Source organism: Ziziphus jujuba, chromosome 5 (genome assembly GCF_031755915.1).
Source record: "Ziziphus jujuba cultivar Dongzao chromosome 5, ASM3175591v1".
Classification (NCBI taxonomy): Eukaryota; Viridiplantae; Streptophyta; class Magnoliopsida; order Rosales; family Rhamnaceae; genus Ziziphus; species Ziziphus jujuba.
The window spans coordinates 5,681,069-5,753,157 of NC_083383.1; the positions used below are offsets into that span (position 1 = coordinate 5,681,069).

At 33.1% G+C, this 72,089-nt stretch overlaps 1 protein-coding gene and 7 pseudogenes across 1 annotated transcript; 3 read left to right on the forward strand and 5 right to left on the reverse strand.

Annotated features, from left to right (window-relative positions):
* The first annotated feature begins 7,258 nt into the window (after nt 1-7,258).
* LOC125420140 (photosystem II D2 protein-like) lies at nt 7,259-8,197 on the forward strand (annotated as a pseudogene).
* LOC125420139 (photosystem II CP43 reaction center protein-like) lies at nt 8,175-9,793 on the forward strand (annotated as a pseudogene).
* Nucleotides 9,794-15,638: 5,845 nt separating this feature from the next.
* LOC125420132 (small ribosomal subunit protein uS4c-like) lies at nt 15,639-16,212 on the reverse strand (annotated as a pseudogene).
* A 3,499-nt stretch (nt 16,213-19,711) lies between these two features.
* On the reverse strand, nt 19,712-21,454 carry LOC112492000 (photosystem I P700 chlorophyll a apoprotein A2-like; annotated as a pseudogene).
* A 25-nt stretch (nt 21,455-21,479) lies between these two features.
* Nucleotides 21,480-23,667, reverse strand: LOC125418182 (photosystem I P700 chlorophyll a apoprotein A1-like; annotated as a pseudogene).
* Nucleotides 23,668-27,487: 3,820 nt separating this feature from the next.
* Nucleotides 27,488-49,048, reverse strand: LOC125420133 (small ribosomal subunit protein uS4c-like; annotated as a pseudogene).
* Nucleotides 49,049-49,924: 876 nt separating this feature from the next.
* Nucleotides 49,925-50,443, reverse strand: LOC125420134 (ATP synthase subunit beta, chloroplastic-like). Its single transcript, XM_048466653.1, has 2 exons — nt 50,413-50,443; nt 49,925-50,253 (listed from the first exon to the last, which is right to left on the reverse strand). Exons 1-2 carry the CDS (start codon nt 50,441-50,443, stop codon nt 49,925-49,927), a joined length of 360 nt encoding a protein of 119 aa, XP_048322610.1.
* Nucleotides 50,444-51,534: 1,091 nt separating this feature from the next.
* LOC125420084 (ribulose bisphosphate carboxylase large chain-like) lies at nt 51,535-53,864 on the forward strand (annotated as a pseudogene).
* Nucleotides 53,865-72,089: the final 18,225 nt, after the last annotated feature.

Genomic DNA, 72,089 nt, shown 5'->3' on the forward strand with positions numbered 1-72,089 from the left:
GTTCTTGCATATCCCTACTAGTTTTCCAAATTAATCCCGCGGATACATATAATTCAGAAGAATAGGTGAGCGATTCATATACAGCATCTCTTTCTTTTATCAACGTTTCTACCAATTGATATGTTTCCAAAAATAATTGAAATTCAATTTCTTGATCTGTATCTTCAATTTTTGGAAATTATAAAATTCTTCTGTTAAGCCCCGACCAATGAATCTACAAAACCCTTCAAATTGTATCTGATTAAATCCAGGTACTGTAGGCATTTCCTCAAATCTTATGGATCAATATAGCAATGATGGAATTGATATTTTGTTTACTGAATCACGTAAAATTTGACCTAACTCCATAAAATATATGGAATATATGAAATACATATGAATGAGGGATAATGAGAATTTTATACTACGTATGAATGAGGGATAACGGAATTTTATACTTAAATTGTAATTTGCAACAGATACAAATGAAAGTGATAAATTCTAATTTTTCTTATGCAGTTTTGTCTAGAATATCCAAACAATTTGTATAAAATACCAAACCAAAAAGTGATTCAATTTTTACCATTATTATGATATTCCGTATTCCAATCTGATTGGATACCATAAATGTATTTAGGATTTTCTTTTTTCTAACACTTAACTTTTTCGTTGATTTAATTGTTCAAAAAAGAATACGCAGAGAAGAAAGAGATTTTTACCAATTTTTTTTAAGTCAAATTCGTACAATAGGATTGAAATGTGTAAAAAGGTTGATATTTATTAAACATGCACAGATATAAATAGAACTATCTATTTGCGCTCTCCTTTTTTTTATTATATTGTTTTGTTGGGGACAAAAAGTACCTATCATGCTTTATCAAAATTTTGACTTTCAGTATTCAATCTATTCACTGATAAATTGTAAAAATTGAATCGAAGCATGATAATTTCCTTAAAATTTCCTAAAATTACCTATAGGCATCATATACAATAAGGTACTTGATTTATTTGTTTAAAAAATTTATGTTATGGCATTTACATATAACCCCTAATTGTTGTTACAATTGAAACTGTGAAGCCTTCTTTTTTTTCTTATTGAAAAAAAAAAAAGATTAGTTATGTATCAGTTTGGATTTTCTTAGATAATTAGGGAAATAAAAGTTTCGATTCAAATTCAAGAACTGTTCATGAATTCACAGTCAATAGTTAACGGTTCAAATTTGTTTTGAATTTTTGCTCTTGTGACTGAAAATCCACATCCACATTTGGTTTTTCACTTAAAAAGGGAACGGAATTTTTTCATATATTCTGTATCACTTTGGCAGCATGTCCAAGTGGTAAGGTGGGGGACTGCAAATCCTTTTTCCCCAGTTCAAATCTGAGTGTCACTTGATTAACAAAAGAATCGAAATACCTTATTTTGGTTTGCTGATAAAAGTTACCCTTTTTTTTTCCAACAGAAGCAAGCGAAGGAAAAGGACTCTTGATACTTACTTGATTCTAAGCATCTAGAGGTTTTTTTGTTCTTTTAAATGCTGTAAATACTTGCGTCTAGGGTTTAAGGGAAGATTAAAGTATTGAAAAGGAACTAGTAAATCTTGATATGATAGCCTTTCCACTACTAATGCAGTGTCTACTGACTGGGTCTTGAATTAGATTGGATAGCCAGAAGGGGAATCTAATGAAATTATAAGTTGTGGAAAGGGCAGAAGATACTTTGTATACATATTCATGAAAGTCTTTGAGTAGTCCAGGATTCATTCAATATTAATTAGATAGAATGGATAATTGGCTTTGACTTATTTATATATGTATTTATTATATATATTTATTTGAATATATTATGTATTTTTTATGTATTTATTTGATTATATAAAAATATATAAATAGTTTTCCATATTTTACTTATATTGAACTTTTAATTTCTATTTGTAAATAGAAATCATAAATAATAGAAATTATAAATAAAATACAAAAAGAAATTCTTACTTTAATCTCTAATCAAGAACATGTGAAATGACATCTTCGATTGTTTCATAGAGCCAATCGGAGACGTAGATCAAATGGGAAAGGTGGGAAAGAAAGAAATAAGGGTATGCGATAGATAGTGATCTATCTTGATTCTATATTTTTATACTTTTTATTTAATAAAAAATAAAATGAAGGGCACTAAAAGAAAGAATAGGTTTTATTATTACTACATGTTAGTAACAGCCTTTTGCTACTTCAATCAAAAGGCTGTCCCGCATATTTTGCTGGTGCTTAGTATTTTCAGATTATACCAGAAATCTTATAATTATAAAAACGTGTTATAATTGGATTTATTGGATTGTTTATCAATAATGTTGGGTTAGAACCCCCCGTTGACTCTGCGTCAGTGATTTTTTTATTATTAGTGAACAATAATTGTATAATTCCTTCATATTCATAGAGATAGAGGACATAATTCACATGGATATAGTAAGTCTCGCTTGGGCTGGTGTAATGGTAGTCTTTACATTTTTTCTTTCACTTGCAGTATGAGGCAGAAATGGACTCTAGAAGTACTGCTAATTGAATTTAGGAACCAAACTGTATCAATTTTTTTTATTGATCTTCCTGCAAAGCCTTTGTTTATTATTTTAATTTCACTATTTAAATTAAAATTCCATTTTGAAATGGAAATAAAAAACATCTTCATTTCAAAATGGTATTTGATTCTAGTGGAGTAATGGATTCTATGAATAATATATGAACTCTTTCAATCAAACAAATATTGTAATTATTCCCATGTTTGTATTTCGAAAGGGATATAAAAGGTGGGAAATTGATTCCAACCGTATTCTTCATAACTTTTCTATTTCGATGACCCGACCGTTACCAAAGTTATATATGGGCAATGGGAAAGAACCGAACATTTTTTTATTTCATTTTATTTTTTTTTACTGTTCAAAGAGAAAAGAAATCTGTTATTACATGGATACACATTTTTTATGGGAAACAACATCGTGGTTGTCCAACGAGATACTACAACTCCACATTATAAAATATTATCTTGGGCGAGTCACATATTGCGCACTTGCCGCTTGTTTTATTATGTGGTTTATTATTTTATAAATTTTATTTATGCTGTGCTTGCTTTATTGAACTCATTTCATAACATGGTTCAAAAGTTAAAAATTGGTGAGGTTTACTAATCCTTTTTGAAATTTGAAGAAGTTCCCACGGAACCCCTGAACCTCTGTCAACTGCTCAATCAATTACTTTTTTGTCAGAATGCTAACAAATAGATTACTTGCTTTTTTCCTTCATTGGTATTTTCTCTTTCTTTCAATGGATATCGGGATTCATATTAAAAGTAATCCGAAATACAGGAATTAGAATCATATGAATAAGAGTTGTCTTTCAATTACTTTCGATTATTAATTGGAATCAACACAAATTAAATAGAACTAGATGAAGAAATAGAATTGGGACACGACACTATGTAATTTATATATGGAATTTATATCTATATATATGAAGATAATAATATAGATTGATATATATTAAATTAACCTCTATCTTCAGACAGTAAACTTTATATAGTACAATGATAATATTAGATAGTATGGTAGAAAGAAAAATATGAATCTTTCTTTCTACCATACTATCATCTCTCGTAGAATACTGCTGATTCTATTTTGTTCATTTCATTCATTTAATAGCGAAATTGGAATCTTTATTGTTTTATTTCTTTTCTTCAATCATTGATAAGAACTAAAAAGTCAATTTTAATTCAAATTAATCGCTCTGACTTACTGTTTTCTGTATATTATAAGTAAAAAAGTAGTAGGAACTAGATTGAACAGGGCCGTAGCAATAAAAGCAAGAATATTGACTTCCATAATTTTATCATTTCATTTTTCTTTAATGGGCAATAACTTAGGATTTAATCCCATAGAGATGATAAATCTTTCATCTGTAAATTCAATGGGATGAACTACATCTTGATGTAATTGAATCGGATCAATATCATGAATAACAATATTTGGGCTATCAAATTGATTCATCGTCAAGAATTGAATAGTATAACATAGGAAGATCTTTTATCCATACCAAGTTCAAAGGTTGATTCCTAATCCAATCAAAAATTCCTTTAATTAATTTAAATTTTGATTTATCATTCTTTTCTATTAATTTTTTTTTTTTATAACTTACCATCTTCCTTGTACAATCACCTGATCCTTGTACAATCATCTGGTGAAGTATCATCTAACCACCTTTACGCTGACCTTACCATTGATTTTAACCAAACCCAAGCAAACAATCGAAATGAAAAAAAAGAGGGATCCGGTTGGGAATGAAATTCGGCTATTCATACTCCCTTTCATAGAAAAATGGTGAGACAAATTGATGTATTTTTGTTATTTTATTGGATTTGGATTCGTCAGGACTGACGGGGCTCGAACCCACAGCTTCCACCTCGATAGGGCGGTGCTCTGACCAATTGAACTACAATCTTAGGTAAATAACATAATAAAATAGAAAGTGTACAGTATACTTATTCTTATTGATTTCATTCAAACCCTTTTGATTTAGATTTTTAATTAGAATTGTCATGTTGGAACGGAGAAGCGAGTGATACATTTCTATCCATATGGATATGTGCTTTAACGAAAGCGGTGTGGATTACTAATAATCTTTTCATTATTGCCAAATCAATTGGATAATCAATCTTTCAATGAAAAAGTTCATTTTTCTTTATTTTACTCTTGTCCTTAGCCTTTAGACTTTCCGATCTTGATATGAATCTAGATCATTAGAAAAATCAGAATTTGTAGGGAAAAAAAATTAAACAGAGTAAGTAAATAGAGGTAGAGATATATAAAAAAATTGTACTTTTTTCCTATTGGGATCTAGCATTTCGGGAAAACAACAAATGGGCTATATCATGGCAGATCGGTGAATTATTGGGTTGAGCTAAATTTGAACCAGCGTAGACATATTGCCAACGAATTTACAGTCCAACCCCATTAACCGCTTAGGCATTGACCCAAGATAGGAAGAAGCAATTTCATGCTTAGTGATAATCCATGATCAACTTCCTTTCATAGTACCCTACCCTTAGGGGAAGTCAAATTCCCGCTGCCTCCTTGAAAGAGAGATGTCCTGAACCACTAGACAATGGGGGCATACTTGCTCGACCGCCATCATATTATGCTCATAGTATGAATAGTTTTCTGAAATTGTCAATATACAATATAATAAAATGGGAATGGTATGACTCAATACAAAGGATAGCACTTTTGGATTGGTCTACCAAAAAGGGAATTAAACCCCATTCTTACGCTTTCATTCATTGATTCACTCATTGTTAAAATTAGGTGGGCATATTTCTACCTAACACTAAGATAGGAAATTCAAATAAAAAAATGATAAGTTACTGAATTTTTTTCTCTAAATTTTTTTTGGTTCAAAGGACAGGCCGAATCTCTTTATCAATGATTGCTTCGATGAAATATTTAGGGCCTATGTTGAATTGGTAGGTACATGTATCAATAGGTACATGCATCAATCAAATGAATTTCATTATAATGGAAAGAATTTAGGGTCGGCCGGTCTAAAAACAATTCTTTGCATTGATATTTATCAAATCCAATATCAATAAACCTTTTTTTACCTACACTTACTAGTATATTCTATACTCATTAGGTAAATCAAATTGAGCATTCCTGAATGACCCACTATGCATCTAAGATATATCTATTACATAGATTATAACGTATAAAGGTATAAGATATGTCTATAGACGTATAACATATAATAAGTATATACACTAAACTCATAGTAACTAGCGGCTTATTCAAGATTTGAAGTAAACGGGCCTTTTTAACTCAATGGTATAGTAACGCCATGGTAAGGCGTAAGTCATCGGCTCAAATTCGATAAAGGGCTTTGGTTTTTTCATAAAACTCCAATGGCAGTATTCATATTTATAGAGATATTGTTGCCATTTGTAATAAAAAAAGTAACAAGTCATAAAATGTAATTGTAATATATTTAATTTTTATATTGAAATTCTATTAAATACTAATGAAGTGTAGTAATTTCAAGTAATTATAGTTATAAAGTTGAACATTTATGATTATGTTTATTATATTGTTATAAATATTATAATGATAAGTTTATAATGAATAATGCTAAGTTGTCTACTTGAATCTCCAAATATTCCTATTACTTTATTCTATTATTCCAATTAAATCAATTAGAAATCAACAAAAGAAAAAGTAAGTGTACAAAACCCATTGAATCATAACTATATCCACTACTTTGATATTAAAATTCGATTAGAGATAAAATTGGAACAGTGGATCTTTTTTTTTTTTTTTTCTTTTTCATATTTCTTTGGACTATGCGGGAATCTGTCGATATTTCCGATTAAATCTTCTTGTTTTTAGATGTTATATAGGAATGCCATTCCATTCCCTTACTTTGCAATGAAAGATTTATTCCAAGCACAACATACAAAAAAGGCGTTTAAAATACCTTTCTTTGATTCCAGCACACAAGACAAGATCACTTTCTATTCTATTATATATATTTCATAATTTATAAGTATCTATTTTAGATACTTAGATAGATATCTATCATATTGTAGTTTCATGTAACAAATATTTCCATCCATATGGATACATACAATATTTTTGTTCTGATAATCAGATGGAAAATGGATGTAAGAAAGAGACTTTTATTTATGGTCTCCTATTATTAAATTCAATACCCTATTAATTTAATTAAACATAGATAATAGAATAAAATAAATAGAATAGGAAGTTTATTGAAAGAAAATGAAAGAGTAAAATAGAAAGTAATAAAATATATGATACTGTAGTAGTTTAAGACACATACAAATTCTTATTTTTTTTAATTTTCCCAACGGGATTCAAGAATAAGATTAGTTGATGGAATAGGAGGAATATATCTGGGGATCTATTGATAGTGAGAAAAGCAATCGCTTGTTTCTTGAACAGTTCTTTTAAAATCAAATAAAAAATGCTTCTATCTAATTGATGAGTCATCAGAAATTCATGGTTTAGGTGGTTATTAAGAATAGGAAAGGATAACCGAATTGAGTTCAGGGATTTTACTTTACTAGGTCGAATTAGAGACCAATAAATTTTTTTATATTTGAAACCTATTCAAAAGAAAGGGCAATGGACAAGAAATCAAATAATCCATAAATGATAGAAGCCCTAACATTCTGAAAATGCTACGAGGTGCTCGAAAATGGTTGAAGTAGTTGAATCGGAGGATCACTATGACTACAGCCCTTAGTAAATTTACCAAAGACAAAAATGATTTATTTGATATTATGGATAATTGGTTACAGAGGGACTATTTCATTTTTGTAGGTTGGTCCAGTCTATTGTTCTTTCCTTGTGCCTATTTCGCCTTAGGGGGTTGGTTTACAGGTACAACCTTTGTAACTTCATGGTATACCCATGGATTAACAAGTTCCTATTTGGAAGGGTGTAACTTCTTAACCGTCGCAGTTTCTACTCCTGTTAATAGTTTAGCACACTCTTTGTTGTTACTATGGAGCCCTGAAGCACAAGGAGATTTTACTCATTGGTGTCAATTAGGTGATATGTGGACTTTTGTTGCTCTTCGCGGTGCTTTCGGACTAATACATTTCATGTTGCGTCAATTTGAACTTACTCGATCTGTTCAATTACGACCTTATAATGCAATCGCATTCTCTAGTCTAGTTGGTTCTTTAGGCCAAGTTTTGGTGTAGCGGCTATATTTTGATTCATCTTCTTTTTCCAAGGGTTTCATAATTGGACATTGAACCCATTTCATATGATGGGAGTTACTGGGGTGTTGGATGCTGCTCTGCTATGTGCTATTCATGGTGCTATCTTAGAAAATACTTTATTTGAAGATGATGATGGTGCGGCTTTTAAACCAACTCAAGTTGAAGAAACTTATTCAATGGTCACCGGCTAACTGCTTTTGGTCCCAAATATTTAGGGTTGCTTTCTCCAATAAACGTTGGTTACATTTCTTTATGTTATTTGTACCAGTAACCGATTTATGGATGAGTGCTCTTAGAGTAGTCGTTCTAGCCTTGAATCTATGTGACTATGACTTTATTTCTCAGGAAATCCGTATATCGGAAGATTTGAAAGTTGAGACTTTCTACACGAAAAATATTCTCTTAAACGAAGATATTCGTGCTTGGATGGTGGCTTAAGATTAGCCGCATGAAAATCTTATATTCCCTGAGGAGGTTCTACCCTGTGGAAAGGCTCTTTAATGGAACTTTAGCTTTAGCTGGTCATGACCAAAAAACCACCAGTTTTGCTTGGTGGGCCGAAAATGCCCTACTTATCAACTTATTTGGTAAACTACTAAGGGCTCATGTAGCTCATACTGGATTAATCGTCTCCTGGATTGGAGCAATGAAACTATTTCAAATGGCTCATTTCATACCAGAGAAGCCAATGTATGAACAAGGATTAATTTTACTTCCCCACCTAGCTACTCTAGGTTGGGGGGTAGGTCTCGGGAAGGGGGGGAAGTTCTAGACACCTTTCCATACTTTGTGTTTGGAGTAATTCACTTAATTTCCTTTGCAGTATTGGGCTTTGGTGGTATTTATCATGCACTTCTAAGACCTGAAACTCTTGAAGAATCTTTTCCACTGTTCGATTACGTATGAAAAGATAGAAATAAAATGACTACAATTTTGGGATTCACTTAATCTTGTTAGGTATAGGTGGTTTTCTTCTAATGTTCAAAGCTCTTCATTTTGGGGATCTATATGATACCTGGGCTCCCCACCGGGGGGGGGGGAGGGGGGGATTTAAAAAAAATTACCAACTTGACCCTTAGCCCAAGTATTGTATTTGGTTATTTACTAAAATCCCCTTTTGGGGGAGAGGGATGGATTGTTGGTGTGGACGATTTGGAAGATATAATTGGAGGGCATGTATGGTTAGGTTCCATTTGTATACTTGGTGGAATATGGCATATCTTAACCAAACCCTTAACATGGGCTCACCATGCACTTTTGTGGTCTGGAGAGGCTTACTTGTCTTATAGTTTAGGTGCTTTATCTATTTTTGGTTTTATTGCTTGTTGCTTTGTCTAGTTCAACAATACTACTTATCCTAGTGAGTTTTAAGGGCCTACTGGACCGGAAGCCTCTCAAGATCAAGCATTTACTTTTCTAGTTAGAGACCAACGTCTTGGGGCTAACGTGGGATCCGCTCAAGGACCTACCAGTCTAGGTAAATATCTAATGCGCTCCCCGACTAGGAAAATTATTTTTGGAGGAGAACTATGCGTTTCTAGGATCTACATGCTCCCTCGTTAGAACCTCTTAGGGGCCCCGATGGTTTGGACTTGAGTAGGATAAAAAAAAGACATCCAGCCCTGGCAAGAACGACATTCAACGAAATATATGACTCATGCTCCCTTGGGTTCTTTAAATTTCATGGAGAGCATAGCGACTGAGATCAATGCAGTCAATTATGTCTCTCCTAGAAGTTGGTTAGCTACCTCTCATTTTGTTCTAGGATTTGTCCTATTCGTAGGTCATTTATGGCATGCGGGAAGGGCTCGTGCAACTACTGCAGGATTTGAAAAAGGAATTGATCGTGATTTTGAACCTGTTCTTTCCATGACTCCTCTTAATTAAGACGGGAAGCCTGATGCTTGAAGTAGGAATCAATTTGATTCCACCATACATATTAGGCTAGGTGGATCAAGTCAGATTTAAAAAGTATTCCTTTTTCCCTTCTTTTCAACCCATTTATATCTAATCTTTTTTTTTTTTTTTCTGGCTCGGCTATCCCACTTAGGCAAGCCATTCCCCTTTATGATACTGAAAGGGCAAAACCAATAAAATAAAGAAAAGCAACAAATCTATTCACCAAACCAAGAAAGGAGAGAGAGGGATTTGAACCCTCGATAGTTCTTTGTTTCGAACTATACTGGTTTTCAAGACTGGAGCTATCAACCACTCGGCCATCTCTCCGAAAGCTAATTTCTGTTTTTTTTTTTTTCCACTGAATAGAACACGGACATATGAGTTGATAACATTACTATCTATAGAACGATATCGGGTATGAATCTATAGGCCTATCTGTCTGTATATATATAGATGCATGATCTAGCATGCCCTTTTGTAAAGTAAAAAAACCACCCTGAATTCTATGCCTTAATAAAAAAAAGGTGGCAAAAGTCGGTAATAAGTCATATAGAATCAATGGAGTCATGGTAAAATACTTCTATGATGTATCTTTTTTTTTTTTTAGAATTTTTTGGCTAATAAAGAGATCAAATGGTATAATTCTTTTGTTGGTAGATTGGAGGATTAGAAACATGACTATTGCTTTCCAATTGGCTGGTAACAAAACTGTTATATTTTCTGGTACATCATTATGGATTGGATTAGTCTTTCTGGTGGGTATCCTTAATTCTCTCATCTCTTGAACCTATTTGCTTTAGATCTACAACTTACCCCTCCCTAAATTCTTTCAGGTTGTGAGACACATTAAAATTCCATATAACCCCCAAAAATAAAATACAAATAAAGAAAAAAATTCTAAAAATTAGAGGGAGGGGTCAAACTTATTGTATTGGTGTATTTTTTTTTGTAAATTTTGTTTATATACATTTGATATAAATATGTATTATAAATTATATATAAACTCTATAAACAAATATTATATCAAAATAAAATATAATATATAAATATATAATAAAATATATAAATGAAAAAAAGGTTATTTTATTTTTTTATTCACAATATATCATAATATAATAAATTTTAAAATTATATAAAATTATATTATATATATAATTATATATACTATAAATAACATAAAATATAAAAATGAAAGAGAGTATTTGGCCCAGCTCTGCTCCAATATAATCTATACATTTTGTATCAGGAATGAAAAAAAAGATGTGGATATAGTCGAATGGTAAAATTTCTCTTTGCCAAGGAGAAGATCCAGGTTCGATTGCCGCTATCCGCCCGAAATAATAACTTAATATAATTAAGTTAATAGAATCAAGGATTAATTAAAGTTGATCACAATAGTATATTGGTTCTATCCCCCTTTCTTTTTCTCCCACTCCCAAAGAAAAACGGTAATTAATTACTAGTTAACAAATTAACAAAACCAAACCTAAAATTTTTTGTCAAAAAAATGTTGCGGAGATGGGATTTGAACCCATGACCTCAAGGTTATGAGCCTTGTGAGAGATCTCCTCCAAATCATTGGTATGGCTATCGAAATCGTGAGCACCAGTGTGTAGGTTCCAGATCCAAGTGGTAGTATCCGGCCCTTTAGCTATTGTTCTTGAGAAATGACTTGGTGTGGCCCATTCCTCGAAAGAAGTTTTTATGGGATCCCTATCTACCAAAATTTTAACTTCTGGTTCCGGCGAACGAATAATCATTGAGTCCTCCTCTTTCTAGACAACACATACAAAGAGACTCGCCAATAGTTAAGTAATTAGTGAACCTATGAGAGATGTTCAGACTTAGTTTTTTATCTTCTATCTCTCACTAGAGCAATTATGATCTGGAAGTCGATCCGGGGCAAGTGTTCAGATCTATTATGACATAGCCAGGGGGGGGGGGCTTAACAAACCTTTTTAATCGTATAAATTTTTTTTGTGGGGCTTTGAATTGATGCAATTCTTTTTTGTGCAACCTAATGTTTTCATATCTCAATTAGAAGTTCCTAAATGAAGACACTTTATGCCTTACATAGAATATATTACTATTACTCTATTCCAAACCATGTGAATAGTCATTAGTCATTACTAAGTGACATACCAATATTTCTATTTAGTCATTTGAGGGTCTCTTTTACTTTTATTAGTAATTATTATTAACAGCAGAAAAGAAATATATTTTCTAATTTATTTGTATATTGTTTATCCCTATGAAATAACAGACGAAATAGAACGATCTTAGAAGAAGGGATATAATGAAATTTTTTGATTGGTTCTTCCCAAAGAAATGATCCATTTTATTTGACTGATAGAGACAACAAACAATTCATAAACAATTCATTATAACAAATAAAAAAAATAGTTAGAATAAAATAGTGTTCTTATTTAAAACACCTTGTGATCTTCAACCAATTTTATGCTTCAATATAATTCCAAGGAGTAACCGCTATAGCCTGTTTTCAACACTCGGCAGCTTGGTCGAACCAAGCCTCTGTAATTTCAGAATCTCCTTGTGAATGGCCTATTCTCCCCGGTCGGAATAGATGGGTAAATTCCTTCACTTAGAACCGTACTTGAGAGTTTCCGCCCTCATACGGCTCAGCAGTCAAATTCTTTTAGTATCTCATTTTTTTAATCTACCATATATAATTGAATAAGATTTCTTATGGATCTATCCCATTTTTTTCTCTCAAGTTAACCAAAAGAGGTTATGAGTTTCAAACTTTAATTTTCCTTAATGATTTAATCAATTTTATCTTTTCTCCCACCTTCATAAAGTATAGGTATTTCCGCATCATTAGAATTTCTGAAAGCTAACTATCTTGGTTTCATATATAAATTTATCTAGAAGCTTCGAAAAAGAGTTTCTTCATAACAAGGAAAAGACTTACTATCATTGGGATCTGATGCTACACTGTTGCTCAATACCTTAAGGGATCAACTCTATTACGTAAGTGGATTCCTAACTGTTATCTCATATCATGACATAAATAAGTAGTTGTTATTGTATCGGCCCAAAATCTCACGAATTGATCTTTACAGCATTTCCTTTTCAGGTAGACCCTTTATCCACAGAATAAAATCTCTAGGCATACCAATTTAGTCATATTTCCACTTCTATGAAGTGCATTTATTTACTACAGCTGATAAAAATCATTGTTTTGGATGATACATATGTAGAAAGCCTATTTTTTTAGTATTTATTAACGGATTTGTCTTTCTTTCCCTTTCTATAGTGGAGATAGTCACACGTAATGACAGATCACGGCCATATTATTAAAAGCTTGTGGTAAGAATGGGTTCCGCTCTAGTGCCCAAAAATAATATTCCAAAGCTTTCCTATGTTCTCTGTTCCTTATGTGGATAAGGCCTATGTTATAGAGTATATAACTTCGATCATAGGGATCGACTTCTAATTGCATAGCTTTATAATGATTCTATAAAGCTTCCACATAATTTCCTTCGGATTGAGCTGACATCTGTTACGGTAGTCGTTTGATTCAAAGAATCTCTGTTTTAGAACTGTACATGAGATTTTCATCTCATACGACTCCTCCTTTATGTGCATAATGAGAATAATACATGGAATCCACAAAGATTGAAATGAAATAGTCTCATTATAAACTGAGTAGGGCTAGTGTTTTTACGAGAAATCTCTAGCCAGCCTTCTTGTAAAAAACCTTTCCTTAACATCAAGCATATTGGTACTAGAAAAAATAAAAAAGGGTGACTCCAACAATTTCGTTGTCTTCAACACCTCTTAATTTCCAGAAATTAGTCACTTCAACAGTCTTCGATGGTTATATGGGTATCCAAAATAGGAACAAGATGGATGTTTGTTGTCCCAACGATTCTTGTTAGTCCCGATCTTGATAAAGAAAAGGTATAATTTATACCAAAGTTTTCATGTTGTCGATTACTAGGAGTAGTGCCTCTTCCCCTATGCCCTTATTGGTATTAGTGGAGTAGGATTGACCTATCCCTTATTGGTATTAGTGGAGTAGGATTGACCTAACCCATAGGGTAACCTTTCGCTCAATACTCTAAAATTGACAATTGAAGCATCTGAGGCTGCATTAATCGGGGATACATGACAAAGGGCTAGTTTTATTTAGAAACTTCACATTCAACAAGCGTAGATTTATTTCAATAATTTTTTTTTCTTTCTATTCTGAGTGTCTTTCTCCTAAGATTGAGAGCGGTAAAATAAAAAAGTATGACTATAAAAAATAAAAGATTAGAAAATATATTAAAAATATAAAATTGATTTATAACTTTATCTTCGATAATTGTAATTTATTATAATTGTATAATTATTTATAGTTATAATAAATATATTATATATTAATTATAATTTATCATAATGTAATTAATTTATTTATAATATAATTCATTTATTATATATTTTTATAATTTATTATAACATAATATTTTGAAATATAATAACTAATATAATAACTAAATAAGAAAGAAAATAATAATAAATAAACAAAAGAATCAAATCGCACCATCTCGGTAATAGGTGAATGCCTCTTTCTCTCCCGAAGTTGTCGGAATTATTCACAATACGATATTGGCTACAATTGAAAAGGTCTTATTAATAAAATTTCCATTTATTCCAGATCTAGACATAGGCAGAAATCCATTCTATAATTTCTTTGAATTACCCTTCGTGTTGTGAGAAATAATCCCCAAAAAAAGGGAATTGGACAGTACGAAATATCATAAAAACAGACTCATTAAAAAAGAAGACCTTCTACTCAAATTCTTTCTTTTTTTTTTTCGACATGAATCAATAAAAACTCATAAATATTTGCATCCGATTGTATTTCATTCAAATGTAAATATAGTAAAATATAATAATAAAAATATAGTAGCAATATAATAGTAGTAGTAAAAGAATGAAATGAACTATTCCTATTTCATCGAAAATGAAGAATCAAAGAAATTTTCCTTCAGATTAGGATAATTAGAGAAGTTTTGATCGAATTATGATCTAAAGAGAGAATAAAAAGGAGCGAATAATCATTTTATGATGGATGAAAATAGACTAACCATCCATTTTGTGTTGTGTGTATTGTGTGTATAACAAGTATATGGTACACAATCAAATATAAAAAACCCCAGGACGTTTCCTAAATTTGGAATAAATCTATGGGTTTGAAGTTAGGATAAGGGGTTGAAAGATCTAAAACTGGAAAGTCATTTTGGAATTTTTATGAAAATGGATGAATAATATAAACTAAACATAATAATGATCTAAAAGTATCCATTAAACATGGTCGTAAAAACTAGATTGCTCAGTGTATTCATTCCAATTCAGTGATTTAATCCAGTATAAGTATTAGAAAAGGCCAGGAGTGCCGTCTTCGCAAACATAAATCTTTATCTATTGTTTTTCACAAACAAAATTCTTTTTCCCTAGCGTCGAAGAAAGGGTTTATCTTTAATTTAATAAAAGTCTTTCTATTAAAAAAAAAAATAGAGTGTACATACCTATCCAAAAATCGAATATGAATAACTCACTATTCACTTGGTTTCTGAACCATGATCGTTATGTATGAGAGATGGCCGAGTGGTTGAAGGCGTAGCATTGGAACTGCTATGTAGGCTTTTGTTTATCGAGGGTTCGACTCCCTCTCTTTCCTACCCTTTACCTAATTCACCAATGTTACTGATCGCAATATAGCAAATAAAAATGGATACCATTATTCCAACAGTTAGCCCTCTCTTTGATATAGATTCTCTATTACTAATACTAATTTCTACGGTATGAAAAATACTGTAATGTAAAGAAGGGACAAGGAATGAAAATCGCCCTACTAATCTATGATACATGAATGGGAGAAAAATCCACAGATCACAATCCCTTACCTTGGGTCTTTTTACGTAGTAAGGGGTTCTGAACCCTTGTTCTTGTTATTTTAGTTCGGTTTAATCTAATGAGAATAATATTCTACAACTAGCAATTCATTTATTTTCAAATCGACCCATTTATTATTTATTATTTGATTGATTAATATTTTATATTAAAATGGGTGAAGCATTAAATGTTTTGGCAATTCCTCAAGGAGGCTAAATCAAGATAATTTTGAACCAGAGCCCTAGATTTTTGTTCATTCCTTACTGTAATAATATCTTGGGGTTTGCAGCGATAACTTAGTATATATACTATATGACCATGAACTAAAATGTCTATGGTTAACAAATTGGCGGTCTTGGTGAATAGTCGAAGCCATAACCAATCAAAAAAAGTATGTTATCCAAATGCATTTCAAGTAAATGTAGTAAAACTTGACCCGTTGACCCTTTGGCTTTTCTGGTGATACGAATGTATTTAAGTAATTGTTGTTGAGTAAAACCATAATGAAAGTGCAATTTTTCGTTTTTCTTCTCAACGAATACGATATTGGGATTTTTTTGCTGGGGCACGATTGGTTTCTAAGATCACTTCCGGCTCAAGGTTTTTGACTAGTTAGTCCTGGTAAAGCCCCCAGACAACGTACGCGACATAAAGACTCCTTATATTTTATTGAAATTTTATAAAACCTAAATCAAATTGAAACTAAACTAAATGATAAATGAAGTGAAATTTACTGAAGTCTTGGACTACAAAGAATAATTAGATGAATTGCATCAATATCCAGACCGTATTGTATTGTATATATAAATATTGTTTATTATTGTGTATAATTTTTATACAATACAACAAAAAATTTTATAAAATATTTTATAAAAAAATATAAATAAATAATATAATAAATAAGCAATATATAAATAAATAATAAAGGTTCTTTTCTTGACTGATTTGTTTTAGAGAGATCGAACTTCTATTTATTTTTAATTTTTTTTTTTATAATTGGGAGTTTCTATGAGATAATAGATCAGTGACCCTTGGTAAGGTAAAAGAGTAAGAAGCCTTTTGAATATTCATATTATCTCAATATTCTTATTATCGATTTTGTAAAAAAAAAAAAAAAATCAAACAAATGGAGAAAAGCCAGCTATCGGAATCGAACCGATGACCATCGCATTACAAATGATATGCTCTAACCTCTGAGCTAACCGGGCTTGCATAACATAAATTGTACATGCATAGGAAGTAAACTACTAGGATCTTAGCTATTAACTGTTCATAATTCATATGACTGGAGAGAAGAATCTAGAATAGAAGTTCAAAGAAATATTGGATATTTGAATATTATAAAACATAGCAATTAACATAACATTAATATAGCGCTATAAAATTTTGGTTTTTTTATCAACTATACGTTTATCAATAATCAATATCTAGATTAGATAGTAAGATTTTTTTTTTGTTAATAAAATGACTTTGTAATTATTTTTGCATATTATAATATTAATGTTTATAATATAAAAAAGTTTTAAAATATTATAATTATTGCAATAAAGAACTAATATTATAAAAATATTATAATAAAAATTTTCCTTTTTAGTTTTTTTTAATTTATGTTATTTATGTTATTGTTATAGAAGGTCTGCCCTGAGAAAAGGGGAAAAGGAAGAAAAAAAAGAAAAAGAAAAGTGCAATCCAATCTATATAAGCGCAATCTAGATCATAATGAAACATTCTGGTGTTTTCATTCTTAAAGGTGAAAGATAAAACGAAAAAAAAGAATCGATCGTTCAAGTATTAAAAATTACACGCTAAAAATGATAGAAATAGGGACATAGCAAGTTAGCTTATACATCTACCACATATATATTTATGTATAATATTATTATGTATAATAAATATACATAACAAATATGTGGTATATATCCATATATATTGTATATTGAATTTAATTTTGTATTGAATTTAATTACAAATATAGAACTGATAGAATGTTTTCTGATTGGACCAAATATGAGTATCCGATAGAAATGAAAGAAGATAGACAATAAATCCAAATTAGGAGAAAACGCCTTTCAATATGGAACTGCTATCTAATGAATTCAATAGTTCTGGCCTAATATAAATAAATGAATAAAGAAGAGTGGCAAATAAAAAAAGGGGGGGGATATGGCGAAATTGGTAGACGTTATAGACTTAATTGGATTGAGCCTTGGTATGGAAACCTACCAAGTGATAACTTTCAAATTCAGAGAAACCTTGGAATTATAAATGGGCAATCCTGAGCCAAATCCTGTTTTCTGAAAACAAACAAGGATTCAGAAAGTGATAATAAAAAAGGATACATGCAGAGACTCAATGGAAGTTGTTCTAACAAATGGAGTTGGCTGCGATTCATTAGTAAAGGAATCCTTCTATCAAAACTCCAGAAAGGATGAAGAATAAACCTATATACACGTATACGTACTTAAATACTATTATATACATATACGTACTGAAATACTATCTCCTAGCCAAATGATTAATGATGACCCGAATCTTTTTATTTTATTTTATTTATATGTTTATATGAAAAATGAAAGAATTGCTGTGAATCAATTCCAAGTAAAAAAAAAAAATTGGAATATTCATTGATCAAATCATTTACTTCATCGTAATCTGATAGATCTTTTGAAATTTGTTTAATCAGACGAGAATAAAGATAAAGTCTCATTCTACATGTCAACATCGACAACAATGAAATTTATAGTAAGAGGAAAATCAGTTCAAGTCCCTCTATTCCTAAAAAGGCCCATTTGATTCCCTAATTTTTATCCTATACCCTCATTTCGTTAGCGGTTCAAAATTTGTTATGTTTCTCATTCATTAATTTTTTTCTTTTCGCAAGCCTTGTGATATATATTATACACGTACAACAACATCATTGAGCAAGTAACCCCGATTGCAAATTGGAATGATCATATTATCACTCATACTGTACTGAAACTTACAAAGTCTTTTTTTTTTTTTTTTTGAAGATATAAGAAATTCCACAAGGCCTAGATAAGACTTTGTACTCCCCTTTTCATCTTTTTAATTGACATAGACCCAAGTAATCTATTAAAATGAGGATGATGCGTCGTGAATGGTCGGGATAGCTCAGCTGGTATAGCAGTGTACTGAAAATCCTCCTATCACCAATTTAAATTTGGTTCCTGGCACGTTAATTACTAGTTAACAAATTAACAAAACCAAACCGAAAATTTTTTGTCAAAAAAATGTTGTGGAGACGAGATTTGAACCCGTGACCTCAAGGTTATGAGCCTTGCAAGCTACCAAGCTACTTTACCCTGCGACAAAATGATGAGTGGGAAACTAATGAGCAAACAAGAATTGAACGCGCCCCTCAACAATATCTGCACTATTACGGGGTGTGGATTGTAATTTTCCATGAATTTCCCATTTTTCATTCAACGACTGAACTTTGCTTATTTCTTTTTTTGAGGATTGATAAATCAAATGATATTTTTGTTCCAATATTTGCCTCTTCTTCTCCCTCTAAATCAAATTTTTTCTTGCCATAATGGTTCAATTCGTATTAGTTTAGTCTCAATGATACAAGTTGGATCCTAGACGTAGAAATATGAGAAGGCAGTCCCCCTTCTCCACCGAAAGAAATGATATTATTGAGGATAATACAACACATAAAAAAAAAGAATTAACCAAATTTGCTTGATATAGAGGCAATCAAGAAAGCCACATAAGTGAATATATAACCTATAGAAAAGTGGGCTAACCCGACCATTCTTGCTTGCACAATGGAAAGAGCCATTGGTTTATTTCTCCATCGAATCAAATTAACCAAAGGTGTTAGTTCATGAGCCCATGCTAAAGTTTCAATCAATTCCTCCAAATATCCATGCCAGGAAATTAAGAACATAAACTCAGCAACCCAAACAAGATGTCCAAATAAAACATCCAAGCCTAGACCGATAAACTATTCATTCCAAAAGGATTATATACATTGATAAGTTGTGAAGAGTTTAACCATAAGTAATCTCTTAACCATCCCATCAAATAGGTGGAAGACTCATTAAATTGTGAAACATTACCCTGCCATAATGTGATGTGCTTCCAATGCCAATAAAAAGTCACCCATCCAATGGTATTTAATGTTCAGAAAGCCACCAAATAAAATGCGTCCCAAGCCCAAATATCACAAGTACCACCTTATCTCGAATAGTCGGAAGGAAAACTGTAACCAAAATCCTTTTTATCTGGCATTGATTTGGAACCACGTGCATCTGAAGCCCTTTTTACTAAGATCATTGTAGTTGTATGTAAACCTAAAGCAATAGCATGATGAACCAAGAAGTCTTTGGGTCCTATTGTTAAGAATAGTGAATAACTATTCTCATTAACAACATTTAACCAACCAGACAACCATATGCTTTGACCTGCATTGAACGTGGGACCATTCGTTGAAGATAAAAATACATCAAACCCATATGAGGTTTTACCATGAGCCGATTGTATCCATTGAGTAAATATAGGTTTGATCAAGATTTGTTTCTCCAGAGTACTAAAAGCAACCATGACACCATTATGAACATAAAGTCCTAAAGTATGGAACCTTAAAAAGAGGTTGGCCCAACTTAAATGGGATATAATGGCTTCTTTATGGTCTAACATTATTGCCAATACATTATCCTCATTATGTTTCGGATTGTAATCTCTAATAAAAAATATAGCTCCATGAGTAAAAGCCCTTGTCATGATGAATCTTGCGATGTATAGGTGATTAGTATATAAAGCAGCTTGAGTAGTAAAGTCTTTTGCTATGAACGCATAAGCGGCTAAAGAGTACATGTGTTGAGCGACCAAGGAAGTAATAATCCCTAAAGAGGATAGAGCAAGGCCTAATTGAAAATGAATCAAATTATTTATTGTGTCATAGAGACCCTTATGTCCATGCCCCAATTGGGCCCCCAGAGGAATATATGCTTCTAAAAGATTTTTTATACTATGCCCAATCCTAAAATTAGTTCTATCCATATGACCAACAATAAGAAAAGTAAATGCAATAGCTAAATGATGATGAGCAATATCAGTTAGCCATAAACTTTGTGTTTCTGGATGGAATCCTTCGAGAAGGGTTAGAATGGCAGTTCCGACCCCTTGGGAGGTACAAAATAAATGACTACTTGAATCAGAGTTTTGAGTATAAAGATTCCACTGACCTATAAAAAGTGGACCTAATCCTTTGGGGTGTGGCAATACATCTAAGAAATTATTCCAACGAACATATTCCCCTTTGGCTCCCGAAATAATGACATGAACTAAATGTCCTGTCCAAGCCAAGGAACTTACTCCTGATAGTCTTGAAAAATGATGATTGAGGATAAATTCGGCATTTTTAAACCACAAAATCCTCAGTTTCCATTTCAGTTGTAGGTGCAACCAACAGGCTATTAAAGATATGGTAGAAAGAAATAATAGAAAAAGAGCTCCACTATAAAGAACTCCATTGGTACGTAAACCGATTGTATACCACCACTGATAAACACCAGAATAAGTGATATTCACTGGGCCAAAAGTTCCCCCCCGAGTAAAAGCTTCCACAGCCGGTTGACCAAAATGAGGATCCTAAATTGCATGAGCAATAGGTTTTACCCGTAAAGGGTTCTATACCCATGCCTCAAAGTTTCCTTGCCAAGCTACATCAAACGGATTTCCCAAAGTCCACAGAAAAATTAATGCAAATTCCCAAAATGGGAAGCAAAAATATTCTGATAAAGATGCTCCTCAGTAATATCATCATGACTTTCGAAGTCATGTGCGATAGCAATACCAAACCAAATGATGAGTAGTGGGGTCCTGAGATAAGCCTTGGCTAAACCTTGGAGATCTTAATGCCATAATGCCTTTCAAATCCTCCTAGCCATTATCCTACTGCAATAATTCCACCCAAAAGGTAATGGGTTACTCCTACGGCACGTCCTTGGACAATGCTCAAGGCTCTAGGCTGAGTAGCAGAAGCAACTTTTAATTTATTATGAGCCCAAATGATGGATTCAATAAGTTCTTGCCAATAACTATGCCCACTGAATAGAAACATTAGATTAAAAGGCCATACAAAATGAGCACCTAGGAAAAATAGCTATATGCAGATAATGAAAAACCATAGGACCGAATTACTTGGGATGCCTGTGCCCATAAGAAATCGCGGAGCCACCCATTAATTGTAATGGAACTTTGCGCAAAGTTGCCTCACGTGATATGAGTTACTACTCCTTGATCACTTACACTACCCCAAACATCTGACTGCATTTTCCAACTGAAATGGAATATTACTAGCGAAAATAAATTATACATCAAGAATGGCCCTAAGAACACATGATCTCAAGCAGATACTTGGCATGTCCCCCCCCCCCCCCCCCCCCCCCCCCCCGCTTCCAGGCCCATCACAAGGGAAACAAAAACCAAGATTTACTTATCTGGTATCAAACGTGAACTACGAGCAAATATAACACCTTTCAAAAGTATCAATATTATCACATGAATGTAATGTACCAAAAAAATTGGCCATTCCTAATGGAATAGGTAACAAAGCAACCTTGCCGCCCACGGCCACTAAATCACCACCCCCCATAGTTAAACCGATACTTGCTGTTGAACCAGGGGCCGTTACGCTAGGTGCTAAAGCATGGGTGTTTTGTATCCATTGAGCAAAGACAGGTTTTAATTGTATAGCAGTATCTAAAAACATATCTTGGTGATGCCCTAAAGCACTCATAGTATCATTATGAATATACAAACCAAAACTATGAAAGCCTAAAAATATACATACCCAGTTGAGATGTGATATGATCGCATCGTGATGTCTAAGGACATGATCTAATAGATTATTGGATCGAGTAGTTGGATCATAGTCTCTTACCATAAAAATGGCTGCATGCGCGAACTATGAGAAATCCACCAATCCACATGTGATGTGTGAACAATGAAAGTTGTGTACCATAGTCAGTAGTTAGATATGGATAAGGGGGCATCAAATACATATGGTGAGCTACAACAATGGTTAAAGAGCCTAACATAGCTAGGTTAATAGATAATTGAGCGTGCCATGATGTTGTTGGGATCTCATATAGACCTTTATGACCCTGGCTGATAAATGGCCCTTTCTGAGCCTCTAAAATATCTTTTATGCCATGACCAATGCCCCAGCTGGTCCTATACATGTGACCTGCTATTAGGAAAAGAGTTGCAATAGCTAAATGATGGTGTGCTATATCGGTCATCCATAGAACCCCGGATACTGGATCTAATCTTCCACAAAATGTGAGAAATTCCGCATATTTTGACCAATTCAAGGTGAAAAAAGGGGTTGCTCCCTCATTAAAATTGGGATAAAGTTGAGCCAAAAGATCTTGATTCAAGATAAATTCATGAGGAAGTGGAATCTCTTTAGGATCTACTTCAGCATTTAAAAATTGATTAATTGGTAAAGAAACATGTACTTGATGCCTTGCCCAAGAAACAGACCCAAGTCCTAGTAGCCCTGCTAAATGATGATTCAACGTAGATTCTACATCTTGGAACCAAGCCAATTTTGGGGTAGCTTTGTGATAATGGAACTAACCAGCAAAAAGCATTAAGCCTGCAAAAACCAATGCACCAATTGCAGTACAATAGAGCTGTAATTCACTAGTTATTCTACATGCTTGCCAAAGCTGAAAAAAATTGGAGGTTATTTGTATTCCTCGGAAACCACCGCCTACATCACCATTCAATATTTCTTGACCCATTATTGGCCAAAACACCTTGGCACTGGGCCCAATGTGAGTAGGATCACTTAGCCATGCTTCATAATTGGAAAAATGAACACTGTAGAAATACATAACACTCAGCCAAAGAAAAATGATGGAGAGTTATCCGAAATGGGCACTAAATACTTTTTGAGAGATCTCCTCCAAATCATTGGTATGGCTATCGAAATCATGAGCATTAGTGTGTAGGTTCTAGATCCAAGTGGTAGTATCCGGTCCTTTAGCCATTGTTATTGAGAAATTTTCACTTCTGGTTCTTGCAAACGAATAATCATTGAGTCCTCCTCCTTCCAGACAACACATACAAAGAGACCCGCCAATAGTTAAGTAATTAGGGAACCTATGAGAGATGTTTTGACTTAGTTTGTTATCCTCTATCTTCCATCTATTTATTTTTTTAGTTATTCACTAGAGCAATTATGATTTAGAAGTCGATCCGGGGCAAGTGTTCAGATCTATTATGACATAGCTGGGGGCGCTTAATGGACCTTTTTAATCTTATAAATTTTTTTTTGTGGGGCTTTGAATTGATACAATTCTTTTTTGTGCAACCTAATGTATTCATATCTTAATTAGAAGTTCCCAAATGAAGACACTTTATGTCTTACATAGACTATTCTATTCCAACCCGTGTGAACAGCAATTAGTCATTGCTAAGAGACATACTAGTATTTCTATTTAATCATTTCTCTTTTACTTTTATTAGTTATTATTATTAAGAGCAGCAAAGAAATATATTTTCTAACTTATCTGTATATCATTTATCCCTACGAAATAACAGACAAAATAGAACGATCTTAGAAGGAGAAGGGATATAATGAAATTTTTTGATTGGTTCTTCCGAGAGAAATGATCCATTTTATTTAACTGATAGAGACAACAAACAATTCATTATAACAAATAAAAAAAATAGTTAGAATAAAATAGTGTTCTTATTTGAAACGCCTTGTGATCTTCAAACAGTTTTGCGCTTCAATATAAGTCCTAGGAGTAAGCACTATAGCCTGTTTCTAATACTCGGTAGCTTGGTCTAACCAAGCCTCCACAATTTCAGAATCTCCTTACCAAATGGCTTGTTCTCCTCGATCGAAATAGGGGGTAAATTCCTTCCTTTAGAACCGTCTTGAGAGTTTCCGACCTCATACAGCTCAGCAGTCAAATTCTTTTAGTATCTCATTTTCTTAATCTACCATATATAATTGAATAAGATTTCTTATGGATCTATCCCATTTTTTTCCTCTCAAGTTAACCAGAAGAGGTTATGAGTTTCATAATTTAATTTTGCTTAATGGTTTAATCAGTTTTATCTTTTCTCCCACCTTCATAAAGCATATGTATTTCTGCTATCATTAGAATTTTCTGAAAGCTAACTATCTCGGTTTCATATATAAATTTATATAGAATCTTTGAAAAATAATTTCTTCATGAGAAGGAAAAGACTTACTATCGTTGGGATCTAACGCTAAGCGTTGCTCAATACCTTAGGGGATCAACTCTATTACGTAAGTGGATTCCTAACTTTTATCTCATATCATGACATAAGTAAGCAATTGTTATCGTATCGGCCCAAAATCTTGCAAATTGATCTTTACAACGCTTCCTTTACAATTGGACCCTTTATCAATAGAATAAAGTATCTAAGCATACCAATTTAGTCATATTTCCACTTCTATGAAGTGCATTTCTTTACTACAGCTGAGAAAAATCATTGTTTTGGACGATACATATGTAGAAAGCCTATTTTTCTAGAATTTATTAACGTATTTGCTCTTTCTTTCCCTTTCTATAGTGGTGATAGTCGCACATAATGACAGATCACGCCATATTATTAAAATCTTGTGGTAAGAATGGGTTCCGCTCTAGTGCTCGAAAATAATATTCCAAAGCTTTCGTATGTTCTCCGTTCCTTGTGTGGATAAGGCCTATGTTATAGAGTATATAACTTCGATCATAGGGATCAATTTCTAATCGCATAGCTTCATAATAATTCTGTAAAGCTTCCATATAATTTCCTTTGATTGAGCCGACATCCGTTATGGCCATCGTTCGATTAAAAGAATCTCCGTTTCAGAATTGTACATGAGATTTTCATCTCATATGGCTCCTCTTTTATGTGCATAATGAGAATAATACATGGAATCTACAAAGATTGAAATGAAATAGTCTCATTATAAACTGAGTGGGGCTAGTGTTTTTGCAAGAAATCTCTAGCCAACCTTCTTGTAAAAAACCTTTCCTTAACATGAAGCATGTTGGTACTAGATAAAATAAAAAAGGGTGACTCCAACAATTTCTTTGTCTTCAACACCTCTTAATTTCCAGGAATTAGTCACTTCAATAGTCTTTGATGGTTATATGGTTATCCAAAATACGAACGAGATGGATGTTTGTTGTCCCAACCATTCTTGTTAGTCCTGATCCTAATAAAGAAAAGGTATAATTTATACCAAAGCTTTCATGTTGTTGAGTCCTGGGAGTAGTGCCTCTTCTCCTATGCCCCGTATTGGTACTAGTGCAGTAGGTTTAACCTAACCCATAGGGTAACCTTTCGCTCAATACTCTAAAACCGACAATTGAAGCATCTGAGGCTGCATTAATCGGGGATACACGACATAAGGGCTTATTTTATTTACAAACTTCACATTCAACAAGCATAAATTTATTTCAAGAATTGTTTTTCTTTCTATTATGACTGTCTTTCTCCTAAGATTGAGGGCGGTAAAACAAAAAAGTATAACTATAAAAAAGAAAAAATTAGAAAATATATAAAAAAAATAAAATTAATTTATAGCTTTATAATTGATGATTGTAATTTATTATAATTATTTATAATTATAATAAATATATTAAATATATATATAATAAATATATTATTTATTAATTATAATTTATTATAATGTAATTAATTAATTTATAATATAATTAATTTACTATAACATAATATTTTATAATATAATAACTAATTAAGAAAGAAAATAATAACAAATTAAAAAAAGAATCAAATTGCACCATCTCAGTAATAGATGAATGCCTCTTTCTTTCCCAAAGTTGTCGGAATTATTCGCAATAAGATATTGGCTACAATTGAAAAGGTTTTATCAATAAAATTTCCATTTATTCCAGATCTAGACATAAGTAGAAATCCATTCTATAATTTCTTTGAATTACCGTTCGTGTTGTGAGAAAATAATCCCCAAACAAAGGGAATTGGAAGTATGAAAAAACATAAAAACAGACTCATTAAAAAAGAAGACCTTCTACTCAAATTCTTTCTTTTTCTTTCTGATAGAAATCAATAAAAACTAAGAAATATTTGAATTCAATTATATTTCAATCAAATGTAAATATAGTAAAATATACTAATAAAAATATAGTAGTAATATAATAGTAGTAGTAAAAGAATGAAAGGAACTATTCCTATTTCATCGAAGTTGAAGCATCAAAGAATTTTTCCTTCATATTAGGATAATTAGAGAAGTTTTGATCGAATTATGATCCAAAGAGAGAAGAAAAAGAAGCGAATAATCATTCTATGATGGATGAAAATAGACTAACCATCCCTTTTGTATTGTGTGTATAACTGGTATATGCTATACAATCAAATATAAAAACCCCAGGACGTTTCCTAAATTTGGAATAAATCTATGGGTCCGAAGTTAGGATAAAGGGTTGAAAGATCTAAAAATGGAAAGTCATTTTAGAATTTTTATGAAAGTGGATGAATAATCTAAACTAAATATAATAATGATCTAAAAGTATCCATTAAACATACTCGTAAAAAATAGATTACTCAGTGTATTCATTCCAATTCAGTAATTTAATCAGGTATAAATATTAGAAAAGGCCAGGAGTGCCGTCTTCACAAACATAAATCCTTATCTATTATTTTTCACAAAAAAAAATCTTTTTCCCCAGCATCGAAGGAAGGGTTTATCTTTAATTTAACAAAAGTTTTTCTATTAAAAAACAAAAAGAGTGTAAAGAAGGGACAAGGAATTAAAATCACCTTACTAATCTATGATACATTAATATGAGAAAAATCCCCAAATCAAAACCCCTTACCTCGGGTCTTCCTACATAGTAGGGGATGTCCAAATGCCTGTTCTTTTCATTTTAGTTTGGTTTAAGTCTGACGAGAATAATATTCTACAACTACCAATTCATTTATTTTCAAACCGAACCATTTACTATCTATTATTTGATTGATTAATCCTTTATATTGAAATGGGTGAAGCATTAAATGTTTTTGCAATGCCTTAGGGGAGGCTGAATCAAGATAATTTTGAACCAGAGCCCTAGATTTTTGTTCATCCCTTACTGTAATATTATCTCGGGGTTTGCAGCGATAACTTGGTATATCTACTATACGACCATTAACTAAAATATGTCTATGGTTAACCAGTTGGCGGGCTTGGGGAACAGTCGAAGCCATACCCAATCGAAAAAGTATGTTACCCAAACGCATTTCAAGTAATTGTAGTAAAACCTGACCCGTTGACCCTTTGGCTTTTCTGACGATACGAATGTATTTAAGTAATTGTTGTTCTGTAAGACCATAATGAAAGCGCAATTTTTGTGTTTCTTCTAAATGAATACGATATTGGGATTTTTTACTGAGGCACGATTGGTTTCTAATGATACAAACCTAGGACGACCTGCTCCTAAACCCGTATTATATTAGCCCAGATCTCAATTAAGTTCAAATTCTAATGGAATGGACCTCAACCCCTAACCAACCTGTGGTTAGAAACCTTGGTATAATGTAGACGCCACAATAGGGGATGGAAAACCTATTGATAAGTCAAGCTAAAACAACCAATTCTCTAATGGTGTTTTAGGTGTTATCAAAGAACAAAGAGATAATTAATCTCACAAGTATTTTCTTAATCAAATCAAAGTTAATTCTTACCTTCCGAATAGTTGTGGCAGTAAAAAATCATCTCCATTTTTTCTTCCCACTCCCAATAAGCTTCGGGATCACTTTTACCCATAAAAGGTGGGATGTTAACCTTGATATTTCTCAAATCATCATTTGTATCTTCCCTCCTATATCTTCCATGGCCAGCTCTATCTTGGACAGCAAAAGTTTCATCCATACCTTCCTCAAAGTCTCCACCGAATGGCTCCTCATCAAATTCCTCTCTCGGTCTCTCACTTCCTCCTCGTCCTCGACCTCGTCCTCCATGGAATTCTTGCCTATTTCTTGTGTTCAGAATTCCTTGGGAAACTTCTAGCCTTCCCATCATTTGATTCGTATGCTCAACTTGAGCACTAACCCGCTGCATTGACTCCAAAACATCTCTCATGTCCACTTGGTCTCCACTCCTGGTAGCTCGAGCATCGTCATGGAATGCTACGGACTCTTCCTCATTGATCCTCAAGGGTAGATCTCCTCTTCTTATTCTAGAATCTGTCATGTTAGTAAAATACTGCAAACAATAAAATAAACCCTCACAATATTCACTCCCTCACGTGTTTCACTCAAACAAGGTCTCGACACTCGTGTTTGCACACTAGTTTCGGCTTTTATCCTCTTTTAAGCTCACACACTCTTGCCTTTTTCCACTCAATGAATTATCTCAAAGTTCTAATTAAAACACCCACAAAACAGCAATTAGATCACTAGTATGTTTTAATTAAACTTATCAACAAAACAGTAAGCAAAAATAAACAAATACCGAACGGAAGAAAAATACCTATTTTTGGTTTTTTCTAGACAAAATAAAGCAAATTAATGAGAAAATTTTGGAATTTTGAAGAACTGGACTAGATGGTAATAGATTATGAGTTCAAGAATAAAATTATAGAAAAAGAAATTCAAATATGAACAAGAAGCAAAGAGAACAAAAATATAGAAAACTTGTTGGTTGTTGTTCTTTGTAATTCAAGTTTTGTATCAATTCCTTTAACTAATTTTAATCCAAATAATTTAAGCACCCAAAATCCAAATATCCAGCAGCAAAAATAATTTCCCAGAAACTCAAATAAATAATAAAAAAAAACCCAGCAGTTCCAACAAATTTCCAGCAAACAAATCAAACTCCAACAAACCGAAATATATCTATATATATATATATTTTATATTCGGCTTTACCTCTTCTTCTTCTTTTTTTTTTTTTTTTCACTCACAGAACATAAACAACTTCAGTAGCAAGAAGCATTACCAAAATTGCAATTCCAACTCCAAAACAAACACCAAACACGTGACATCCAAATAAACACAAATGTGCAGTTTGTTTTTTTTTTTTTTAAATGTTGCCGCAAACTCTTTTTTTTTTCTTTTTTTTTATCTTTTTGAATATTTGAATGCAAATATATAAGACTAAAACAGCAAAGAAAAATCAACAAAAACCAAATTAACAAGAACAATGATAAAAGACAACCAACAAACTAGGAAACAAAAATACGATAAAACTAGGAATCCTAATTCAACTAGGAATGATTTTTTTTTCTTTTTTTCAGATGCAGAATGTGTATGATGATAGAAGCAACCTTAACCTAACGATAAAATTGCAGATTAACACAAAAATAAATGAAGCAAATAAAGATAGATCAAACCTGAACAAAATTTGGCTCTGATACCAAATGATACGAACCTAGGACGACCTGCTCCTAAACCCGTATTATATTAGCCCGGATCTCAATTAAGTTCAAGTTCTAGTGGAATGGACCTCAACCCCTAACCAACCTATCGTTAGAAACCTTGGTATAATGTAGATGCCACAATAGGGGATGGAAAACCTATTGATAAGTCAAGCTAAAACAACCAATTCTCTAATGGTGTTTTAGGTGTTATCAAAGAACAAAGAGATAATTAATCTCATAAGTATTTTCTTAATCAAATCAAAGTTAATTCTTATTGATAACTAAGCCTTTAAATAGGCTTTGAAAGAAATAAAATAAACCCTAAAAACCCTAGAAAAAATCGGCCACACACATAAAAATACCTAGTTGGCCGAAACTATACTTCCTTTCCTAATCTAAGTTTGATTAATTAATTCCTTTATATTAAATTAGGAATTAATTAATTTACAATAGAAATAATAAAATAAAAACCTTCCTAAAGTTATTTTTCCAGAAAATAAATAAATAAAAACCAAAAAGTAATGGTAGTTTCCTAAAACAAAAAGTAAAAACAAATTAGGAAACTAAAAATGCTAGCCTTTTGATCAAGTTGATTTTGATCAATCTTTGACCTCTTTGAGCTCCAAATCAGCTTCTAGATGCTTTTTAGGATGCCAAATAAGCTGAATATGAGGTCCCACACGCTGCCCATGCTTGGAAAAATAAGAAAAGGCTAATACAGTAAAATACAGTAAAGCCAGCAAGCAATACAGCAAATTCGGCCAAATTGTTGGTTCTGTCCGTACAAGCCCTATTTGATTGCATTTGAGGCTGATTTAACTCGATTCCATGACCTCTTAGGCATATGTATTGAACCCATAAAGCATTGGAACCATTTCATGCTTCCCGGACTCCAAAAATGTACCAAAACTGTCACCCGGGTCGGTATCGGCTTCCACCACTTGGACGCTTAGAATAGGCTTTGTATATTCAAGTATGGACAAGCTCTGTTGAGATTGATTACCCCCTATATAAATACTCCCAGGTTGTCCTTAAATCTCTTAATTTGAGCTCTTATGATTGTGATACGAACCTAGGATGACCTGCTCCTAAACCCGTATTATATTAGCCCGGATCTCAATTAAGTTCAAGTTCTAATGGAATGGACCTCAACCCCTAACCAACCTGTGGTTAGAAACCTTGGTATAATGTAGACGCCATAATAGGGGATGGAAAACCTATTGATAAGTCAAGCTAAAACAACCAATTCTCTAATGGTGTTTTAGGTGTTCTCAAAGAACAAAGAGATAATTAATCTCACAAGTATTTTCTTAATCAAATCAAAGTTGTATCCTAATTGAAAAATAAGCCTTTAAATAGGCTTTGAAAGAAACAAAATAAACCCTAAAAACCCTAGGAAAAACCGGCCACACACATAAAGAAACCTAGTTGGCCGCAACTATACTTCCTTTCCTAATCGAAGTTTGATTAATTAATTCTTTTATATTAAATTAGGAATTAATTAATTTACAATATAATGAAAACCTTCCTAAAGTTATTTGTCCAGAAAATAAATAAATAAAAACCCAAAAAGAAATAAAGTCAATCGTAAATTAGGTAACAAGTTGACTTTGACATCTAGGCTGAATTATGTGTTCAACCGAGCTAACTTATGTCTGCCTGATGTCCGAGCTAACTTATGGCCTATCCGAGCTAACTGCCGTCTGTCCGAGCTAACTTGTGTCTGGCCGAGCTAACTGGTGTCTGTCCGAGCTAAGTTATGTCTGGCCGAGCTAACTGGTGTCTGTCCGAGCTAAATTACATGAGATGTCCGAAGTCCGAGATCAGATGTCCGAGGCAAGGCTCCGATGTCCGAGGCAAGGGTGTCCGATATAAAATGTCCAATGTATGGGTATCCGATGTATCAGCCTCCACCACTTGGATACTTAAAACAGGTCGTTTATCTTCAGGTATGGACAAGCCCTTTTGAGAATGAATTACTTTCTGGATATAGGCAGCAAGGTTGTCCTTAAACCTCTTAGCTTGAGCCCTAGTGATCGGTCCAGACTTCATCCGTATCGGATCAGTACCCCAGCGAGTTGTCGATGGTGTGAGCTCGGGCGGGTTCGCATCATTCCCCTCCTTTTGAAAAGGATTTGTCCTCAAATCGAAGTCATCACCTGCAGAAACGGAGATAAGTCAGCAACATTAAAGGTGGCACTAACACTATACTCACCCGGTAAATCAAGTTTGTAGGCATTGTCGTTTATCCTCTCCAAAACTTGAAAAGGTCCATCGCCCCTCGGCATTAGTTTGGATTTCCTTTGTTTAGGAAACCTTTCTTTCCTTAAATGCAGCCACACCCAATCTCCAGGTTCAAACACCATTGATTTTCAGCCTTGATTAGCCACCTTTGCATATTGCTCGGTCCTCCTCTCAATATTTGCTCGTGCCTTCTCATGAATATGCTTTACAAATTCAGCTTTTTGTTTTCCATCTAGATTAGCACGCTCACTTAAAGGTAAAGGTGTTAGATATAATGGAGTCAAAGGATTTAAACCATAAACAATTTCAAATGGAGTAAATTTAGTTGCTGAATGTAAAGACCTATTATATGCAAATTCAACATGAGGCAAACATTCTTCCCAAGTTCTTAAATTTCTACTAATTAATGCTCTTAACAATGCAGACAAGGTTCTATTTACTACTTCGGTTTGTCCATCAGTTTGTGGATGACAAGTAGTTGAAAATAAAAGCTTAGTACCTAATTTAGCCCACAAAGTTTTCGAAAAATAGCTTAAGAACTTCGCATCCCTATCCGAAACAATAGTTCTTGGCATTCCATGCAATCTCACAATTTCCTTGAAAAATAAATTAGCAATATTGGATGCATCATCAGTTTTGTTACATGCAATAAAATGTGCCATCTTAGAAAACCTATCTACTACAACAAAAATTGAATCCTTACCTGTCCTTAACCTAGGCAACCCAAGAATGAAATCCATAGACAAATCTACCCAAGGATAGGTAGGAATCGGCAAAGGCTTATACAATCCATGCGGCTTCAATGTTGATTTTGTTTTTCGGCACTTCAAACATCTTTCACAGATTCTCTCAACATCTCTCCTCATGTTAGGCCAATAAAAATGTTCTTGCAGCAAGGATAAAGTTTTTAAAACACCAAAATGACCCATTAAACCACCCCCATGTCCTTCTCGAACCAATAATTCCCTAATACTACAATTAGGCACACAAAGTTTGTTTTCCTTAATCAAATATCCCTCAAATATGTAAAATTTATTAAATCCATGTTTCAAATAGGTTCTAAAAATTTCTCCGAAGTCACTATCATGCTCATAAAGTTCTTTCAATTGTTCAAATCCAAGCAATCTAGCATCTAAGGTAGAAAAGAGTACATACCTTCGGGATAATGCATCGGCAACCACATTTTCTTTACCTTTTTTGTAGCAGATCACATAGGGAAAGGTTTCAATAAATTCAATCCACTTGGCATCCCTTCGGTTGAGCTTTCCTTGACCCTTGATATGCTTCAAAGACTCATGATCCGTATGAATCACAAACTCCTTTGGCATGAGATAATGCTGCCACGTCTCCAAAGCCCTCACCAAAGCATACATCTCCTTGTCATAAGTCGGGTAGTTTAGGGCAGCTCCATTTAATTTTTCACTAAAGTAAGCTATGGGTCTTCCTTCTTGCATTAAGACAGCTCCAATACCTACACCCGAAGCATCACACTCAATTTCAAAAGTCATAGAAACATTTGGCAAAACTAACAAAGGTGCATTACACAATTTTTCTTTCAACAAATTAAAAGATTTTTCTTGTACTTCCCCCCATTTAAAGCCAACATTCTTCTTGACAACTTCATTCAATGGTGCTTCTATGGTACTAAAATCCTTGATAAATCTTCTATAAAAGCTTGCCAAGCCATGAAAGCTCCTCACTTGGGTGATAGAAGTAGGAACCGGCCACTCTTGAATTGCCTTCACCTTAGCTTGGTCAACTTTGGTTCCTGCAGCACTTACTACAAACCCTAGAAACACAAGCTCATCTTTCTAAAATTCACATTTTTAAATGTTAGCAAACAATCTTTCCTTTCTAAGAACTTGCAAAACTTGCCTAAGTTGATCCACATGGTCATCCAAATTTCGGCTATATATTATAATGTCATCAAAATAAACAACCACAAATTTACCAATAAATGGACGCATTACATGATTCATAAGCCTCATAAAAGTACTAGGTGCATTGGATAATCCAAAAGGCATAACCAACCATTCATACAGCCCATATTTAGTTTTGAATGCGGTTTTCCATTCATCACCTTCTTTCATCCTAATTTGATGATAACCACTCCTAAGATCAATTTTTGTAAACATGCAAGCACCATGCAACACATCAAGCATATCATCTAATCTAGGAATGGGATGCCTATGTTTGATGGTAATGTTATTTATAGCCCTACAATCAACACACATTCTCCAAGAACCATCCTTTTTAGGTACCAACAAAACAGGAACAGCACATGGACTTAAACTCTCACGAATGTATCCTTTATCAAGCAAATCACTTACCTGTTTTTGCAGCTCCTTTGTTTCCTCGGGATTGCTCCTATAAGCTGGTCTATTTGGTATGGCAGCTCCTGGAACAAAGTCAATTTGATGTTCTATCCCTCGAATAGGTGGTAGTCCACTTGGAATTTCATTTGGGAAGACATCTCCAAATTCCTTCAAAAGTGAAATCATTGAACTTGGCAATTCAAGTTCTTCAAAGTTAGTTTGATCATTAAAATAATTTTCTTTATAAATCATGACCAGCAAAGGTTTCTTACACTCAATAACCTTATTAATATCCCCTAAACTCAAATAAAAATTGCTACTTAACCTTTCTTTTCTTTCTTTTTCTTTTTTTCCCTTGGATTGGCGCAAACCTTCGGATTTCTCTTCCTTCTCCAAGCTCTCGGGTTTGCCACCTCCTTTTCCCTCTCTTTCGGTTTTCCCTTGATCTTTCCATTCAATATGAACCTTAGAAACTTTACCTTGGTCAGCAACCTCAATCTTACCTTCTTGAAAGGATGGTGAAGCCGTTAACGCCATACTTGCTTTTTCCTTGAGCTTTTCGGCTTCTCTCCTTTGTTGCATTTGTAATTGGTTTTTGTAAACTTCTTTAGGAGATAATGGTTCCAGCTTGACCTTCTTCCCTTTGAACCTGAAAACAATACTATTTTCTCGACCAAAATGAGTAGCATCTTTATCAAATTGCCATGGTCTACCTAATAGTATATGTCCAGCAATCATGGGAACAATATCACACAAGACTACATCCTCATATCTACCTATACTAAATTTTACTTTGGCTTGTTTATTTACCCTCATCTCACCACTATCATTTAACCATTGTAACCTATAGGGTTCTGGATGTTTAATTGTTTTCAAGCCTAATTTATCAACTACAAGATTACTTATCACATTAGTACAACTCCCACTATCTATAATCATGCTACAAATTTTACCTTGTATTTCGCAGCGAGTGTGGAAGATGTTTTCTCTTTGTCTTTGCTCTTCATCTTTGTAGACAGCAAGTACTCTCCTTAAAACCAAGCTCAACTCAGCATTAGATGTATCAACAGGTTCGGCTTCATCTTCATTGCAATCCTCCTCTTGCTCGGTTTCAGCCCCACTAGCCTCACTCTCGGATTCCACCTCTCCATTACCCTTAATTACCATTATTCTTCTATTCGGGCATTGGCTGGCTATATGTCCTCTTCCTTGGCACTTGAAACAAATAATTTCTCTTGAATTTTGAGGTTTAGATTCAGATTTTACCTCACCTTTAATGGCATGGGTAGATTCGGCTTTAATTTCTTTTCTTGGCTGGTTGGTAGTTTCTTCACCCAGTTTCAGCTTCAACTTGCTTTCATAAGTAGAATTGTTTTTCCAGCCACTTGAACTTGTCCTTCCATTGCTAGAAACTCCTCCAAAGCGTGTGCTAACACCCCTCCTCTTGAATTGGTTCTCAAGCTTAATTGCTACATGCAACATCTCCTCCAATTCTAAGTATTGTTGTAATTCAAGTTGGTTGGCAATGTCACGGTTTAACCCTCCAAGAAATCTTGCCATTGTTGCCTCTCTATCCTCATTCATATTCAGCCTCATCATTAACATTTCCATCTCTTTGTAATAATCCTCCACTGACCTACTTCCTTGAGACAAAGATTGAAGCCTTTGATGTAGCAACCTATGGTAATGTGATGGCACGAACCGCTTTCTCATGGCTCCTTTCATTTGTCGCCATGTTGTAATCAAGTCATCACCAACTCTCCTTCGGGTGCTTTGCTCATTTGTCCACCATTGGAGTGCATAGTGGCCAAACTCCGTTGCTGCCAACTTCACCTTTTTACCTTCCGAATAGTTGTGGCAGTCAAAAATCATCACCATTTTTTCTTCCCACTCCAAATAAGCTTCGGGATCACTTTTACCCATAAAAGGTGGAATGTTAACCTTGATATTTCCCAAATCATCATCTGTATCTTCCCTCCTATATCTTCCACGGCCAGCTCTATCTTGGACAGCAAAAGTTTCATCCATACCTTCTTCAAAGTCTCCACCAAATGGCTCCTCATCAAATTCCTCTCTCGGTCTCTCGCGACCTCCTCGTCCTCGGCCTCTCGCGACCTCCTCGTCCTCGGCCTCGTCCTCCATGGAATTCTTGCCTATTTCTTGTGTTCGGCATTCTTTGTGAGGCTTCTAGCCTTCCCATTCTTTGATTCATATGCTCAACTTGAGCATTAACCCCCTGTATTGACTCCAAAGCAGCTCTCATGTCCACTTGATCTCCACTCCCGGTAGCTCGGGCATCGCCATGGAATGCTACGGACTCCTCCTCATTGATCCTTAAGGGTGGCTCTCCTCTCCTCATTCTTGATTCTGTCATGTTAGTATAATAATGCAATAGAAATAAAATAGGACCTTACAATTTCACTCCCTTACGTGTTTCACTCAAATGAGGACTCGACACTCGTGTTTGCACACTAATTTCGGCTTTTTACCCTCTTTTAAGCTCAACACTCTTTCCTTTTTCCACTCAATGAATTATCTCAAAGTTCTAATTAAAACACCCACAAAACAGAAATTAGATCACTAGTATGTTTTAATTAAACTTATCAATAATACAGTAGCAAAAAGTAGGCAATACCGAAAGATTCCAACAAATCCTAATTTTTCGGCTTTCTAGACAAGAAAACACAAAATAATGGGAAAACGTTGGAATTTTTGAAAACTGCACCACATGGTAGTAGATTATGAGTTGAAGAATAAAACTCCAGAAAAAGAAATTCAAATACGAACAAGAATCAAAGAGAACAAAAATATAGAAAAGTTGTTGGTTATTGTTCTTTGTAATTCAAGTTTTGTATCAATTCCTTTGACTAATTTTAATCCAAATAATTTAAGCACCCAAAATCCAAACATCTAGCAGCAACAATAATTCCCCAGAAACTCAAATATTGAATAAATAAGCAAAAAACTAGCAGCTCCAACAAATTTCCAGCAAACAAATCAAACTCCAACAAACTGAAATATTTTTCTTTCTTTTTTTTTTTTATTCGGCTTTACCTCTTCTTTTTTTTTTTTTTTTCACTCACAGAACATAAACAACTGAACTAGTTAGAATAATTAAAAAAATTGCAACTCCAACTCCAAAACAAACACGAAACCTGTGACCTCCAAATAAACACAAATGTACAGTTTCTTTTTTTTTTTTTTAAATGTTGCCGCAAACTCTTTTTTTTTTTTTTTTTTTTTTGAATATATGAATGCAAATATTTAAGACTAAAACAGCAAAGAAAAATCAACAAAAACCAAAATCAACAAGAACAATGATGAAAAACAACCAACAAACTAGGAAACAAAAATACGATAAAACTAAGAAATCCTAATTCAACTAGGAATGAATTTTTATTTTTATTTTAAGATGCAGAACGTGTATGGGATGGATGCAATCTTAACCTAATGCTAAAATTGCAGAAGAAAACAAAAACAAATAAAGCAAATAAAGATAGATCAAACCTGAACAAAATTAATCTCTGATACCAAATGATACGAACCTAGGACGACCTACTCCTAAACCCGTATTATATTAGCCCGGATCTCAATTAAGTTCAAGTTCTAATGGAATGGACCTCAACCCCTAACCAACCTGTGGTTAGAAACCTTGGTATAATGTAGACGCCACAATAGGGGATGGAAAACCTATTGATAAGTCAAGCTAAAACAACCAATTCTCTAATGGTATTTTAGGTGTTCTCAAAGAACAAAGAGATAATTAATCTCACAAGTATTTTCTTAATCAAATCAAAGTTGTATTCTAATTGAAAAATAAGCCTTTAAATACGCTTTGAAAGAAACAAAATAAACCCTAAAAACCCTAGGAAAAACCGGCCACACACATAAAGAAACCTAGTTGGCCGCAACTATACTTCCTTTCCTAATCGAAGTTTGATTAATTAATTCCTTTATATTAAATTAGGAATTAATTAATTTACAATAAAATGAAAACCTTCCTAAAGTTATTTGTCCAGAAAATAAATAAATAAAAACCCAAAAAGAAATAAAGTCAATCGCAAATTAGGTAACAAGTCGACTTTGACATCTAGGCTGAATTATGTCTTCAACCGAGCTAACTTATGTCTGCCTGATGTCCGAGCTAACTTATGGCCTATCCGAGCTAACTGCCATCTGTCCGAGCTAACTTGTGTCTGGCCGAGCTAACTGGTGTCTGTCCAAGCTAAGTTATGTCTGGCCGAGCTAACTGGTGTCTGTCCGAGCTAAATTACATCCGACGTCCGAAGTACGAGATCAGATGTCCGAGGCAAGACTCTGATGTCCGAGGCAAGGGTGTCCGATATAAAATGTCCGATGTATGGGTATCCGATGTATCAGCCTCCACCACTTAGATACTTAAAACAGGTCGTTTATCTTCAGGTATGGACAAGCCCTTTTGAGAATGAATTACTTTCTGGATAAAGGCGGCAAGGTTGTCCTTAAACCTCTTAGCTTGAGTCCTAATGATCGGTCCAGACTTCATCCGTATCGGATCAGTACCCCAGCGAGTTGTCGGTGGTGTGAGCTCGGGCGGGTTCGCATCAGATTGGCCTAGTCTTCATCCGTGTCGAGTCAGCACCCCAACAGGTTATCGGTGGAGCGGGCTCGGGCGGAATCACATCATCTAAGATCGCTTCTGGCTCGAGGTTTTTGACTAGTTAGTCCAGATAAGCCCCAGACGATGTACTTTTTTAAAACAAGGTTCTCCGTAACGCGACGTAAAGACTCCTTATTTTATTGAAATTTCATAAACCTAAATGAAATTAAAACTAAACTAAATGATAAATGAAGTGAAATTTACTTAAGTCTTAGACTTCAAAGAATAATTAGATTAATTGTATCAAGATCCGGACCCTATTGTATTGTATATATAATATATGTATATATAATATTATTTATTATTGTGTATAATTTTTATACAATACAATAATAAATTTTATAATATATTTTATAAAAAATATAAATAAGCAATATATAAATAAATAATAAAGATTCTTTTCTTGATTGATTTGTTTTACAGAGATCGAACTTCTAGTTTTTTTTTTTTTTCATTTATAATTTGGAGTTTCTATGAGATAATAGAGAGATAATAGATTGGTGACCCTTGGTAAGGTAAAGGGGTAAGAAGTCTTTTCAATATTCTTATTATCAATTTTGTAAAAAATTAAAAAAAAAAATCAATCAGACGAAGAAAAGCCAGCTATCGAAATCGAACCGATGACCATTGCATTACAAATGCGATGCTCTAACCTTTAAGCTAAGCGGGCTCGCATAACATAAATTGTACATGCATAGGAATTTAGTAAACTATTGGGATCTTAGCTATTCACTTTTCATAATTCATATGACTGGAGAGAAGAATCTAGAATAGAAGTTCAACAAAATATTGGATATTTGAATATTATAAAACATAGCAATTAACATAACAATTAATATAGCGCTATATAATTTCAATTTTTTTATCAACTATATGTTTATCAATAATCAATACTTTATTAGAGAGTAAGATTTTTTTTTTTGGTGAATTAAAAATGACTTTGTAATTATTTTTGAATATTATAATATTAATGTTTATAATATAAAAAAGACTAAAAATATTATAACTATTATTATAAAGAATTAATATTATAAAAATATTATAATAAAAAATTTCCTTTATAATAAAGAATTAATATTATAAAAATATTATAATAAAAAATTTCCTTTTTAGTTCTTTTTTCTTATGTTATTATGTTATTGTTATAGAAGATCTACCTTAAGAAAAGGGGAAGAGGAAGAAAAAAATGAAAAAGAAAACTGCAATCCAATCTATATAAACACAATCCAGATCATAATGAAACATTCCGGTGTTTTCATTCGGAAAGGTGAAAGCTAAAATGAAAAAAAGAATCGAGCGTTCAAGTATTCAAAATTATATGCTAAAAATGATAGAAATAGGGGCATAGCATGTTAGCTTATACATCTACTGTCAGGACCTGTCCAAGACCCCTCATCGGAACCCTGGACAAGTTCTGATCCCAACGAAACACCGCTGAACCTTCTAATGGAAAATCCGACAGCATCTCCCCTAAGGGAAGGACTTATTACAAAATTTACTTGTACAAAAATGCACTCCTATATGGTACTACCTTATCCCCTCCATCTTACTACAATAATTTCCACAATGGCAGCTCTCCGATAACAATTTGTATAAAACACACATATATATACAGTAGGAATAATCAACTAAATAAACAACCAAATATATATTTAATCATTCACGTTCGCCCACACCACTCACTTGTTGCCGTACATTTCAAATACATTTAAAATATTGTGTTACAAATATATCGATGCGTAATATAGGAATAAAAGTAAAACAATCATCACATCAACAACAATAATAATATTAGCAGTCGTTTTCATGATAAAAATAGTATTAATATCATCTGTCATATTTACCCAAAGGTAATCACTTGTTCAAGGGCTATCACATAATCATAGCTGTCCCAAGGACTATGTCACCTGCTCAAAGGCTACCTTTCTTGCCCGTAGGCTGTGATACTTGTTCAGATATACCATACGATAATAATAATAATAGAAATGATACTAATAATAAAAATAAAAATAAAAATAAATAATGGCAATAGTAAAAAAAATACTAATAATAATAATAATCATAATGATGATGATAATTTTAGTAATAATGAAAATAATTGTAAACATAATTCTGATAATTAATAATTATAATATTAATAACAAGAATAATATTAATAATAGTAATGATAATAAAAGCAATTAAGTATAATGTTAGAAAATCAGGTTATAAATAGATAGAATAATACAAGGTCAAATAATATTTTAAAATTCAAAATATATTATGAAATATACACTAGTATAAGAGGTACAAACAATACCCTCTAACATGTTGCACAATCCATGATTCCAGCTGTCGTTGATACCTTGTCACCAATACAATCCGGGGTGGTTGCCTAGATTGGCCGTCCAATCCCCTGGACTTGTAGGCAACATAGTTAGGAGGCTAGCTCTTCATGGACTAGATCGGATCGCTATCCCCATACGGTGTGATACATACAAATATAAAACATATATATATATATATATAAACAAAAGATACTTGATGCACATACTATATACCAGTGGTGTCCTATGGTGCCCAGCGTCCCAAAGCACTGTCTGACGGGGAGGTTAAAGAGAGAAACCAGCATACGGTTACGTGGCATCCCACCGCACCACTACTAACAGGCGTCTTTTCCATGGAAGGGGGTGGCTAATGCTCACTGTGCATTATACCCTGCCTACCCTCGGTCCGATGGCAACCACAATACAATCCTATAAATCAACCTGCATGCTAATCACATCCCCATCCACCTGCGTGCTAATCACATCAACAACTACAGAACACCGGTACGTGTATGGTGCATCTAAAACTCTAAATTTTTATATTATTAAAATAATGAGTTTTGATAAAATAAGATAAAATCAAGTTTATGAATAATAATTTAATTAATTAATGCATAAATATATTTTTTGAAAATACTAAATTTTAAATTAATATTTTTCTTCAAAACCATGAAATCAATTTTCACCAAAACAATATAAAAAATTCTTACATAATTTAAATCACATAAAAATAAGACATTTAAATCAAATAACAATTCCTCTTAAAATTTAAAACATATATAATATTCTTCAAAAATTTGAATGATATAAAATATAGTATGTGTGAACATCTTTATGTACTAAGTATATATATATATATATTCACACACACACGCACATACATATATATATGTCTCATGTATATGTGCATGCATATATATAAACTTAAGAAGTTAAAGTCTGGTATTATGATCACATAACTAGAGTACACAGTATACAAGCATTTCAAATGTTCCAATTGCTCACCCAAACTCAAATGCCAACCAAGCTTCCTGGCACCCATACACCATTTCTGTTGGTGAACCTTTAATTGAGTGTACATATATATATATATACACATATAGAGTACAACAACTCCTCCATATGGTCATCTTACTATATATACCCCAACTTAAGCTCTTATTCATTCGGCACCACTAACAACAAGTATCCCTATAAATGCAAAGGAACTTAACATTACCCTTCTAAGGAGCTGCCAACTATCACTTCCATAAGACAAGCAACAACTAAACACGATAAAATAAAGGACAAAGAAAATCTTTCTTGAGCACTATAAACCAGTAGCATACATATATATATATATATATGTATATATAAGAAACTTGCTCATTTATAAACTCAAAATCCTCCAAAATTTAAACCACGGAAACGGCCAACACCCGACGCATTGAAAGGAAGCTAGCCGTCGGCTTTTATGGTGTTTTTCGGCGTGTCTCCTACCATCTCGGTGAACGGTGAGCACCATGGAATTTTTGGCATGATGGGCCGTCAGCTGGGCATGGCGGTGATGCTTAGTCCGGCCGGCATTCATGGCAGCACAAGGAGGAGGATGACTGGCGGGGAGGAAAAGAGGGAGAGCTCGAGAGAGTTCCAGAAAGAAGAAGAAAAGAAAGAAGAAGGAAGGAGGAGAGGGGCCCATGGGTGTTTTTCCCACGTGGGGGAGCAGAAAAGAAAAAGAAAATAAATAATTATGTAAATAAAATAATATTAAGATAATAATATAATATAAAACAATAAATTAATAATAATAAATTAATGTAATATTTAATGATGTGAAATATGGTATTTTTCTTGTCGTGACACATAGCACCTTTTATAATGTTACACGTGACATCTCTGTTCACGCACACACATATCGATGGTAGTAACAGCTGTCTTGGAAAAACTTCACAAGTCCGTAAGTTTCCAACCACATGTCTAAATTGGGCATGCCGCTAGTCTACGAACTTGTATCGACGAATACTTCACAACCATACATAAGTCAAAGCTCAATTTTATAAGAATTAAAAGTCAACTCTGGCACCCTTGGACAGTTCGGACCTTAACTTTTTTTACTCATAACTTTCAAACCATAACTCCGTTTTCGACGTGCTACTAGTCTACGGAATCGGATCAATGCATACTTCGCAATGGTACCTTGGTCAACCTAGAATTCTTACCGAGTCAAAAAGTCAAAATTTGATCCTTCTCGTTCAACGACGGTTGATGTGTGATTCCGCCCTACCCCGCTCCACCGATAACCTGCTGGGGTGCTGACTCGACACGGATGAAGACTAGGCCAATCACAAGAGCTCAAATTAAGAGATTTAAGGACAACCTAGGAGTATTTATATAGGGGGTAATCAATCTCAATAGAGCTTGTCCATACTTGAAGATACAAAGCCTATTCTAAGCATCCAAGTGGTGGAAGTCGATACGGACCCGGGTGATGGTTTTGGTACATTTTTGGAGTCCGGGAAGCATGAAATGGTTCCAATGCTTTATGGGTTCAATACATATGCCTAAGAGGTCATGGAATGAAGTTAAAGCAGCCTCAAATGCAATCAAAAAGGGCTTGTACGGACAGCATCAACAATTTGGCCGAATTTGCTGTATTGCTTGCTGGCTTTACTGTATTTTACTGTATTAGCCTTTTCTTATTTTTCCAAGCATGGGCAACGTGTGGGACTTCATATTCAGATTATTTGGCATCCTAAACAGCATCTAGAAGCTGATTTTAAGCTCAAAAAGGTCAAAACTTGATCAAAGTCAACTTGATCAAAAGGCTAGCATTTTTAGTTTCCTAATTTGTTTTTACTTTTTGTTTTAGGAAACTACCATTACTTTTTGGCTTTTATTTATTTATTTTCTGGACAAATAAATTTAGGAAGGTTTTTATTTTATTCTTTCCATTGTAAATTAATTAATTCCTAATTTAATATAAAGGAATTAATTAATACAACTTAGATTAGGAAAGGAAATATAGTTTCGGCCAACTAGGTTTCTTTATGTGTGGTGGCCGATTTTCTTTATGTTCTAGGGTTTTATTTCGCACTTTGTAGCCTATTTAAAGGCTTATTTTTGAATAAGAAAACAAATTTGATTTGAATAAGAAAATACTTGTGAGATTAATTATCTCTTTGTTCTTTGAGAACACCTAAAACACCATTAGAGAATTGGTTGTTTTAGCTTGACTTATCAATAGGTTTTCCATCCCCTATTGTGGCGTCTACATTATACCAAGGTTTCTAACCACAGGTTGGTTAGGGGTTGAGGTCCATTCCATTAGAACTTGAACTTAATTAAAGATTCGGGCTAATATAATACGGGTTTAGGAGCAGGTCGTCCTAGGTTCGTATCAACGGTCAACTTGAGAAATTTTCGATGTACTTCGGGATGGGGTGTTACATGTACCACATATATATTTATGTATAATGTTATTATGTATAATAAATATACATAATATATATGTGGTATATATCCATATATATTGTATATTGAATTTAATTTCGAATACAGAACTGATAGAATATTTTCTGATTGGACCAAATATGAGTATTTGATAGAGATGAAAGAAGATAGACGATAAATCCAAATTAGGAGAAAATGCCTTTCAATATGGAACTGCTATCCAATGAATTCAACGGTTCTGGCCTAATATAAATAAACAAATAAAGAAGAGTGGCATTAAGACCCTAATAAAAAAGGGAGAGGGGGCGGATATGGCGAAATTGGTAAACGCTACGGACTTAATTGAATTAAGCCTTGGTATGGAAACCTACCAAGTGATAACTTTCAAACTCAGAGAAACCATGGAATTATAAATGGGCAATCCTGAGCTAAATCCTGTTTTCTAAAAACAAACAAGGATTCAGAAAGTGACAATAAAAAAGGATAGGTGCAGAGACTCAATGGAAGTTGTTCTAACAAACAGAGTTGGCTGCGATGCATTAGTAAAGGAATCCTTCTATTGAAACTCCAGAAAATATGAAGAATAAACCTATATATATGTATACATACTAAAATACTATTATATATGTATACATACTGAAATACTATCTCCAAGCCAAATGATTAATGATGACCTGAATCTTTTTTTATTTATTTATATGTGTATATGAAAAATGAAAGAATTGCTGTGAATTGATTCCATGTAAAAAAAATGGAATATTCATTGATCAAATCATTTACTCCATCGTAATCTGATAGATCTTTTGAAAAATTGATTAGTCGGACGAGAATTAAGATAGAGTCCCATTCTACATGTCAATATCGATAACAATGAAATTTATACTAAGAGTAAAATCTGTTGACTTTAGAAATCATGAGGGTTCAAGGCCCTCTATCCCCAAAAAGGCCCATTTGATTCGCTAATTTTTATCCTATACTTTCATTTCGTTAGCGGTTCAAAATTCGTTATGTTTCTCATTCGTTAATTTTTTTTTTCACAAGCCTTGTGATATATATGATACACATACAAATGAAAATCATTGAGCAAGTAACCCCAATTGTAAATTGGAATGATCATATTATCGCTCATACTGTACTGAAACTTACAAAGTCTTTTTTTTTATTTTTTTTTTATTTTTAAGATCTAAGAAATTTCACCAAGGCCTGGATAAGACTTTGTACTCCCCTTTTCGTCTTTTTAATTGAGTAAGACCTAAGTCATCTATTAAAATGAGGATGATGCATCGTGAATGGTCAGGATAGCTCAGCTAGTAAAGCAAAGGACTGAAAATCCTCGTGTCACCAGTTCAAATCTGGTTCCTGGCACATGGATTGTTTGTATGAGTATCGATTCTACAAATTGGTCCACATACATATTCATTAATTAATAGTATAGATCATGATACATGTTTATCCATCTAAGTGGCTGGAAAGATACCCCTTCTATTTAAGAAATAGAGAATATTTATAGATGAGTAAAACGTATCTAAAGAAACAAATAATTTTGTTTCCTCGTCTTTTTATTTATTTGTTCATACTGTGTCTCCTCTCATTCCCAAAGGATGGTACTACTTCTTCTATATTACAAGGGAAGTTGAGGGGTACGAATAGCCAAGATTCATTTAAGATATAATACAAATAGAATCTGATCCCCTTGCATTCATTTCTTTCGATTTTCTTTTCATATTCTATTTCCCCATTTCCCCCTATGTTGTTACTTTCTGGAACCCATCTAAGTGATGTGCACAGTATATAGTTCTGCATCATTAACTCTTTCATCCTATTGACTAAATGATGGAATTCATAACTATTTCAATTTTTTTTTAATTTATTGTCTAATGAATATTCAAGAGCTAAGACCATTCCAAAGCTCCTTTTCCCTATGCATAAATTGAACCAAAAATTAGGATAAGCATGAAAATTAAAGCTTCTATAATTATGGATCTCCTCAATACATCAAAACTCATTGCCCATGGATAAAAAAAAAATCTTTTCAACATAAAAAACAACAAAAACGAGAGCAAACATATAATAACAGATTCAAAATTGTAACCAAGCATCCCCATTGGTTATATTCCTAATTCATAACTCGAAAGTTTTTCAGGTCCTTTGCTAATCGGGGCTAAAACTTCAAAAATCAGAAATGCCAAAATAGGAATAACACTTGATATTATTAGAAATGCCCAAAAAATATCATATTCGTAAAGCAGAAACATAAATGTACTCCTATTAATAATGTGGAAAATATACCAGATTAATTGATTCGAATGGGAATTAATTGTCAGGTCGTCTATAATTGTTTAGTGTTGTGGTATATGTCTCGTTTCGAGATTATCCACAGTCACTATAAACTATAATTCTAATTCTATTTTATTTCTATTGCCTATTACATTTATTTCGATACAGATAGAATGCATATTATTTATATTGCTCTTATACAAATAAACCTCTCTTGGTTTCGCCTCACTTTAGATAATCTGATTAGATTATCTCTAAATCTAACTAAATCTAAAGATTTAACGAAAAGGACTTCAAAATTCTATTTTTTTTTTATTCTTTCTATATTTCTATTCTATATTATAAATAAAATTCTAAACTAGAATTAATTCTAAATTAGAATATAGAATATTATATAAATTATTAAAAATTATTAATATTTTAATATTCTATAAATATTAATTTTTTTCTTTTTTATATTATAATTATAATTATAGGTTTTAGGTTTATAGTTCTATACAGACTCGAACCATAGACCTTCTTGGTAAAACTTATCAAACTTATTATTATCAAAATGATTTGAACTATTTCAAAGACCCAACATTCGTTTTTGTGCATTGGGCTCTTTCGTTAACTGATATAAATATCCGTTAGTCTACCATAATTTTTGAATGATAGAAAGATAGAAAGATGGCTCCATGTGCTCTGATTCAGTATGTGAATTCCACTCCAGAAGCACTACCAAAGTGTTTCAAAAAAGGTTATTCTGACGTAGGTCTGCTTCTAGCCTAGATCAACTTAAGTTAAATGGAGTCTTTATCGCCTCATTTAAATCAAATATGAAACTTTATACACCGTAAATTCCATAAGATAGACCAAAAGGATAATTTTTTTTGAGGTCCTTATACTCATTATGTCTAGCATTGAATAAACAGGGTATTCACCTTATCACTATCTCAACTTAATGATGGGTTCTATATTGGTGCCTACATGGGTGCCTGAATCCGAATCGGACCAAACTATATGTCAGGCTATTGTTCTCTTATTTTGTTCTCTAAACATCATACAGTAAGACATCCATTTTTCAATAAGATCAAATCTTATGATTCCAAGATGGACTCCTTTGAAAAACATTGGCGCACGTGTAAACAAGGTGCTCTACCTAACTGAGCTATAGCCCTTATGCTTGTGATACATATTTTATCATGTAGATAATTTCTTGTCAAGATGAATATTACATAATCCAACATCATATCTCTTTGATTCATTTGATTGGTATTGCTTATAAACAATATTCCATTTCTAATCGATTAATGTGATAGGTCACACTTATTTCTCTTTGTGATGATAAATGACCTACTTAACTTAGTGGTTAGAGTATTCCTTTCATACGGCGAGAGTCATTGGTTCAAATCCAATAGTAGGTAGAACTTATTCGATACCAGCATGAATAGTTTCTAATACGTTTTTCTACTCATGCTCTTTTATTGATTTTGTATCTTTTTCATCCTACTCTATTTATCTATTTAATTTCGAATTAAATATTTTTTTGTTTCACTAGAAGTTGATTATACTTGATTATATTTGATTCTTATTCAATTTCAATCGGCAGAAGAAGAAAAATAACAGAACTTCTGTTTATACATGTTATTTTGCTTATTTGGACCCACCACCTAGTTACGATATCACATTGATAGCCTCTACTCATGTTCTAGCTCGTCTAATAGTGAGATTTGCTTCAATTGTTTGTCTCTTGCCTTCAGCTTTACTCAAGTTAGCTTCCCTATTTCAAGAGCTTGTTAAGCTTCTTGTGGATCAATGTCACTACCCTTCTCTGCATAATTTACTACAACAGTAATCTCATTATTGCCTATTCCAGAAATCCACCCATCAGATCCATCGTTAACCATTGGTCATTAAGGTGTATTCCTAAAATACTGATATCTAAAGCTGTGGCAATAGGTGCGTGGTTTGGTAATACGCCGATTTTTCCACTATTAGTAGATAAAATTATTTCTTTCACTTCTGAATCCTAAATAATTCAATTCGAGGTCAGTACACAAAGATTTAAGGTCATTTCTTCAATTTTCTCTTCGTTTCTAAGTTTGTAGCCTTTGCAGTAGCTTCATCGATGTTACCTACCAAATAAAAAGCCTGTTCAGGGAGACCATCTAATTCACCAGAAAGGATCAATTTAAATCCTCTAATTGTTTCTACAGACCAACATATTTCCCTAGTGAACTAGAAAATACTTCTACTACGAAAAATGGTTATGATAGGAAAAGCTCAATTTGTCGTGGTCTTGCTACGGTTAAGTGATCTTCTTCTGATAATTCATCCAACCCAAGGATAGCTATAATGTCCTGAAAGTTCTTTGTAACATCGTAAAGTTTGTTTAACACTTTGTGCAGTTTCGTAATGTTCTTCACCAACGATCCGAGGTTGGAGCATAGTTGACGTTGAATCTAAAGGATCTACTACTGGATAGATACCTTTGGCAGTTAATCCTCTTGATAGTATGGTAGTAGCATCTAAATGTGCAAATATTGTGGTCAAAGTGGGATTGGTCAAATCGTCCATGGGTACATAAACTGCTTGAATAGAAGTTATGGACCCTTTTTGGTAGAAGAAATTCTTTCTTGTAAAGAACCCATTTCGGTACTAAGAGTGGGTTGATATCCCACAGTGGAGGGCATTCTACCCAACAAGGCCGATACTTCGGATCTTGCTTGGACAAAATGAAAGATATTGTCAATAAATAGAAGTACATCTTGTTCATTAACATCTCAGAAATATTCTGCCATAGTTAGGGCAGTTAAACCAACTCTCATACGTGCTTTCGGTGGTTCATTCATCTGACTGTAAACTAGAGCTACTTTTGATTCTGAAATATTTTTTTCATTAATTGCTCTAGATTCTTTCATTTCTATGTAAAGATCATTGCCTTCACGAGTATGTTCACCTTCTTCACCAAATATGGATACGCTCCCATGAGCTTTGGCAATGTAGTTGATCAATTCCATAATGAGTACTATTTTGCCCATTCCCACTCCCCCGAATAGTCCTATTTTTCCTCCACGGTGATAAGGGGCTAAAAGATTTACTACTTTAATTCCTGTTTCAAAAATTGATTATTCTATATCTAATTATATAAAGGCAGGCACATATCTATGAATAAGAGATGTTGTGTGAGTATCTAGAGGACCTAAATTATAAACGGGCTCTCCAAGCATGTTGAAAATTCATTCTAGCGTTGCTTCACCGACTGGAATACCTAGAGGAGATCTTGTGTCAATCACTTCCATTCTTCTCGTTAGACCATATGTAGAACTTATAGCTACCGCTCTGACTCGATTATTTCCTAATAATTACTGTACTTCACAAGTCACAATAATTTTCTTATCTTGGCCCTTAACTACCAGAGCATTGTAAATATTAGGCATCTTGCCCGATGGAAAAGCTACATCCAATACCAGACCAATGATTTGAGCAATACGCCCCAGGTTGTTTTTTTTAAAGCACGAGAACCCCAGGACCAGAAGTAGTAGGATTGATTCTTATAATAAAATGAAAAGATGTCAAAATTTTTGCAAAAATTATTGAAATCAAAAATAAATGTTTGATAGTAAGTTAAGTTAATCGGTTAATTCAATATTTCAATAAGAAACGAAAAACGGACGCTAGCACTCGACTTTGTTGGGGCCATCCAACCGAATGCAATCCAATTGTTTACTTATTCAATTTCAATGAGTGAATTTTCAAGTTCAACCAAAATCCATTTTCAAAATATCTAGTAGATGAATAAAAATCTTGAGAAGGTCTTTCAGTTGTCTATCATTATAGACAATATGAACCATATTATCTATGGAATTTGAACTCGAACTCTATTCTATTTATGATTCCTTTTTTCTATCTCATCATCCCTTATTTCATGTCCTATTTCCTATTTCAGCATATTGATTTACGCCTAGCCTATTATTCATTATATATTTATTATATTATTTTATATTATTTATTATATTAATATTATTTTTCTTTTTTATACCTATACCCTTTCTTTCTATTCATGAATGAATTTTGCATATTTTTACATCTAGGATTTACATATACAACATATCTAACTGTCAAAAGCAAATTTCTTAGATATTTCGATTAAAAAGAAGGTAAGAGATTAGAAACTTCAAAAAACAAAGAGCGGGTTGCGCCATACATATGAAAGAGTACACAACAATGATGTATTTGGTGAATCAAATACCACGGTCTAATAACGAACTGTTCTGATTAGTTGATAATTTTGTGAAAGATTCCTATGAAAAGTTTCATTAACTCCTAATTCATGTCTTGTAGACCTTGGTATTGCGAGAATTCCTAATTCATGATTTGTAGGGAGGGACTTATGTCACCACAAATAGAGACTAAAGCAAGTGCTGGATTCAAAGCTGATGTTAAAGATTATAAATTGACTTATTACACTCCTGACTATGAAACCAAAGATACTGGTATCTTGGCAATGTTTCGCCTGAAGAAGAAGGGGCTGCGATAGCTACTAAATCTTCTACTGGTACATGGACAACTGTATGGACTGATGAGCTTACAAAGGTCGATGCTACGGCTTTGAGCCGTTGCTGGAGAAGAAAATCAATATATTGCTTATGTAGCTTACCCCTTAGACTTTTTTGAAGAAGATTCCGTTACTAACATGTTTACTTCCATTGTGGGTAATGTTTTTGGGTTCAAGGCCCTGCGCACTCTACGTTTGGAGGACTTGTGAATCCTTTCTTCTTATACTAAAACCTTCCAAGGACTGCTTCATGGCATCCAGGTTGACAGAGATAAATTGAACAAGTATGGCCGACCCCCATTGGCATGTTCTATTAAACCTAAATTGGGGTTATCTGCTAAGAATTACGGTAGAGCAGTTTATGAATGTCTTCGCGATGGACTTGATTTTACCAAAGATGATGGGAATGTGAATTCCCAACCATTTATACATTGGAGAGACCATTTCTTATTTTGTGCCGAAGCCATTTATAAAGCACAAGCTAAAACAGGTTAAATCAAAGGGCATTCAAGGAATGCTACTGTAGATACATGCAAAGAAATGATTAAAAGCGCTGTATTTGCCAGAGAATTGGGAGTTCCTATTATAATGCATGATTACTTAATAGGGGGATTCACTGCAAATACTAGCTTGGCTCATTATTGCCGATATAATGGTCTACTTCTTCACATCCACCATGCAATGCTTGCAGTTATTGATAGACAAAAAAATTGTGGTATACACTTTTGTGTATTAGCTAAAGCGTTACATCAGTTTAGGCTTTCTTGATTTACTACGCGACGATTTTATTGAAAAAGATCAAACCTACGATATTTATTTTACACAAGATTGGGTCTCTTTACCAGGTGTTATCCCTGTGGCTTCTGAGGGTATTCATGTTTGGCATATGCCTGCTCTGACCGAGATCTTTGGAGATGATTCCGTACTACAGTTCGGCAGAGGAACTTTAGGACACCTTTGGGGAAATGCGCCCAGTGCCATAGCTAATCGAGTAGCTCTACAAGCATGTGTACAAGTTCATAATGAGGGGCGTGATCTTGCTCGTGAGGGTAATAAATGTTGAAATATGGTGATCTTGCTACAATGTGCAAGGTAGTTCGGTTACACTTGCACTCTTTATTTTGCAACATCAAAGACCAAACATTATTTATGTTTATGCATTTTATTTTATCTTGTAATGTTTAAGAACAATATCCTTTTTGTAATGCCCTTAGCTCAATTAACTAAAGTTTAGGGCCTTTTTGTCTAGTTGCTGGAATTATATTTCCAGCAACATAAGTCTACTTCCTTGGATGCCGGTTGATGAAGGTTTGGGATTTGGATCTGAATTTTGGATATAATAAACTAGAAATGTAGAGGAAGCATCATCAAAAAGAATGGACCAATTTGAAGCTAGAAAGGCTGAGTTAAGCCCTAAACGATCTGACCCTTGTGCAGTTTTGTTGCCCATAAATCTGGACAGAACTGGCTCAGGTTTGATTATTTTTGAATGGGTAAATGGACTTTGTTTTATCTAATTTTTATATAGAACACAGTTTAATATTCAAAAAGGCTTCCATCCAATTTTCAAGTAAAATGGAGCTGGTTTTCAAATTCAAATGCCTCAGAGAAGCTGAACTGGCCATTAAAGAAGGTTTCTTGCATGTCCAGCACATTGATTAAAGTTAGTTCAGGTAGTTTGGCTTGGTTGGTTACTTTTAATGCTTTTGTGTTTATTGCTCAATATGGCAGCATGTCTTATTGTCTTTTTGATGTATTTAAAAGTATGAAAATTGTAATGAAAACGTTGAGGAAGTAATATTCAAAAAATATATATTTTGGAAAACAACAATTTTAGCTCTCTCTCTCTCTCTCTCAACTACTACATTTGTTTCCTTCTTCTTCTCAAAAGCTAACAACCTTCTCAAGAACCCCAAAAAACCTCCATTAAAACCAGAAACAAAACCTTAACAAACCCAAAAAAACAAAATCAAGAACCAAGAACCAACAACAATCATTCTTGACTAACACCTTGAATGATTGTGCTCTAGGGTACAACAACATAAACCTACACCAAATTCCATCAATAAAATTATCCGTGAGGCTAGTAAATAGATTCTTGAACTAGCTGCTGTAAAGTATGGAAGGAGATCAAATTTGAATTCGAAGCAATGGATACATTGTAATCCAGTAATTACTAACTGTTCGTTCTCTTAATTGTAATTGAAATTAAACTCAGCCCAATCTTTTAGTAAAAGGATTGAGCCAAATACAAAGATTTTATCAATTTTTGATAGATACAGACCTATCTAGATATACAAGATCTTAAATACAAAATATAAGGTGAAATAACTTAAATGTTTCTGTTGTTGTGTTGGATCCACAATTAATCCTATGGATCCTTAAGATTGGTGTACTTTTTTATTTTTTATATTATTATTTTAATTATCATTTTTATAATTATCATTTTTATTTTGTATTTTAATTATCATTTTTATAACACCATGATTCTTCTATTCGGACATTGGTTAGCGATGTATCCTTCTCCCTGGCACTTAAAACAAATAATTTCTCTAGATCTTGAACATTTAGGATCAGATCTTACCTCATTCTTTGGTGCTTGGACTGATTCGGCTTTGGACTCCCTTCTTTTGAATTAATTTTCAATTTTGATGGCCACATGAAGCATCTCCTCCAATTCTACATATTGTTGAAGCTCCACTTGGTTGGTTATATCACGATTCAAACCACCCAAAAGCCTTGCCGTGGTTGCTTCTCTATCTTCATTCATGTTTATCCTCACCATAAGCATCTCCATCTGCTTGTAATAATCCTCCATGGACCTACTTCCTTGAGATAAAGATTGAAGTCTTTCACACAGCAATCTATGATAGTGTGATGGTACAAATCACTTCCTCATGGCTCCTTTCATTTGTCGCCATGTAATAATCAATTCGTCACCTACTCTCCTTTGGATGTTTTACTCATTAGTCCACCATTGGAGTGCATAATGTCCAAACTCCATTGCTGCCAATTTAACTTTCTTGGTCTCCAAATAGTTATGGTAATTAAAGATCATCTCTATACGCTCCTCCCATTCCAAGTAAGCCTCTGAATCATGTTTCCCCATGAAAGGTCGTATGTTTACCTTGATGTTGCCAAGATCATCATCTACCTCCTATCTCCTATGCCTCCCACAGCCTAGCCTCTCTTGGACAGCAAGTGTTCCATCCATTCCTTCCTCGAAATCATCTCCAAAATTTTCCTCTTTAATCTCCTCTCTAGGTCGTCCACGGCCTCCTTGACCTCGACCTCGACCTCCATGGAACAGTTGCCTTAAATTTGGTCCTCCATGAGATGTTTCTACTCTGTCCATCATTTGATTTATGTCATCAAATTGAGCATTTGTCCACTGCAATTGTTCCAAGATAGCCTTCATGTCCGTTTGCTCACCACTCCCCGTAGCTCAAGAATCACCATGGAATCTTACAAATTCTTCTTCATTGATTCTTAGTGGTGGATCTCCTCTCCTCAACTTTTAATTTGCCATGTTAGTATAAATAATGCAAAATGAAATATATTCTCAGCAAAAATCACACCCTCATGTGTTTCACTCAATGAAGGTCTCGACACTCGTGTTTTCACACTAGTTTCGGCTTTTACCCTCTTTTAAGCTCACATAGTCTTGCCTTTTTCCATCAATGAATTATCTCAAAGTTCTAATTAAAACACCCAAAAAACAGCAATTAGATCACAAGTATGTTTTAATTTAACTTATCAACAAAACAGTAGCAAAAAAAAGAAGCAATACTGAATGAATTAACAAAATCTAGTTTTCAGCTTTTCTAGGCAAAATAAGGTAAATCAACAAGAGACTTTTGGAATTAATAAGAACTAGACTAGATAATAAGAAACTAATAATACAAGAATGAAATTTTAGATAAAGAAATTCAAACTCAAACAAGAATCAATTTGAACAAAATGAAAGAGTAGTGTTGGTTGTTGTTTTTGTAATTCAAGTTTTATATCAAATCCTTTAACTAATTTTAATCCAAATAATTTAAGCACCAAAATTCAAATATCCGGCAACAAAAATAATTCTCCAGCAACTCCAAATATTGAATAAATAATTAAGAAAACAGCAGCTCCAAGAAATTTCAAGCAACAAATTTCAACACCAAATTCAACAAACCAAAAATTTTTTTTTATTCGGCTTTTTCTTATTTTTCCCCTTTTTAAAAAAAAACTCACATAAGACAACTGAATTAGTAAGAATTAACACCAAAATTTCAATTCCAATACCAAACAATCGCCAAACCCGTGACCTCCCAAACAAAATACAAATTATGCAATTTTTTTTTTTTTAAATATCTGTTTGACTTTTCTTTCTTTTCTTTTCTTTTTTGTGAATATATGAATGCAAATATTTAAGACTAAAACAGTAAAAAAAATAAACTAAAACCAAAATTAACAAGAACAATGATGGAAAACAACCAACAAACTAGGAAGCCAAAAAAAAAAAAAAAAGGGGTAAAACTAGGAAATCCTAGTTTAACTAGGAATGAATTTATTTTTTATTTTTTATTTTTTAAGATGCAGAATGTGTATGATGACAGAAGCAACCTTAACCTAATAATAAAATTGTAGATTAGCACAAAAACAAAGAAAGCAAATAAAGATAGATCAAACTTGATCAAACTTTGGCTCTGATATTAAATGATATGAACCTAGGACAACCTGCACCTAAACCCGTATTATATTAGCCTGGATCTAATTATGTTCAAGTTCTAATGGTCACCTTGACCCCTAACCAGCTTTTGATTATAAACCCTGGTATATAATGAAGATGCCACAATAGGTTATGGAAGTCCTATTGATAAGTCAAAACTAAAACACTCACTCTCTAATGGTGTTTTAGGTGTTTAAAATAACAAAGAAAATTATATCTCACAAATTAATTTCTGTATAAAATTCAAGCCATATTATTATTGAGAAATAAACCTTTAAATAGGCTACAAAGTCACAAATAAAACCCTAAAAATCTAGGGCAAAAATTGGCCAACATTAGGAAACATCATCATGGATGAATTTCACTACTTTCCTAAGTCTAATTTCTAATTAATTAATTTACAACTAAAATAATAAAATATTAACTTTCCTAAATAAATTTTTCAAGCAAATAAATAAATTAAAACCAAAAGTAAAGGTAATTTCCTAAAACAAAAAGTAGAAATCAAATTAGGAAACTAAAATACTAGCTTTTTGATTAAGTTGATTTTGACCAATCTTTGACAAATTTGAGCTCCAAATCAGCTTCTATATGCTTTTTAGGATGCCAAATATGATTATTATGGAGTCCCACACGTTGCCTTTGCTTGGAGGAAAGAGAAAGAGCCAACTCAGCAAAATACAGTAAAGCCAGCGAAAAATACAGCAAAACCCATCCAATTTCTCTCTCATGCGCACACCACTTAAATGACCAGCTTAACTTTATCCTTGACAAATTCCCATGAATTCTTAGTGATATCAAGTGAATTCAAGAAGATTTGACCCCATTTCCTACTACCCAGGTCCATATCAGCTTCCACCACTTGTATGCTCAAAACAAGTCTTGTATCTTCGGGTATGGACAAGCCCTATTGAGAATGAGTTACTCCCTGGATAAGGGCAGAAAGGTTTTCCTTAAAACTCTTAGTTTGATCCCTAGTGATTGGCCTGGTCTTCATCCATATCCTGTCAGCACCCAACAGGTTGTCAGTTGTGCAAGTTCGGGCGGATTCGCATCAAGAAAGCTCTATGGAAAAATGTCATTTTGATTCGATGTTGTTTAGGAAGGGGTTAGAATAAAGGTGTGGGTTAGGTAAATCAATGGATAGTTTTGGTGGTCCTATTGAAAATGAAAATACTAGTGTAAATAAAGATCCAATTATAAATCGTATGAATAAAAAAAATTCCTAATGGGATTGAGAGTAACAATTATAGTTACAGTAATATTGATCATTTAGTCGGCATCAGGAGGTACATTTGAAATTTCATATATGATCAAACCTTTTTCTTTAGTGATAGTAATAGGGACCATTACTCCATATATTTTGATATTGAAAATCGAATGTTTTAGACTGACATCGATCATTCTTTTCTAAGTGCACCAAAAAGTTCTTTTTATAGTTATCAGAATTCTAGTTATCCGAATAATGTATCTAACAGTGATGATCATCGTTATTATCGTTACATGTATGATATTGGAATAATCACATTACTAGTTGCATTGACAGTTATCTTTATTCTCAAATCAGTATTGATCGTTATATTTTAAGTAGTGGTGTCAATTCCAATGACAATTACATTTATAGTTACATTTGTGGCGAAAGCGATAAGAGTAGTAAAAGGGGGAGTTCCAGTATACGAACCAGTACAGATGATAGTGCAAAAACTCTAAGAAAAAGAGATTTCGAGAGAGCTCTAATTGAAATAAGAAAAAGAAAAAAGGATTTAAAGAGAGCTCTAACTCAACTAAAAGAAAACAAATTAAAGAAAGTTCTAGCTAAAATAAGAGAAAGGAAAAATGATTTAGCATTTTCTCTAAATCAAATACAAATAAGAGATAGAAAAAGTTGTTTAGAGATAACTAAAAAATACAAATATTTGTGGGTGCAATGCAAAAATTGTTATGGATTAAACTATAAGAAATTTTTTAAATTGCAGATGAATATTTGTGAACATTGTGGACGTCATTTGAAGATGACTAATTCAGATAGAATCGAAAGTTTGATTGATCCAAGTACTTGGAAGCCTCTAAATGAAGACATGGTCTCTAGGAATCCCATAAAATTTCATTCATGGGAGGAACCTTATAAAGATTTTAATCAAAAGAACGATAGGATTAACTGATACTATTCAAATAGGCATAGGTCTACTAAATGGTATTCCTGTAGCAATCGGGGTTATGGATTTTTAGTTTTTGGGGGGACAGTGATACGAACCTAGGATGATCTGTGTCTAAACTCATATTACATTAGCCCAGATCTAATTATGTTCAAGTTATAATAGTCAGCTCAACCCCTAACCAACCTGTGATTAGAAACCTTGGTATAATGAAGACACCACAATAAATGATGAATATCCTATTGATAAGTCAAACTAAAACACTCATTCACTAATGATGCTTTAGGTGTTCAAAAGAACAAAGAGAAACCAAGTTTAATTCAGCTTTGGATGCATGGAGTGTCTCAGCTTCATCTTCAAGTTATTCCTCTCCTTGTTCAGTCTCACACTCACTTTCTTCACTTTTCGATTCTAGCTCACCATTGCCTTTTAACACCATGATTCTTTTATTTGGACATTGGCTAGGAATGTGTCAAATCATCCCTGGCACTTAAAACAAATAATTTCTCTAGATATTGAAGGTTTAGGATCAGATTTTACCTCATTTTTTGGTGCTTGGACTGATTCAGCTTTAGACTCCTTTTTTGGCCGATTTGAACTTTCTTCTCCAACTTTCAGCTTTGGCTTGTTTTCAAAGGTAGGATTGTTTCTCCAGCTACTTGGATTTGATCTTCCACTGTTGGAAACACCTCCAAACCGTGAGCCTACACCCTTCCTCTTGAATTGATGCTCTAATTTAATAGCCATATGCAACATCTCCTCCAATTCCATATATTGTTGCAATTCTAGTTGATTGGCTATTTCACGATTCAAACCACCAAGAAACCTTGGCATGGTTGCTTCTCTATCTTCATTCATGCTTAACCTCATCATATGCATCTCCATCTCCTTGTAATGATCCTCTACGGACGTAGTTCTTTGAGATAAAGATTGAAGTCTTTGATGCAGCAACCTATGATAGTGTGATGATACGAACCGCTTCTTCATGGCTACTTTCATTTGTCACCATGTAGTGATTAAGTCCTCACCAACTCTACTTTGGGTGCTTTGCTCATTGGTCCACCATTGGAGTGCACAATGACCAAACTCCATTGCTGCCAACTTCACGTTCTTGGCCTTCAAATAATTATGACAACGAAAAATCATCTCCATTGTCGCCTCCCATTCCAAATATGCCTCCGGATCACTTTTTCCCACGAAAGGTGGAATGTTTACCTTGATATTCCCTAGATCATCATCTTCATTCCTTTCTGGTCTCCCATGGATTGGCCTTTCTTGAGGTTCAAAAATTTCATCAAACCCCTCATCCAAGTCATCTCCAAAGTTAGTTCCCCCAAATTCCTCTCTTGGTCGCCCTCGGCCTCCTCGACCTCGACCTCTATGAGCATCTAACCTTATATTTGGCCCTCCTTATGATGTTTCTATCCTATCCATCCTTTTATCTATGTTGTCAAATCAGGCATTCATCCGCTGCAATTGCTCTAATATAGCCCTCATTCCGTTTGCTTACCACTCCCCGTAGCTCAGAAATCACCATGGAATCCTACGGACTCTTCTTCATTAATTCTTAAAGGTGTATATCCTCTTCTCACCCTTGAATCTGCCATGTTAGTATAAATAATACAAAAATAAAATAAGACCTCACCAAATTCACTCCCTCACATGTTTCACTCAAACAAGAACTCGTTACTCATGTTTGCACACTAATTTCGGCTTTTAACCCTCTTTTGAGCTCAACACTCTTGCCTCTTTCCACTCAAAGAATTATCTCAAAGTTATAATTAAAACACCTAAAAAATAGCAATTAGATCATAAGTATGTTTTAATTAAACTTATCAACAAAACAGTAGCAAAAACAAGCAATACTGAATGAATTGGTGAAACCTAGTTTTCGGCTTTTCTAGACAAAATAAAGCAAATTCACAAGAAAATTTGGAATCAATAAGAACTGGACTAGATGGTAAGAAATTATAGGTTTAATAATAAAAATTTAGAAAAAGAATTTCAAACATGAACAAGAATCAATTCGAACAAAATTAAAGAATAGTGTTGGTTATTGTTCTTGTAATTCTGGTTTTGGATTGGCCTTTAACTAATTTTAATCCAAATAATTTAAGCACCCAAAATTCAAATATCCAGAAAGAAAAATAAATCTCCAGAAACTCCAAATATTGAATAAATAATCAACAAACAGAAGCTCCAAGAAATTTCCAGCAACAAATTTCAACACCAAATTCAACAAACCAAAATTTTTTTTTATTCGGCTTTTTTTTTTCTTTTTTTTACTCACAGAACATAATAAAATTTCAGTAGCAAGAATCACACCAAAATTGCAATTCCAACACCAAACAATCACCAAACCCGTGACCTCCTAAACAAAATACAAATTTTGCAGTTTTTTTTTTTTAAATATCTATTCAGCTTTTCTTTTTTCTTTTTTAATATATGAATGCAAATATTTAAGACTAAAACAGCAAATAAAAACTAAAATTACCAAGAACAATGATGAAAAATGAGCAACAAACTAGGAAGCAAAAATACGGTAAAACTAGGAAATCTTAATTTAACTAGGAATGAAATTTTTTTTTTTTTAAAGATGCAGAATGTGTATGATGATAGAACAAACCTTAACCTAATGCTAAAATTGATGATTAAGACAAACACAAAGAAAGCAAATAAAGATCGATCAAACCTGAACAAAATTTGGCTCTGATACCAAATGATACGAACCTAGCACGACCTACGTCTAAACCTATATTATATGAGCCTGGATCTAATTATGTTCAAGTTCTAATGGTCACCTCAGCCTTAACCAACCTGTGATTAGAAACCTTGGTATAATGAAGATGCCACAATAGGTGATGGATATCCTATTGATAAGTCAAACTAAAACACTCATTCACTAATGGTGTTTTAGGTGTTCAAAAGAACAAAGAGAAATTCAATATAAATTCTAAATATTATTAGTGGCGTGTTCTTCCTAAAAAACAAGACCTTATATGCCATGTAGTTGACTAGTTTGACTACTAAGATATCTTTGACCAATCTCCAGCTTGTTTGGGCTCCAAATCATCTTCCATATGCTATGTAGGATGCAAAATATGATTAATAATGATTCCCACACTTTGCCTCTTGATTGGAATAAGTCAAACAAGAGGAAAAGTCAAAGTTAGCGGCTAAACAGCACATTTTCAACCAAATTGAGATGCTGTCCTTACAAGTCCTTTTTAGATGCTTTTGATTTTACCTTGGCTGTATTACATGTTCTCTTAATGATATTCATTGAGTTCATGAAGTGTTGGAACCATTCATTGCTGCTTGTAGTCTAAATTTGCACGAAAATAGCTACCTGAGTCTGTATCGGCTTCCAGCACTCGGATGCTTAGAACAGGCTTTGTATATTCGGGTACGGACAAGAACTTTTGAGAATTAACTACTCCATGTATAAATGCTCCCATATGGTCTTTAAACCTCTTGGCTTGAGCTCTAGTGATTGGCCTAATCTTCATCGGTATCGAGTCAGCATCCCAGTGGGTTATCGGTTGTGCAAGCTCAGGCAGATTCTTATCAGGTAATATGGGATCGGTAGTGGGCGAGAAAATCACACGTTTGATCGAAGATGCTACAACTAAATTTTTACCTCTTATTCTAGTGTGTGCTTCTGGAGGAGCACGTATGCAAGAAGGAAGTTTGAGCTTGATGAAAATGGCTAAAATATCTTCTGCTTTTTATTATTATCAATCAAATAATAGTTATTCTATGTATCATTCCTTTCATCTCCTACTATGGGTGGGGTGACTGCTTGTTTTGGTATGTTGGGAGATATCATTATTGCCGAACCAAATGTCTACGTTGCATTTATGGGTAAAAGAGTAATTGAACAAACATTGAATAAGACAGTACCTGAGGATGCACAAGTGGCTGAATATTTATTCCATAAGGGCTTAATCTATCCAATCGTACTACGTAATCCTTTACAAGGCGTTCCAAATGAGTTATTTCAACTCCATGCTTTCTTTCCTTTGAATCAAAAGATTAAATCAAAAATAAAATTAAGGAGAGCCATATATCCTTATCCTTAATCTTATCCTTAATTTAATACTTAACAAATTATTAAATTTAATAAATTCAAAATTTTATTACTTGTTTTAAATTTATTACTTGTTTTGTGGTAACCAACTAGTTATTTAGTTTATAGAAAGCAAAGTCAAAATTCCAAGAATGGATTTTTTTTGGTAACATAAGATTAAATTGGAAAAAGAATCATGTAGCTACTTGTTTTTATCGATAGCCCTGATTACTAATCAGGTTAGGAAATCTCTATCAAATAAAATAAAAAGAGCGAATTCTATCTCTTTCGTCCATGAAATTGGGCGAGGGGGTCCTCCGTCTTTCTATATCCTTCAAGAATCCGCGATTTTACTAAGAATCTTTTTTGTCGGATCGTATTATAACGAATTTTTTCGCGAAGAGAAAAAAAAAATGAAGAATAATAAAAATAAATAATGAACATAATAAAAAAGTGAATTATCATACATATATTGCATGCAAAAAGATGAATAAACCCATTTATTTACTTATTTTATTTACATATTTACACTTTTGATTTACATTAATTATATTATATGCGTACGTAGTATACTCTGGTCTATTATATACTTTACAGGCTCATAATATTTTCTTTTTGTTATTATTTAATATATATTAAATATTATTTAATATATATTAAAAAAATTTAATATATATTAAATATATTACAAATATATATATATATTAGTCTATAGACTCTTATATTACAGGCTCCTTATTATATTCTTATTTTATTATCTTATTTTATTATATCTTAGTATATATACATTATATATCCTTTATTAATAATTAATATTAGTTAGTGTATATACTCACTTAGGTATACTCAATATAATAGTATAATTATTATATGAATTATAAGATATCTTTATAACATGTTAAAAGATTAATATATCAATAAATAAGAGATACGAATCAAATATTAAATCGAGGTACCCATTTTATGATAATTAAATCGAGGTACCCATTTTATGATAATTCCTAACACCTTACCCTCTATGTTTATGCCTTTAGTGGGCTTAGTTTTTTCAGCAATTGCGATGGTTTCCTTATCTCTTCATGTTCAAAAAAACAAAATTTTTTAAATACGATGGGGCAAAATCTTATCTATTTTTTTTTTCAAGACTTACGTGAATCATAGCACGGATATCTATTTATTAGAATACGGTGTAACGTGTGGCTTCTTCCTAGCATAAGCTCGTATGAACGTGTAAACATGATATATGAGTAACTAAATTAGAGCTATTTTCAAATGGATTGATATCGGGATGAATTTCTGAAATGTAAAGTCAATATATGTATGTGGATATCTATAAGATATCATATGAAAGGGATGTTCATATTTTAGTTTAGATCCAGGAAATTCGATGAATTACTCCTAAAAGTTCACATCATAACAGTGCTAGTTGATGAGAGTTACTTCTTGATGCGAATCTGTCAGTGCCCGCACAATCGACAACCCCCTGGATTGCTGACCCGGTACGGATGAAGACTAGGCCGATCACCAGGGCTCAAGCTAAGAGGTTTAGAGACAAATTATTTCCTTTATCCAGGGAGTAATTCATTCTTAAGAGCACTTGTCCATACCCAAAGATCCAAGACCTGTTTTGGGCATACAAGTGGTGGAAGCCTATATGGACCTGGGTAGCGAGTTTGGTGTATTTATGGAGTTCGGGCAGCATGAATTGGTTCCAACTCTTTATGGATTCAATAAATATCACTAAGAGGTCATGGAAACAAGTCAATTCAGAAGTAAAACCAACTTGTACGGACTTGTATGGACAGCTTCAAAATTTGGCCGAAAATTGCTGTATTGCTTGCTGGCTTTACTGTATTTTGCTGAGTTGGCTTTTTCTCTTTCCTCCAAGCAAGGAAAATGTGTGGGAATCCATGATAAGCTTATTTGGCATCCTACAAACCATATTGAAGCTGATTTGGAGCTCAAATTGGTCAAAATCAACTTAGTCAAAAAGCTAGTATTTTAGTTTCATAATTTGATTCTACTTTTTTTTTTTAGGAAATTGCCTTTACTTTTTGGTTTTTATTTATTTATTTGCTGGAAAAATAAGTCTAGGAAAGTTATTATTTTATTCTCTTCATTGTAAATTAATTAATTCATAATTCAAAATAAAGAAATTAATTAATCAAAATTAGATTAGGAAAGGAGAGAGAGTTTCGACCATATTAGGATTCTTCATTGCATGGACGATTTTACCAATTGTAATTAGGGTTTATTTTGTTTTCTCTTAATCTATAAAAGGGCTTGTTTTTTAGGAAGAACACACCATTACTAAAATTTAGAATTTATTTTGTGAGATTGAATTTCTCTTTATTCTTTTAAACACCTAAAACACCATTAGTCAATGAGTGTTTTAGTTTTGACTTATCAATAGGATTTTCATCACCTATTGTGGCGTTCTCGTTATATACCAAGGCTTCTAATCACAGGTTGGTTAGGGGTCAAGGTGACCATTAGAACTTGAACATAATTAGATTCGGACTAATATAATATGGGTTTAGGAGCAGGTCGTCCTAGGTTCGTATCACTTCCAAAAAAAAAAAAAAAAAAAAAAGTAAATTTTTTTTGGTTGTTCCCCAATTGCAATAAAATGCAACTAGATCTAGTATAGTATAAGTTGGCAATCAGACCATATATGGATAGAACTTATAGTGTGGTCTCGAAAAATGACTATTTCTACTGGGCCTTTATCCTTTTTTTTAGGTTCATTAGGATTTTTATTGGTTAGAACTTCTAGTTATTTTGGTAGGAATTTTATACCTTTAGTTCCCTCTCAGCAAATTTTTTTTTTCCCATAAGGGATCGTGGTGTCTTTCTGTGGAATCGCAGGTGTTTTTATTAGTTCCTATTTGTGGTGCACAATTTTGTGGAATGTAGGTAGTGGTTATGATCGATTCGATATAAAAGAAAGAATAATGTGTATTTTTCATTGGGGATTTCCTGGAAAAAACCGTTGCATCTTCCTCCGATTCATTGTTAAAGACATTCAATCCATCAAAATAGAAGTTAAAGAGGGTATTTATGCTCGTCATGCCCTTTATATGGAAATCAGAGGCTAGGGGTCCATTCCCTTGACTCGTACTGATGAGAATTTGACTGTATGAGAAATTTTGCAAAAAGCTGCCGAATTGGCCTATGTCTTGCATGTACCAGTTGAAGTATTTTGAAACAAGAACTGAAGAATGACAGCTTTCTTAGCAAGAGGGAAAAAATGAAAACTCAAGAATGCTCTTTTTTATATAGCACAACTTAACCAAAGTTTGTTCAGAACGCTCATTCGAGCTAAACGTAAACGAACAAGGAACAATTATAAAATGAAATTGCTTCTTTTTTTTTTTTTTTGAATTTGAAATGCACTCTTTCTTATTGTATTTTGGTGTTGTTTTCTGTATTCTTTCTAAATTCAAGGTCTAACTACTTTACTGAACCACAAATAAAAAATAGGAAATGGATTCATGGGCTCTATAACTTTTAATGTAACAGAACTGATGCTTGATAGAAATAGAAATAGTAGTATTGAGTCAACAAATGAGGTGAGTTCATTTAAAAATTTCCAGATGAAAAAATGGCAAAAAAGAAAGCATTCATTTCCCTTATATATCTTTCATTTATAGTATTTTTTCCTTGGTGGATCTCTCTCTCATTTAATAACAATATGGAATCTTGGCTTACTAATTGGTGGCATACTAGACACTCTGAAATTTTTTTAAATGATATTCAAGAAAAAAGTATTCTAAAAAAATTCATAGAATTAGAAGAACTCTCCTTCTTGGACGAAATGATAAATGAATACCCCAAAACACATTTACCAAAGCCTCACCACGGAATCTATAAAGCAACGATCTCATTGATCAAAATCCACAATGAGAATCATATGAATATGTTTTTTCATTTCTCGACAAATATGATATCTTTTGTTATTCTAAGTGGCTATCCTATATAACTTATGCAATAAAAGCGTTTTCGAATCTTTTATTAACTGATTTATGTATAGGATTCCATTGGCAACATGGTTGGGAACTAATGATTGGCTCTGTCTACAAAGATTTTGGATTTGCTCATAATGATCAAATTATATCAGGTCTTGTTTATAGTTTCCAGTCATTTTAGATACCATTTTTAAATATTGGATCTTTCATTATTTAAATCATGCATCTCTATCACTTGTAGTCATTTATCATTCAATGAATGTCTGAAAAATGATAGATCGATTCAATTATAATGCTTGTTACTTTATACATGAGAAACCCATTCAAAATTGTACTTATTCTTTCTACCCATATGGGGGCTCCCTTTAATGTTCCAGTAAAATTACTTCAGTAAATAGCAGAATCATAGATAGGGAACTATACTAGCGACTTATTTAATTTTATTGTAGAAATTTTCGGGATGAATGATTGGACCATGCAAACTAGAAATACCTTTTCTTGGATAAAGGAAAAGATTACTCGTTCTATTTCCATCTTGCTCATGATATATATAATAACTTGGGCACCCATTTCAAATGCATATCCCATTTTTGCACAGCAGGTTTATGAAAATCCATGAGAAGCGACCGGCTATAATGTATGTGCCAATTGCCATTTAGCCAATAAGCCCGCGGATATTGAGCCACAAGTGGTACTTCTTGCTACTGTATTTGAAGCAGTTGTTCGAATTCCTTATGATCTGCAACTGAAACAAGTTCTTGCTAATGGTAAAAAAGGAGCTTTGAATGTAGGGGCTGTTCTTATTTTACCCGAGGGGTTTGAATTAGCCCCCCCGATTGTATTTTGCCCAAGATCAAAGAAAAGATAGGCAATTTTCAGAGCTATCGTCCACTAAAATTCTTTTTCTTGTGATAGGTCCTGTTCCTAGTCAAAAATATAGTGAAATCACCTTTCCTATTCTTTCTCCAAACCCCGCTACTAAGAAAGATGTGCACTTCTTAAAATATCCCATATACATATGTGGCAACAGGGGATGGGGTCAGATTTATCCCGATGGAAGCAAGAGTAACAATAATGTTTATAATGCTACAACGTCAGGTATAGTAAGCAAAATCATACAAACCGAAAAAGGGGGATACAAAATAACCATAATGGATGCATCGAATGGATGTCAATTGGTTGATATTATCTCTCTAGGACCAGAACGTCTTGTTTGAGAGGGAGAATCCATCAAACTTGATCAACCAATAACGAGCAATCCTAATGTGGGTGAATTTGGTCAGGGGGATGGGGATATAGTACTTCAAGATCCATTACGTGTCCAAGAACTTTTGCTCTTCTTGGCATCTGTTATTTTGGCACAAATATTTTTGGCTCTCAGAAAGAAATAGTTTGAGAAGGTTCAATTGTCTGAAATGAATTTCTAGATCCGAAGATTTATCCACACCAAAATCTAAAAAGAATCCAACTTTTGTCACCAATTATGTTACGTAATTATGGATGATCATAAAAGTTCTGAAAAGCTTTTTGTTTTTTTATATTTTTTCTGCTCGAGTTCGAGAATTGAATTACTTGGACGGCACTCCTAGTATATATAATGTGAATAAGACTATTTGAGTTTACTCCCCTCTTCTTTATTTCCTTGTTTTTTCAATCCAATTTGAAGTGGTATGATTATGCCAATATTGTCAGATTTCAATGTCATAGAATGAATCAATAGTTTTCTATTCGATTGGATACTAAAAATTAAGAGATAAATAAGCGTAGAATAGAAACCAAAGTATAAAAGAAATGAGAGGATCATAAGTAGTGATAGTGGACAAACAAAAAATATAGGAAGCTTTAGTAAGCAAATAGAACTTCTTCAATGAACTTAGAAAACTTATTAAAAAAAAAATAGATATAATTGTGGTTGTGTCGTCCAAAAAGAGGAAATAGAGTGATTCCTTCGTGATTTTTTAAAGTATCACCGGATACTATCGAGGAACAGATGTTTTGAATCAAGCAATGAAGTGAGTTTTCCATAAACATCATAAAAAAATGAAACAGAGTTTTTTGAAACATCGGAAAAAATGATACATTTTTTTTTACCATTTAGACAAATAACCTATTATGATTATTCAAAGCTCAACGGGCCTACCCCTTCTTTCTTTGTCTGATTCGAGGGGGCATCATTAAGTTCTTATGCTTTGATATCATGTCTACACCTCGATTTATCCGATTACTAAAGGGATGAACCTAACCTAGAATATGAACCATAAAAGAAAATACCGATTAAACCAATCACAAGAATACCAGTTACAGTACCTATTAGCCAAAGAAGAACCATTCTGGTAGTATCAGCCATTTTTCCTACTTTCCTCCACATTTCATTAGGGGGTCATGCTAGAGACATAAAAAGCCATAGATAATTATAAGATTATATCCTTTAGAATGTGATAAGAGAATTCCTACTATATTTTGACTACTCTCTTTTCTTCTTTTAATTGAAGAAATAATTGGAAAATAGAACAGCAAGTACAAAAAGGAGTAATAACCCCCAGTAGAGGCTGGTACGATTCAATTCAACATTTTATTCATTTGGGCTTGATTGTGTCATAGCTTTATGATTCGGATTATATTTATCATTGGATGAATTGCATTGCTGATATTGACCCTAAAAAAGGAACAGTAGGTACAACTAGTCGGTGAACAGCTAACCATCACATTGTAAAAATTGGATAGGTTCTATCTATAGTCATTGGGGCCTCCTAAAAAGATTTACTAAATTCATCAAGTTGTTCCAAAGGATTAAGATGGCCAATTATTAATGGAATTCCTTGTCGGCTCTCTGTAAAATACTCGTTTGGACGAGGGCTTCCAAATACATCGTCAGCTAAACCATGCTGATGAATGGCCAACCCACAATGAATAGGGAAGGTATAGTAATGCTATGAATGACCCAGTATTGAATACTGGTAATAATATTAGCAAAAGAACGTTCTCCTGTGCTTCCATACATGTTAAGCTCCGCATATTCTTTTATAGTCAAATGGAAATCGATCCCCTAAAAGTTGAAATCGGTAAATTTTCATTTACTAAAATCGAGTATAGCTATTCTTCTTCCAACATAGCAACGAAATTTCACAATCCGTATCGAAATGAAATGTTAGATAATTTCTTTCTTCATTTCTTCTTGCTTGTCCATGTAGAATTATGTACTATTCAATAGAAAATACCTCAAATTCCTGTAGTACCCATAGTAGTACTTGTAATATAAGGGTTTTCTCTATTATTGGCTTTCGGCTCGAAACTGAGGATCAGGTAAAATGTGAATCTGATGGTTTCTTGGTTTCCAATAATTTATGAAGGAGATTATTGTATTCTCATTATTCAATTACATGTTCCATTTTAAAAAATACTTTTTTGGTTGGAGAAAATGTTTTTTGCTGGAATTTTTTTTTTTTCATTTTAAGGAATTGGTTAGTCGTCCATTGACAAGTAACAATAGTAGATAGTATTCAATGAAAGGAATTGGTTATGTGAATGAACCTACTACTGAATCTAATAAGTTCAATTTCAATTTAAAGTAAATATAAATAAAAGGCATTTTCATTATATGATAAGGTTACTTATCACTCTAAGAAAAAAATGGATTCGTCGATACAATAGAAAAAGATCAAACTAGATATTATTTTCTCTTCTTTTTTTTCCATGGTCATTCAAAGAAAGTTTTATTTTTTGAATGAAGTTCTAAAACAAAGTTTATTACTTTAATATTAATAATATTTATAATAATAAAATATTTATAACAATAATTAATATTCTATATCTATATACTATAGATATATATTGGTTATTAGTATTCTAATTACTATTCTATTAGTTACTAGTTTACTTGACACAAGAGTTGCTCAAGGAATCTGTTGATTTCAACTTTCAGGAGGGGTAGATGTCCCAGATGATGAATTGATTTCTTACCTATGTTGTTCTATTTTTTTCACTACCGTCTATAATTATAATTGCTGCTGAATCGAAAACTTTCAATTGAACTTATCCTTTCAATGGGTATTTTTGCTTATCCTCATATCTTTCAAAAATGGAAACTTAGGGAAGTGCTTTATAAACATATGTATAAAAAAAAACATATTGTATTTGAATTTATCCTCTTCATGCTTACAGTAACTAGTTATTTCGATTTTCTACTAGCAGCTTTGACTATAACCTCAGCCCTATTTATCGGTCTAAACAAGATACGATTATTGAAATTAATTGCATGAATCATTCCTAAAAAAAACCCTTCTGTGGTAGTTCATGTATTTTATAGTTCCTTACCTTGTCAATTTCCAATTCTTGGTCTTTGAGATTCATGGGTAATATGGATTAATATCTAAGGATAGAATAGATATATTTTCTCCGTTCAAAGAAATTGAAATGATTGAAGTTTTTCTATTTGGAATTGTCTTAGGTTTAATTCCTATTATTTTGGCTGGATTATTCATAACTGCATATTTACAATACAAACGTGGTGATCAATTAGACCTTTGGTTAATTAACATCTCTTTTTTTTATCGACCTCCTACTTTCTTTTTCCTTAATCTACAAGAGGTCAAATTAAGATTGCTGTTCAAGTATTTTAGTGTAATTTTCAACCGAACAAATAACAAGAATGGAATCATGCTCTGTAGGATTTGAACTGACGACATTGGGTTTTGGAGACCCACGTTCTACCAAACTGAACTAAGAGCACTTTATTATCACAAAAATAATTTTGTGACCCAATTTGTCTTGCATGTATATACTATCATAAAATATATAATAAAATTAGAGATTGATTTTGTATATCCAATTTTAATCAATTTTAATTGATCCCTTGTTACTGCCCATAAGTAATAGGTGGGGATGACAAAATGTGAACTGTGACATTTCGTACCCAAAAAAAGCACGCTACCAAGCTGCGCTACATCCTTTTCAATTGGTCTACAGTGTCATTGTAGAGAATCTTTGTCTTGTTTTGCACATCTTTATTTCTTCCATTAATACACACAAACTATCTTGCAATTTCTTCATCTTTGTCTCATATATCATATAACATATAATAATAAAAGACCTATATTATATACGTATTGAATAAAGATAAAACCCGCCATAAAGTAAAAAAAATAAAAAATGAATATTTTTCGGGAATTCTCAGGTAGAAGTAAAAAGGGACTTATTTTTTTGTTTTAAGAAAAGGAATATTGACTATCTACTATACTAAATCGTTGTACATTTCAGTTTGAATTAAGGATTCTACGTACAAATACAAGTGGTCAGTTGTTAACTACATATACATATCGGGTCATATATGTATTACCATTATGTAATACATTTTGGAATAAAATTACAATAATGAATAAAGAAGGAGGATTTTCAATGCGAGATCTAAAAACATACCTCTCAGTGGCACCTATAGTAAGTACTTTATGGTTCGGGTCTTTAACGGGTTTATTGATAAAGATCAATCGTTT

Bases quoted from the DNA above. Each gene is read 5' to 3' on its own strand.
- LOC125420134 (XM_048466653.1), bottom strand. From the start codon at position 50,443: ATGGAAGTGATTGACACAAGATCTCCTCTAG. The intron at 50,254-50,412 runs GTATTCCAGTCG...TTTTTGAAACAG, and splicing joins TGACACAAGATCTCCTCTAG to GAATTAAAGTAGTAAATCTT.